Source organism: Indicator indicator, chromosome 17 (genome assembly GCF_027791375.1).
Source record: "Indicator indicator isolate 239-I01 chromosome 17, UM_Iind_1.1, whole genome shotgun sequence".
Taxonomy (NCBI): Eukaryota; Metazoa; Chordata; class Aves; order Piciformes; family Indicatoridae; genus Indicator; species Indicator indicator.
This window is the reverse complement of record NC_072026.1, coordinates 8008180-8080268: the sequence shown is the minus strand read 5'-3', so window position 1 is coordinate 8080268 and position 72089 is coordinate 8008180.

Below are 72089 nucleotides of genomic sequence, written 5' to 3'. Positions count from 1 at the left end.
CAATATCCTTCCCTTGAGCTTTTTTCTGATTGTTGTAGTGTCGTTAAGAAATTTAGAGGTTTCCATATAAACTGTTTGGAAAAAAATAATAGAGAGTCCCATTCCTGGCCTTTGACATACAACACCTCTGTGAAAGATAGGCAGAGAAACTAAGATGGAAGAATGGTTTCAGCAGTTCCATAGCAGGCATATCTTAACAACAAGTTTAGGCACAGATCACAAGAAGCAAAAATCCTCAAAGACAAAGCAATCAAATTTTAATGCCTGGAAAAACAAAATGAATAATGACCAGGTGCCAGCTGTAAATCTGATGTATTTATTTTTATCTAGTTCAAATGTACTGACATCTCTTTCACCAGCAACAAGGATGAAGTCTTGAATCCTTCCCTGTCCTAGCCAAAGGTTGCAAAGTTCTGTCTTTCTGCAGGGACAGGGCAGTGCCCTGGTGACCTGTGTTTGAGACCACCATGCACAGTGCTAGGGCTCACATGCTCTGTGTTCTAGGCAAGAACTGTTTCAGTTAGTGCCCATTTTGGTAGTATATGGCAGTAAGGGATTCTTACCACCATAGCTTTCAAGTAGGGGCTATTCTCACAGGAATAATGGCAATCATCATTAAGGGAAGATGTGTTCAGTGAACAGAAAAGTATCCATGACAGTTTACTACATGAAATATAAGTTGTGTGCAATGTGTGCATTTCTGATGGCTTCTGTGAAGAAATCTAAGATGTTAACTTCTAACTTTCCTTGAAGAGAGAAAAGAATTAAAAAAAAAATGTCATAGATAACCTATCTGTAGAAGATGAATTCAACAGTTAATCTTGCATTTAGTGTGAGCTGATTCTGAAGCAGAAATGTTGAGATTCAGGGACTGTAAAATGGCATAGCAACATGAGATCAAAGAGACATGAGAAAAGGGGAAAAAGAAATTGATATTTTAAAAATATAGTCATCAAATCTGACAACACCCTGAAGATTTATCTCCAGCCTAGGTAAATAGGAATTCTAGAGATGTTTAAGAAAGTAACCAAGAGGTTTGTGATTATGAAGTTGTTGCAGTGAGTTAGTAATGTACTGTATACTCTCCAAAACGAAACCCATTCCTTAACAGTCAATCTTTAATGCACCATGGAAATCTCCTATGATAAACAAATGTCAGTGAAAACACTTCCTTAGGCTTGTCTGTCATTCCTTGTAGAAAGAATCAATATCAGAAAACCTGACATAACTGGCTTGTATTATAAATATGTCTTGGAAAACTACATAATGATTCTTTGAGATAGACTTATTAGTATTCAGTGTGAGCAATCATTTCACTTAATCTTGGTTTAGCAAAAAGTTGACATTAACATTTAACACACAGTACTGAATTTTAAAACACCTTTCACTCAAGCAATGACAAGTGGTGGAAGATCTCATAGTGCATTAAAGATTATGCTTCATTTGACCATATGAATTTTGGTTTTAATTTCTTGTTTGGTTTTTTGTTTGGTTGGTTTGTGGTGGTGGTGGTGGTGTTACTCTCTGTTGTTTTATTCAGTCTTTCAACATTTTACTTGGGCTAGGTACTTCAGATTTGCATGGTAGAATTGGAGGGAGATCCAGACTGGTGATACATGGTTCTCAATCTTTATATTTTACATCAGCGTAGCTGCTAGGAACTTTCATGAACACATGGTCTGGCCTTCTAAGGGTGATTATATAATGATCCTAATTAATAACAACAAGTGACCTGTAACTGATTCAAAAAGTAGATTTTTTTCAGTCAAACTGTGATTATTTTTGTTGTTCCTTAACAAAAATTATTTTTTATTTTTTTATTTATTTTTTATTGCTCTGCATGCAGTAGGGCAGCTTCAACACATCAGAATGTAATCCCATGTTGGCAAAGTTGACAATGGTTGTTGTTTCATGGAAATAACAGGACCTAAAGGTCATCTCTTGAAGAGGTAAATCCAACTCATTCTCTTCTTAGCAAACATTTATTCCATGTCTGTTACATTCAATTGCAGATGTGAATTAATTTTCTTTCCCAACAATATGTTCTATAATGAAGCAATTAATCTCTTTTTAGTAACTTATTTTTATTCCCATCTCTCCCCAGGAAATCTTTATCATCTTAAGTCCAAGGACTAGGTTAAATTAATTTACTTTCATGCATAAGTCCCAAGTAATATATTTGACCATTTCTGTTAACAGTTTACTTGTGTGATTTGTCTGGAGCTTTTTTCCTCTTTGATCTGTCTGAAGGCTGGTTATATCCTTGCTGTTAGGACTTTATTTCTCCAAATACTAATGCAGAAATGTTAACTTGATAACTTCACTGCAATATTTACTCTAATTATGTCTCTTGGGAACTTTACAACTTAAATGTTAAAACAACATGTAAATTACTGCTTTCCGTTGGACAACAGTTTTTTCTACTTTGAAAAATCCTAGGGTTTGATGTTCAAAATATGGGCAGAGTCAAATAAAAAAATAAAGCAACTATTGAATATTTATCTTCATTTAAAATAAACAAGTGAATAATCTGTACCTCTGAGATTATATTTCTGCCCTTCCTTTTTGATCAGGTTTTATATGAAAGAGAACATGCAAACATGGTGCAGCTCCAATCACGCATTTCTTTAGTTGTTTATTGTGATTGTTTTAGTCTGAAACTCTGCAAAACACTTCAATGATGTAGTATAATGTCTGGTCAGGTCAAGTGCTGCAATTCTTTCAAGTAACTACCTCTAGCTGTGAATACAAGAAAGGAGAAATGCTGTAAACAATTCAGTCCCTTCAGGAGTTGAGAGGTTTTTGAAGGAAAAAAAAAAAAAACCCAAACCAAAAACCAACACTGGGTCATTATTTGTTTCCTGGTCCTATTGTCATTCTTAAATATGCCAAATATTATAAACAAAATTAAATGTGCTGAAGTTTTCAGAAGTTTTACTGAATGACAGTGAAAAGCATTCAGCATTCAGTGTATAGCTGCATTCCTAAACTACTACTACAAAGAAAATATTCTAGGATCACAGCAGCTTCTAAACAAGGAGAGGGAAGAAAGTTATATTCTCTGTCCGTTATGTACATGTAGCATAAATAATTTTTTCTTTGATCTTCATCTAATTCTAGCTCTAATGCATATTATCTTCTAGAGCTGCAGAATTCTGCCTGCTACAGTTTCTTGTTGCTTATCTCATAACAGCTTTTAGGAAGCAAACTTCTCATCTTTGAATTTTAGAAAAGAAGATGCATCAGCTGCTCCTGTTAGGTAGCTTTTGTCTTTTAGGACAGAATTGTTCACATTTCTTCTACAAATATCTAAGAAATCTCAACTCTTAGATTCAGTTCCCTAACTTTTCTAGTGTAGTAGAAAATCTGGTTGTTGTTGGCTTTTAATTTCCATTCCAGTATTATTTCTCCTTTCTTTGTAATTCAGTGCTTTCTGTTACTCTTTGGAGTTTTTTTGTTTGGTTTTGGTTTTTTGGGTTTTCAGCAGCATGCTTGTACTTGACACAAAAAATGAAGAAAAAAGTTAACTTCTGAATATTGTAAAAGGAGAGAATAATTGCCCACTTAAGACAGGAGATCCTTGATAAATCAGATGACAGTTCAAATGGCAAACTATTTTCAAATTTGAGCTGGGAAACGTAGAACTTGGATCTTCATGTTGGTATTTATGCAAATGCCCTATCTCAGCTTAAGAAGCTGTTGAAGTCTTGTATTTAAAACTTGGAAATATCCATGTGTAATTTGTTAAAATCAAACAGTGTTTCTGTAATATGCATAAAAAGCAAAATTCTTTTTATCTTCCTTAGAGTCTTAAATACCTTCTGTTTCACTAAAGAGCTTGGTTAAAACTACAGATTGATTTGAATAGCTTTCATCTCTGTTTAATTTCTTTCCTTCATATTTCCCTGGAACTGAAGTGAAATTTTGATTTGAGGTGCACAAACTCTGAGTCAATGCAATGTGAGCGCACCTGAACCACGTGGGTAGTAGCAGGGTTCGAATGTGCCTTCTTGAGGGTCACGTTGCCTGGCCACCTGCACATTTACTTATTTGCTGCTTGTTTTTGCAGTGGAAAGTTGTTACATCACTGACAATGTCGTATCATGTTCTCCATTCTCCTTTCATACTCTCTGTCAGGACAATAATATGAATCTGTGTCCATTTGAATAACGCTGGGTGTCACACGGAAAGAGATCTTGTGACAGGCATGGGCTTGGTTTAGTGAAAACACTTCCAAGAATTGGCAATTTTGACTGACTTCCTTTTACAGGAAGGAGTCAGAGTGGCTAACAATTCAAACCCACAATTTTTTGTTTCCATTTTGGCCATTTGCTGATGGATGAGGTGTATGATTGCACTTTCCATGGTGCAATCTCAACACAACGATCAAACTTTTTCTGTATTTCTGACTGTTGATCGTTGCCTTTTTGTTGCTGACTGCATGATTCCAAGCTCTCTGCTGTGTTTTTGTGCTTCCTGGGGGAGTGTTGCATGTGCCTGTATTTTGGCTTTATGCTCTGATGTGGCTACTGCCCAGAAGAAATGAACTCTTCTGGGGGCAGCCACTGCTATTTTGAATATACCTCACAGCAGGACTAGGGCCCTTCTTGGTTTGCTGCAGTCCTAAGGGACCCTTTTGATGATTGCTGAGCTGGCTAAGACTACCACAGGATGTTCTCTTACATGGGGCACCCTGCAGCCCTCTCCACCCAAATCCAGACAGTTATACCCAATGTAGTGAACTTCCACTAAATTTCCCCTGTAAAGATATCCCCTGCAAGAGTGATTCAAATTGGTGTGAAGAGGATGTAGTGTTATTACACTGACTGAGGCTGAACCTGGGGCTTTCCAGGCTAGAATTAGCAGTGTAGCACAGGTCAAAGCTCTTCCTCTTAATTAGGCAAAATATTTGAGTACTGTGCAAATCGAAGTGGGTTACTATAAGAACTCTTTAAAAAAAAAAAATAAATACCCAAAGCAAAGAAATCTCACTCCCCAAAAACCCAGCAAGCCACTGGCCAACAAAAATTACTAAATGGCTATGCACTTAAAATAGTAAAATTTCAGCACTAGGCTGAGGTGATCAAACAGGAATAAAAAGATCCTTGTAAATTATTCAAGGTCATCAGGTTATCTATCTATGAAAATGCAAATGCAGCCCCAGGAAGGATCAGCCCTAGGGTGGGGGATTTTGACATAAATGTTAACAACATAAGCCCTTAGTAGTCATTTTCTGGGCATCCTGTAATGAAAAATGAGCATGAAGTAGAATTGAAATAGAGATGGGCAAGGGCCATAGCTAGTTTAATCCTATGGGCAGACCAATGCTTTCCCTTTCTAATGTAGAGAAAACAAAGCATGTGAGTGGGTTTGGTTAGTTTTTACAGGTAACTGCTTCACTGCCACATAAAAAAACCCTGTTTGTTTAAACTAGCAACCCACATTGGCATCAAACTTTCACATATCATGGAACATACTATGGAGGCAGAACTAACAAAAATTCTGCTAAAGCATGGTTTTATAGACAGAAGGTCCATACTGCAGCTTGATGGCGCTTTCTAAACCGTGTTAGTTTCAAAGTGACATTGTGACTAAACAGCCAAATATTACTAAATTTTCAGAAATGATTACAGTGATGCCAGTCTGGTACCTAATTTCCAAGGGATTTCAAGCAGAAAGTAACTACATAGCCTTAAGCTCCATCCTTTTATATATGAGAGCATTTGTAATGGGGAAGATGAAGTGCTTAATGTATAGACTAAGGGATGTTTTCTAGGCATATGAAAGTATTTTTTGTGATCTAGCACTGGAAGCCCCTGAGGAGAATTAGTCACTGCTGAATAAACCAGCCTGCAATTTACAATGGAAATATTTTGATCAACTGTGTGACATTTCAACTTATCCTTTTCCTTAGACAACAATATCTTGGGAGTCTTCCTAGCACTTATTGCACCTTATTTCTGTCACGGTTTTGTAAATATGCAGTTCTTAAGGGAACTGGAAGATGAAGTTGCTAAGCCACTATTGATCACATCACTGGATTACCACAACTTCTGAGATGTTCCCACTGACTGTAGAAGTGAAAGGCAACTCCTCATTTCAAAAGCAGGTGAAAAAATAAGATCAGTGGAACTACAAGCCAGTCTCAGCTCGCCTATCAAAAAGGCTGAGAGAGCTGAGGCTGTTGAACTTGCAGAAGAGAGGCTATGAAAAGATCTTACAGCCGCTAAAGAGGACCTACAAGAAAGCTAGAGAGGGAGCCTGCAATGGCAAAATCTGACATGTATTGAGTTTCTGTACTTATTACTTGTATTAAAATGCAATTTCTAACTTCAGATAAGCAGTAGAGAATTTTGCCATTTTAAGAGCATCCATAGCTCTCATCTGCTTTTCAAATCATGCGGTTCCTAAGGGTGATTCCTTTATTCAGATCCTGTATTGCTGCTTTTCCCATAATTTGTAGAGGTTTTCTTATATATTTCAGATCTGGAGAACTTTTTCCTCACTGTATTACTCTCTACAGACAGTGCTATTTGGTTTTGATTATGTAAATCCTACTTAATGCGGTGAATGTTAATAATTCACTGTTTTCTGACCAGTGATATTTTCTGTAAAAAGCATGTAAACTATAAATTGCCTGGGTGTAATTTTGCATGCAAATATGGCCTTCAACCTTTTCAAGCACATACACTTCCATACATGTCTGTTACACCTCCAATAAATGAGCAATGATAAATAATTAATAGAGGAGCCTAGGCTGGTCTGTCTTTCTCTGCTCCTTTCCGGAGTGTAAAAAAAGAAATCTCATTAGCTAAGCTGAGAAGAAGCTCTGTTGTACTTAACTGATGATCCTTCACATAGTCTCACTCCTCTGGGCCATTTGGAAGGTCAGGAGCAAAGGATGAAAAATATAATGAGTTTTCAATATACATAAGCACAGCTGGAATCTGGCACAAATTTACCACTGGAAGCACAATCTGCTTTCTATGTAGATAACTACATTCTTTGTGACTTCTGTTGCACCTGCATAGCTTTTCTTATCCCTCCTTCATAATTTTATTGCATGTGAGAGAATGCAGAAAATTCCTCTGTAGATCAGCTGTCATAGAAGAAGAGAGTACTTTATTTATGAGGTGATTTTTGTCCTTTGGGTTTATTCCTGGGGAACAGACAATTACTTTGAGTAGACAAAGCATTTTAGCCATCTCACTTGCTAACTTAATCTTTATTCACTGACGTATATTTTGTGTTAAGGGATGAGACACCCTAAGTTCAGATCTTGGTGAAGATTCCAATGGGGAAGACTTACACAGGGAAGGATGCTGAGAGCGTGGGGAGGGTAGGAGCTGTGTCCAAGTGACAGCTGCATCTGGTTCACCTCTCTCACAAAGTTTGCACAGTTTGCTAGAAATTGAGAGACAGGTGCTATAATCTAATGCTTGCTTGTTGCTTGTCCATCTTGTCCTTACCAGGGCTTTCCTGTCCCATTCTTGTGTGTTGTCTACCAAGAATGAATGTGGCCTTAGTGTAGGCTTAGGTGATGCTGCTGAGTTATTGTTGATGAATGTTGCTTTTCCTACCAGTAGATGAACTGGCATTGGTCTATGGGTCTCTGCTTTTATGCTGTTGAGAGCAGTGTCAGTAAAGGTGTTTTCAATGAATGTAACAGAAATATGATAAAGATTGGTTCTTAAATATATGGTGTGCATTTAATCAAAACACTTTTAGTGTTACTCTTCATACAGACACAAAGCACATGACATACAAAAAGTGTAAAATCTGGCTTTATCGTTAGTTTTTGCTCATAAAAGTGTGCACTGGAAGAAGGCAAATTGGTAAAGCATTTTATTTTGGGTGAAAATGGCATTGCAGACAGATACCCAAGTTAACTGTCTGAAATCTCTGTTCTCTTTTCAAATGGCCTCTTTTTCTTAGTATGAAACATTTTAGAGCAAATATTTTGAAGTGAAAACAAGGCAGTGGAATTATGCAGCCTATAGCAAATTGCTCAAGGTGTGTTTTCCTGCTAACTCGAAAGTATTTTGCTGCCAAAGTTACAGTGGAGTGGAAAAAAACAGGAAAAATGCAAAGAGTTTTCTTTATCAGCAACATCTTTTGTATCAGTGTGTGTGTGTTTTAAATTTGTGGGGTTACAATTCAGTGCCACTGTTTTTTTGTGTGTGTGTGTGTGTTTGTTTTTTTTTTTTTCCTGTGATGCCTTGAATACTTGCTGAATTCTCTAGAAAGTTAAGCTAGAAGAAAAGGAATGACTGAGACAAGACTTTTAAGTGAGTAAATGTTTCAGAAGGGATGACAGAAAAGGCTTCTGTCTGTGTTAGGAGACAAAACAAAAAGTCAGAGAGTTGTCAGGGAGAAGATACTGAAACCACCCATAAATGAAATAGAGTAATCAGAGGAGTGGTTCTTCAGTGAGTAGTGGCAATCTTTCTTTGCTTTGAAACCTACCAGAAAATACGGAAACTTAGTAGTGAACAGAAAGGGATTGCAGGATATAAAGGGAAAGGCCAAATTTCTGCTTTCTGAGATGACATTATGACTAAGTAAAAAAATTGCTTAAATTTGTAAAATTATCAAGGTTTAAGAGTATAACAGATTTTGGGTTTCTTGGTTTGATTTTTTTTCCTTTTTTTTTTCTTTTTTTTATCCTGAAGACGTCAGAAACATTCAGTAAAGTTATAGGCAAGGGAAGAAAAAGATTTGGGATAAATAAGAGCAAAATTGACATCTGAAAGGGATGCTGTTGGAACCATAGAAATGCAACAAAAGGGGAGTACCCAGAGAAAGGACTTTGTAGAATCATCCTGTTACTTTCTAAAATATTAGCCAAAGCTTGTATCCATCAGCTGATGGCACAGATGAATAAAACAGAGCCAGTAAGTAATCTGAGATCAACCCGTGCAATATCCAAACAGCAGTTACATTTGAAGTCAAAGCTAGCAAGAAGCAGCCCTTGAAGGTGGAGAGATGACGAGTTATGAAGCTTTGAGATGCTTCTGAACAAAACATGGAAAAGTTTGAAGTAAAAAATGGGGTTTTAGAGAGGCAAGCTTTAAACAGAAGAGTCTAACTAGACTGCTTACAGGGAAGGACTTAGAGACTATTAGCAGAAGCACTGAGAAAGGTGTCAAGAAAAGGAACCAAACTTAGAGTCTGCAGAGGAAGAGTGTAAATACTGTATGTGCTTAACAAACAGAGAAAACCAATAGCTTGCTCTGCAGAGCATCCACATTCCCTTACAATTTCCATGTAGTTTTCAAAGTCAATGGAAATAGTATTTTTATTTCAATTTTGGAAATCTTAATGGAGGAGAGATGGGATCATGGAAAAGTCACAAAACTCCCACTTCTGCTTCTTACAAAGGAATGTCTGAGGTATTTTCAGTTTTGTATGTGGCGAGGTGAGCTTTTTAAAGGCTAAACTATTTCACCTTTCCCTTGGTTTGTTACAGCTATCCCTCTTCCAGAAGTTTCAGCCTCTTCACTTTGAGGAGCTTTGATTTCTATAGAAACTGCTCAGGAAAGCTTTAAAAGGATTCTGAACTATCACTGGATGTATTAGGTGTCTTGTTTTGTTTTGTTTTCCCTGTTCATTTAGGTCTGCTGGGAACTTATTAGTGTCTTATAAAGGGCTAAGGATAATCTCTTTCCTGTAAAATTACTTCTATTATTTCTCACCACATTTTGTAGTAAGCTTAACAATTTGTCAGACCAAGTTGTGATATTTTTTTTTAGCTGATGTTCTTTCTCTGATGGTGACTGTATTGCAAATTTTGCATTGACAATCAGGTGAAAAACACTTTTATATATAGATTTAATTTCAGGATATTTGAAAGAAGTAGACTATATAGATGAACATAATTGGTGATTTCAGAAAGCTTTGATAAAGATTTACTTAGTTCAGGGCTTTCTGATATATCTGTATCTGAACGGAAATCTTTATCAAACTAGAGATAATTGGAGCAGCAAAATTTGGCTAATGTTCACAACAACTCATTTGGATCATTGCCAAGATCTCTGTGAACCTTTCAAGCTGCAAAACTTTCACTAATACATTGCAACTGCCCAAACTAATTGCTCCTCTTTCTTTCCTATGCTGCTTTTATTTGCTATCTAGACTAAGGCAGAATTACTGGGGTATTAACTTGTAGGAATTGGAAGAGAAGCTAGATCATGATATATTTCTTCTGTTTGATTCAGAGGAAAGTGGGTCTGGGGGACAAATTGCCTTCTCTTACTGGGGGTGAAATGAGTCAAGATTCTTGTTACATGTGTGGATCAATTACAGACTTCCTGTGCTGCTGCAGCAAGTAATTTAAGTGACTTTCCTTCAGTTTCTCCTGTAGAAAGTGCTTTGAGGCTTTGCAAAGATGAAATCCACTACCAATTTGTGAACTGCATTGATTCTGCAGTTTAGGGATCATATTAACACATAAAGGAGTTGTCAGAAATCTAATTATATAAAATTATATAGAAGAAATTGTATATTATTGAATTATATTTTCCTGCAGAACTTCACAGAGACAAGCTCTTAGCTTCCAAAATTAAATGTGCCTGCTAAGGGGTAGATGAGATTGATTGACAGCCCACAGGGAACTGAGTTGGGATAAAACCAATTTGTGTATTCCTTAGTGAAATGTGTCTTTAAATTCAAAAGAAATGTGAATCATAGTGTCTGTGACTTCAGCACGTCGTATGTCGAAGTTTATTTTAGAATACATATCCTTAGCTAGAAATGAAATGTCTAATATATGCCTTAATGGAGGATGCTTCAGGATATTTCTTGGGTTTTATTTTCTCAAGCAGGAGTATTGATTGAGTATTGATTGACAGACTATTATCCACCATCTAAGTAAATACTCAGTTATGACACTGTCACTGAATGTCTAAAAAAGGTGGCGGTGACAGCCACATTTCTATGGATAAGGACACATTATTTAGGCCTTACTAACATGTTGTTAGCATTCATTTGTAATTTTCAGGAGTGTAGCTGTATTAATTTTCCTTAGCCAAATGGTTCTAGAAAAATATAGGAAATCTTGCACCATTTTCCTTGTTACTGTTTGTAGGTGAAAACTATTCTTTACTTTTCTACTTGATTTCTTCATTTTCCCTAATGGTGTGTAGTCATATTTTTTTGAAGACTGAGTAATTTGTACTCAGTACTCTGAGTAATACAGAGATTTCAGAGCTCTGTAGTTAAATGTTTAGCCAAAGTCTAAATCAAATTGTGATTTGTATCTCAGTAATAATTACTTTTTAAGATGTTGCAGAACAATTTGCTTAATTACCTGTTCATAGAATGGTTTCAGATGAATATATAGCTGTAAATCTGTAGTAGTTTATTCATCCAAGGATTCATTTGAAGACCCTGGTTAGTTCTCATAATGCTTAGAATGGTCTTAAACTTGGGCATTACTCTTTGGATGGATTTGTTTTTTGTTGCAAGTAGTAGCATTAGACTAACCTCTTTAAGCCAAAGAAGAATCCTTTGATTCTGGGGCTCACAGCAATAGGTCCCATGTATGTATATGCACTGTGTGGAAGCATTCCTGTAAAAGGAGAACTCGTTTTTTCCAGCATGAAAAAATGTTGTGGAATTGCAGATTTTAAGATCTGCTGTTCTATTCTTCTGCCATAAGGCAGAATAAATTATGTCTTTGTCACTTCTGCTTTAGTCATTTCTGATATATTTGTCTAATGTATTCTTTCTTTCTTCCGCTCTTTCTAGTAATTAGCAGCGTGGCAGTCACTTAAATATTCTCCAGTGAATCATTGGTGTTGTCTCTTGCTGGGTATTTGATGGATGTAGTAAAACCAAAAGCTTTCTTCAGGCATTTGCAGGCCAAATGTCCAAAGTAGTTTTGGAAAAGTAGCGACAAAGAAAGGATCATTTAGGACAGAGAGGTCTGGAGTAAAAGTGCTGATCACAGGTTGGACTCGATGATCTTTGGGGTCTCTTCCAACCGTCTTGATTCTATGATTCTATGATCTCTGTGTTCATCTCAGATTTCTGGGAACTTTTTTTCATGGCCCTTTTCCAGTGTTTCATTATAAGATACATATCAAAGGTCTGTCTCTCTGCAATTTAGAGAGGCAGATGTTGTACAGGACAGTGTCAAATGCTTCACACGAATGCAGGCACTTTGGAAACCTCATCATAATTTGCTCTTTAGAAAAAACATGGATTCATCAAGTGATTGGACCAATATCTAATAACAGCAAATCCAAATCTCTACTGCAGCTTCAATCATTCATTTTCCATGTTACAATTGAAGCTTACTATTACTATTATTTGGTAAAATAAATTATTTTCCTGTAAGATTTATAGTGCCCAGCACAAAACTCAATATCATCTTCTACATTATTGCTTTCCATAAGACATAGCAAGAGGATACTAAGATAGTGAACGTCTTGGGTTATAATCCAAATCGTAAATCAGCATAATAGATGTAAAACCCTTTGTTTTACTAAGTTAGGACTAATAAGTGCTTTTTAGAAAGCATATGGAAAGACTGAAAATCCTGTTCCATTACCAACAGCATGTCTGTACTCTTTCTGAGTAGTACAGGTCTGATCATAAATGTTCAGATTCAGTGAATGGCCATGTTGTGGCTTTTGTAGGTTTGTGGAATCATCTTTTTTTGTAGTTCATATGAGCCTTCTGGGGAGTTAGGGTTGCTTGCATTCTTGAAGTCCTCAGCTGATGAAATAAAAGCAAACTGTTTGAACACTTATGTTATGTAGAAAAGTTAAGAAAAGTTCATTGTTAGGGAAGGCCCTGTGGTTATATACAACTCCTGAACAGTTCTGTTGCATTCAGCTTTACATCAGCTGTCTGCCTGTCTGGCTTGCCAGTTATTCTTAGCTGTCTTTGTCTACATGCATAGGATGAAAATTTGAGCAGTGTTAGACAAGCAGAAACAGTCTTCTGCTGTTTCAGAAACTTGTGTTGTTTATTTTTTGTTGTGGCTTGGTATTTTGTTGTTGTTTTGTGTTCAGTAGAAATAAAAGTCTATTACTATATGAAAGTATAGAACTCTTAGACAAGAAAACTCATGGAATTAAGAATAAAGTGTTCAAAAATTCTTAGAATTTGAGTGGTCTCAAAATGCTTGTTTAACTGCTGGAATTAGGGAAAAAAATTGTAATAAATGAACTCTTGCTTGATACTGGTTCAGAAGGTTGGGGGTGACTCCTTAATTTTCTTTCTAGAGTACTGAAACAAAGTACTGTTACAGAAACAAGAGGAGAACAGAAAATGCACTAGGGTGGATTTGCTGTGCTTACTGTACTGCAGTCCGTGAGTTCAGGTAGGAGTACATTGCTAGATATTTGGTGAAAAGCAGCTCTGCTGGCATTTTTGCAGTCAGGAGACTCATCTAAGTAATTTAAACTTTCTCATGTTGTCTTGACTTCTAAAATTGGCATCTACTAACTCAGGAAAAACTATGGAATCACATTTACTGAACACAAAATATGCACCTTTTTCTTTTTCAAAATAGCAGTCAGGATAACATTATTTCTTGCTTCTGTGACTGCTGTGTCGTGTTCCATGCTTCCTGTAACCATATTCAGGCCTTGGGTATGTTATTTTCCTCTTTTTCTTTGTGGTTTTTTTTTGTTTGTTTGTTTGTTTTTTTTGGGGGGTGGGGGGTGGTTGTTTGTTTGGTTTTTTTTCCAGTGTCTCCCTGTAATCCTTTTCTCTGGATTATTTTTTTTAACGTAAAGACTGACCAAAGAAGCATTGAGAGTAAAAGGCTTAGTTTGGAGCTGCAATTTCCCAAGCAGCAGAAAAAGAATTTTGTTTGACAAGAGGTTTTTTCTTTTTGTACCCTTGAAAGTGGTGTTAATTTGGAAATATGTAAAGAATGCCCAAAGAGGGATAAATCAATATTCTGTAGTTTAATGAATTCCTGCAGACTGATCACAATTTACCTTCCAAACAAAAACTGCAATATAAGCTTTTAGTTTTCCTTTTGCAGATGTAGTTTTGCTGGAGTCTTACTGCTAGCAAATCTTATGTTTATACCTCCAGTTGTTGATATGGCATCCATACACCAGCTGTCAGGAGAACACCAAGCCCACAAATTACTGATGAGATACACAGCACAAAGGACACAAGCTGCTACCATTTGGAAAGCTCAGCACTCTTCCCAAAGAGTTTGCACCATTTGAACCATCCCAGTTTCCCTTTCACTAATGATACATTGTATAGCTTGTTTGGCAGTGCAGAATTTATCATAAATATCTCTCTTGTTCAGTTCTGAAGTCAAGTTAACAAATGCAATTACAGTTACTTGTCATCAGAGGTCATGTTTTTCAATATAGAAAGAGATGCAATGCCATTTAAAATGTTACTTGATGAAAATTTGTATCAGCTGCCCATGAGAAGCAACAGTGTGATCTTGCTGTCTCAAAAGAAGCTTTTCATCAAAGGTTAGAAATAATCTTTGGCATTCAAGAGAGAGTGATTTTTGCAAAGAAGCTGAGCAGACCACATTATCTTTACAATCTGTGTGCCAAGTTGCTTGGGTGTTGTTTTGGGTTTGTTTTTTGTTTTCCCTATCTCCCTATTACAAACCAGCTTTCAAGCAGCAGCATCTGTTTTCTGGAGGGAGGAAAAGAGCACTGTGACATGAAATCCTTTGTAAATACTGTGATAAATGATAGATGACGTGCTTTTCCTACTATGCAAACGCAGTTTAGTTTCTGTCAGCCAAAACTTCAGAATGGGGAGTCTGTAGATTGAGGTCCAAGCCTACCATTTGACACCTGTATAAGAATGGTGTATTTTTGGGGTGACTTTGAACACCCTACCCTTTCCAGTCTGGGCATAAGATTAAGAAAATATTTCACAGATTGATCATAGAATCATAGAATGATAGAGGTTGGAAGGGACCTCTGGAGATTGTCTAGTCCCAATCCTTCCCTGTTAATGCAGTTGTGCCTAGATCAGGTTGTACATGTCTGGGTAAGCTTTGAAGGAGACTCCACAACCTCTCTGGGCAGTCTGTTCTAGTGCTTCATTATCCTTAAAGTAAACAAGTTTCTCACTAAAGTTTAAGTGAAACCTCCTGTGTTCTAGTCTACACCCATTGTTCCCTGTCCTACGCCTGATCACCACTGAGATCCCAGCCTCATCTTTGTGACCTCCATCCTTTAGACATTTATATGCATTTATAAGATTCCCCTGAAAAAAAAAAAAAAAAACAACAAACCCAAAACAGTTCAAATTTTCAAATCTAGGGGGAAAAGAAAAAAAGCTGCATTTTTGAGGTACAATCCATGTACAGGATGTGATCAGAAAAGCTTTAATCAAGAACCTTCTCAGTCCTTGATAAAACTTTTAAGTGGACCACAGTAAGTGCTTTCTGCTTACAAACTAAAGAGGCAACATCTTCCAAACAGTGGTATTGTAAAAGTGCTATTGAAAAAAAATTCATATTTGTAGAAAAGGCAAGTGGACAAACAAGATAGCTCTAGTTCAACTGAACATTTCTTTTAGAGATAACTGAGCACATCCATCATCTTTATTACCCTTCTTTGCATCTCCAACGTTGCTTTTCTATATGCCATTTCCTTTCTTCAGAGAATGAAGTATATCAATGAACTTGCCATGGGAGGCTTGATTACTGAAACTATGGATAGAGTAGAAAACCTATTAAATAATCACTGGTTTCTTCCAAAACGTTTTCTGGGTTTTTTGAATATGCTCTGGTTTTAAAGACTTCTTACAAGACCTGCTCAGAAAAAAAAAAAAAAAAAAAAAAAAAAAAAAAAAAAAAAAGAAGCAGTGCAATTAAATCCAAATGGTGTAGGGATTTGAACCTGTATATTGCATGTGTCCCTATGTATCAATCTGTAAAGTAAAGCTTTTATTTTTTTAGCTGATATATGTAATTTAAAAATTTGTTTGACCAAACCCCTGATCCTCTTCCACGTTTTCATGGTGTGAAAGAAAGTTGGAAAGGTTTTGTCTTGGCTGACATTTGCAAAATTATGCCATGGTTAGTTAAAATGAATGACTGTTACATTTAATTTTTTCACAGATAAAGGAAAATCCAGGGAGGCTGGGAAGGATAATGTGTGCCTGCAGTCTGAAATCTTGTCTCCATTTCTCTATCTAAAGTAAAATAAAAATGGAAAATGGAAAGGCTTTGGATATGTGGGTAACTAGTGATCACCATAATACAGCTTTCTTTGTTCTGCTATATGTTTAGTCTGAGACCTGAATGTTTCTAATAATGAATGCAACAATTTAATTATAGAGATGAAAAATGTAGACTGTTTGTAAGATAAATATTTTTCCTTAGTGTTAGCAAAGTTGTTAGTTTTTTCTTGTTTTGTTTTGTTTTCTTGGTAGAATGAGAAATAGTTTCCTAGGTTGTATCAGTAAAAATATATCCTGCATTTATTTGCATCTCAAATTTTTGCCATATGAGTTAAACTTACTTTTAGCTACGCATAAAATATGTTTTGTCTAATTTGCAAGGCTCTTTAAAAATCTGTTCCTGCTGTTAAAGTTATTTATTACAATTGACAAAACACTTAATGCTAGCATTTAGATGAATAGCTTCTTGAGTTATGTTTGCTTGGACATTCTTGTTTTTTTAACTGAGCAGTGAACACAGATTTTCAAGAGAATTATAGGAGTGTGTAGGGGCAGGAACTAAAAGGGAAAAATAGATGTTCTAGAACAATTTCTGCTGATCATTTGTTTTGACCTCTGTAGTGGCAGTATTTACTAACTGTATAGTACTAGCGTAGCATACTGTTGGATACTAATGCTTTGACCAATGAGTCTTGATTTGTAGGATTTAATGAAATACATACAGTATGCTCTGCCTAAACGAATTGAAACTGAGTTCAGATTTTGATCATATCATTGCTAACACCAGCTAACATTTTTATGATGATTGCATAAGAAAGCAGTAACAGTGGGGAAGGTGGGGGAAAGCTTTCCCCCACCTTCCCCACTGTTACTGCTTCAACAGAAAGAACAAGAAGCAGATGGTAATTGATGTCCCAAATATGGAAATCCACCAACTTCAAAGCTTTGCTTCAGAACTCAAAGAAAAAAAAAATCAATAAGGAAATGAGAAAGTTGCCATTTCTAGTACTTTAGTAGCTTCTGTAGAGTAAGATCTAATCAAATACATTTTACCAGCAGAACAAGTGCATTTAAAAACAGGGGAAAAAATCAGAAATTACTAGTTAAGTCTGCAATTTCCTAACAATTTAAGCATTGGTGGATGAAACAGTTGATATGTTAAGCTCCAGTGCATGTGACTGAACAGATTGCTATTGATTTTGGTGGTGTTTAGTGCAGGCTTTAGTGGCCCAAAAGATGAGAATTTAATCAGATAAAAAAAAATGATGGTGTAAACTGTAGTTTCTCATTAATTTTGCTATACATGAGAGAGAACAGAGGAAAGATTTATTTTTTTTTAAAGAGACGCAGTAGAACCTGGAACTTCTGGTGTGGTGCTGGTGCTTCAATTTGGCCTAACATTGAAGGATGAACAGAAGGACTGATTGGGAGGGGAAAGAAGAGTGGTTTTATTTCACTCATTGAGAGCATCCATTTCATTAGAAGAATCTAAGATAATATATTAAAATTGTTAACAAAGGAGTCAAGTGAGGAGAATCACAAATTTATACCTTTGATTTTATTTTTATGATGTTAAACTTTATTGTAGGGATGGAGTTTAGCGAATAATTGCCACTTTAATGCCTGTTGCTTTTCCTTACATAGATATTTCCTTCCTGCTGAGGCCAGCTGGCTATTGTCAGATGAGAAACCAGAGGATGTGTGAGAATATTGGTGCTTGGGTTATCAGCACCAGCACAGAATCGATCCGTGAGTTTACTTGGACCTCCTGGTAGTGCTCGAAGAGAGCTTAAGTCTGCTGCTCTGAAAGAGTGCTGGGTGAGGTGTGTGAAGATGCAGATTTTAAACACACCTCACTTTTTGATTCTGGATCTGGTCATATGCATGCTATAGGCAGCTGACTCTGCAGTGGCCTTCTTCCCACCTTCCTGGCTGGGCCAAGTTCACATACTGCAGGTCAATTCCAGGATGGCATGGAAGAACCCAGCTCAGAGCTCTGCCTTCCCTTTTGGGTTCTGTGGGACTAAAATAATAGGTATTAGAAAACTTAAGTTCTAATATCCTAAATCCTTTATTGCATTCAGCTTTTACATTCCGTATAAGAAAGTAAAGATATAGAGGTACAACAAAGTAAGGAGGAAAGGTGTTGGTGAGGGTGGCAAGTGGCATCTGAGTATCTCTACCCATTAGGCACTGTCAAGAAGCCTGTTAGACATCTTGCTTGAATACCTAGAATAGTCAGATACTTTTTTCTGTTGTATTGACAGATTCTTTTTTGTATTTCTGATACATAATCAAAAGCTGACATTTTCCTTTGAAGAAGGAATGTAACATTGGATCTATACATTTACTTTGACTCTCTTGGTTTTGTCAGGGCATGACTTGACCTTCAGCTGCATGTTTAATGTGTCTTTCTCTTGTAGGCTTTATTTAACAGCTATTTCTAGATGACTGATGAAAAGGTATTTCACTTGCATTTGATTTGAAAATCGTGAAGTTTGGTTTCAAATTATATTGTTTGATTTCTTTCTCCTTGCTGAGAAGAGAATGGAAAATGATACTCCCACTACACCTCACTGTATATATGTGTATATTTGTGTGCATATATATGTGTACTCTCACAGCTGAGAGAATTATTAGCCACTGCTGTTCCAGTACTGCAGATAAACAAGTCCTTTAGTCCTCTTTTCATGGTGGGTGTAATACAACACCACCATGTGAACATGTCCTTGAGGTTGAAAGTTCATCCCTTCTGAATATCACAGTTCATCTTCAGAAATGTACATGGAGATGTGAATGAAAGACTGTATGTCAAAAGCTGTGAGAACAGCAGCACATTTATTTTGTATTTCAGAATTAAAATAGTTTAACTTTGAATTAGCTAAACAAACTGTTGGGTACAAAGTAAGTTATAGTAATTTTTAAAACAGTTTTAAAATACAGTAATTTTTAAAACAGTTTTCAAGTACAGTAATTACAGTTTTAAACACTAGTGTTATGATGTGTGTTTCCAAATTTAGGTTCATTAAAACAGTTGACACATATCAAGATTCAGTTTCCTTAAGCAAAGCACCAAAAGTGTGCCAGAAGTTGAGTGGCCTTTAAGTAAGTAATATATGGTTATTCTTGGTTGCTATTTTTTGTTTGTTTGATTTTATTTATTAGTATGGGTTTTTTTTTAATGGGAATATTTTTCACTAGTGGGAAAGTAACTATAGCTGCTTTAATGTCAGTCTGATTCTTGTGGAGTCTGGAGGGATAGTGGCCATCAATTCTTTGAGGGTGGTGATGCCTCGTTTATATTCTCTAAGCTCTGTACATATGTAAAGATCTAAATGATACTGATGAGTTCTTTTCCCCTCCATTCTCAGTGACCTATTTGTTTTTAGACCTTCCAGTTATGGGTACAATTTGCAATGTGTTTGCATGTGTGTCCCATTAAAATGAACAGAAAGCCCGTGTCAATGAAGAATAAAGCCAGTAGAGTAAAAACCATTGGAAGCATTTTCCCTTTCTCCAACTTAAGTTATGTGAAATGTATTCTACCTTTACACTTCTGAGAATATATTTTATTTAGGGAATAGAGTTTACCGAGAAACAGAAGAATAAAGTTTTAATTTGTTTCTTCTGCAGTTTGCTCTGCTAATTAGAGCTGGGATACACAGTCTGCCCAGGAGAAATCAGCAATAGGGCTGGTTTCAAGGTTTGTGGTGGTGGTGGTTTGGTTTTTTGTTTGTTTGGGGGTTTTGTTTGTTTGTGTTCGCTTTTGTTTTGTGTTTTTAGGTTTGGTTTTTTGTTTGCTTTGTTTTGTTTGTGGTTTTGCTTGTTTTGCTTTGTGGGCTTTTTTTTTGTGTTGTGTTAGCTGGTTTGTTTTTTTTTTTTTGTGAGAGGGAGTGACAGGAATTTCTTTCCTATTGATATTTCACTCAGACCATGGCCTTTTGGTTTAGAAGAACTATCAATATAAAAAACTGTGGCCAATAGTACTTTAAGAATTTATTGCAGAGGTCTGAGGTGTCTGTAGATGCCTGACAAGAGAGGGAAATAGAGTATAGAGAAGCTGTAGGAACAATAAAAGACAGATGGATTCTCTCAGGTCTTTTAATAAAGACATGATATTTTTTCCCCAAGGTACCTAGTACATTAAAAGACTCCGCTATGGGAGATGCTTTGAGTGTCCTATTTGATGCTAGATGTAGATGGTAGAGGTCTGCTGAGTCAATGGGACATTAGTTACAGCAGGTCCTGACATCTGATTGTTGAAATTTGCCTTGGTGATAAAAATTACACTGCCTTTGCTTCTGTGTTTTTCTTTTTTATTTGAAACTTTTTATTATGAATAGCTTGATTGTAATGCAAATGTCTAGATACTAATACTTGTCAGGCTCAAACACTAGAAAACCTTTCATGTGCTGATAAAAACACGAGCTAAAAACAGTCTTTGAAATACTGTGAAAAGAATTTACTTAACTAGTGAAGAGGAAAATGTCAGTTTGTCTGGAATCATGAAAAATGAAAATTAATGAGAGTTGCTACATATGTAAATTTATTGCTTCAGAGAATTGTGGCAGGGATCTGCTCTCTTCATCTTCAATAAAGAGAAAAAAACCCAAAGAATTTGTTTTAGTGAATCATTAGGGAAGCATATCTAATGGCAATTAATGGACAGGATAGTAAGAGTACTTTTATGTTAGGGCAAAATTTACCTTTATCAGCCAGCTTGATCAAGCTTGTAACTTCCTATTCCAAACTACAAGGCTTAATTATGTGATCAGAATAAAATTACCTAGCAGCTGTATTATCTGTAGTAAAGTTAGGTGTCTTAAAGAGAAGTGACTTTAGAACCTAACCCCCTGTATTCCACTGTAGGCATTTGGATATCAATTTCCATTCCTAGTAAAGAACATGGTGAATCTTCTCTGAATTATGTTTTTTCTTGTTGTAACTCATTGTAACTCTTGTTGTAACTTGATTTTTAATTGCTTATAATCTTGTGGTTATGGTTTTTGAGGTTGAGATTGCATTTCCCTTGCAACCAAATGCTAAGGTAAAGATAGAAAGGTCATATTTGTCTTAAAATTAGCCACAGAGTTTTCAAAACCAAAATGTGCTAATCACTTTAATCACCCACAAATCTTTGTAATGAAGGCTAAAGTCAGAAATTATTACAAAGTAGCGAAAGAAAATCAAAGTTCTAAAGCCACAGCATGTGAGCTGGTCCCAAATGAACCCATCACATTGTCACTTTGAGGTGCAATATTACAACTCCCTATACTTGTGAGGTGATCAGATTGCAGACTGGTACTGAACAAGGTTATAGAGTAAATAAAACAGGAGTGCTGCTGCCTGTATGTGGCACCTCACTCTTCAGAAACAGGCACTATCATCAGTGCTGCATTATAACTGTATTGTTTCCCCAGACAAGACGTATTCTGTTCTCTGCTGTAATGAGATTTTTATTTCTAGTCTAAATCTCCACAGTGGGAATCCTTTCAAAAACTAAATTAACTGATATCTTGGAAGTGAACTCATAAAGAGCTTTCAGAAAGCCATGGCACATGTTGGATAGATTGGAAGGGGGACCTTGTGCTATTTGTGCTGGTCTGACCGTGGGTACTTTTCCAAATGATGTCCCTTTATTTGAAATATCTGCATTCTGGTGGAAGTGAGGGAAGACATAGTTCATTTGGTTCTGGTTTGCTGGAAAAGCCAAAAGAACAGAAGTATCCTTACATCCTTTCTGGGCATCTCCTGATGTGGTGTACCTGCAAGTACAAAAGGAAGTTTTTACTTTTAGGTATTAAAGTGTTTGCAATATTACTAAAACATGCTAGAACAAATTTTAGATATTGACTAAAACCACTTAAACAAATAGGTGTTTTCCTTTTCTGACAATAGTTTTGTTTGGCCAAATGTGATAATTTCCTGTATGTGAACTATCATGTATCAACACCATAAAACTGATACAGAATCATAGAATCAGTCAGGGTTGGAAGGGACCACAAGGATCATCTAGTTCCAACCCCCCTGCCATGGGCAGGGACACCTCACAATACATCAGGTTGGCCAGAGCTGCATCCAGCCTGGCCTTAAACACCTCCAGGAATGGAGCCTCAACCACCTCCCTGGACAACCCATTCCAGGCTCTCACCACTCTCATGGTGTAAAACTTCTGCCTTACTTCCAGCCTGAATCTCCCCACTTCCAGCTTGTGATGGTTTGAAACTGTCTTTTTAATTTTTCCTTGCAAAGTTCAAAACAGAAAAGTGAAAGAATGTAAATAAGTCACTTTTGGGTGTAAGAAAGCAAAATACTGATTGTTCTAAACACTTCCATTGGATAGATAGAAATGTTTAAGAACTATTACCCAAAACAAAGTAGGCATTCGGCACATTCTGCGTTCTGCAGTGGGGGCAGTTGCTGGGCTGTCTGGTTGCTGTTTCTTCTTCTCTTCTGGCTGAAGATAACACACTGACCTTGGCAGCTAAGTTAACAACTTTCTGCTCTAACTAAATTCTGCTTCTTTGTCCAGGGGGGTCTGGGGGGGAAGCTCCTGGGAGAGGGAGGCCCCTTTGGGAGGGTCCCCTTGGGGGGAAGCAAAGGGAGATCAGTTGTGCTTTTTCTGTTGATTGTATATATTTGTGAATGTTGTGAATTTTGTATATTTGTACATAGTCATTGCATTTCATTGTAGATTTTAGACTCTGCTTGTAAATACAGCCTTCATTTGCTTCCAGACTGAGCTAGCCTGGTTATTGTCGGTGGGGGGGAGAATTTCAGCTCACACCGACACACAGCTTTATTCCATTCCCCCTAGTTCTGTCACTACCTGATATTCTAAAAAGTCCCTCCCCAGCTTTCTTGTAGCTTCCTTCAGATACTGGAAGGCCACAAGAAGGTCACCTCGGAGCCTTCTCTTCTCCAGTGCCAACTCTCTGTCTCTCCTCATAGGAGAGGTGCTCCAGCCCCCTGATCATCCTGGTGGCCCTTCTCTGGACACGTTCAGCATGTCCAGATCCCTCTTGTAATAGGGGCTCCAGAACTGGATGCAGTACTCCAGCTGGTGTCTCACCAGAGTGGAGTAGAGGGGGAGAATCACCTCCCTCGTCTTGCTGGCCACACTTCTCTTGATGCAGCCCAGGATGTGATTGGCTTTCTGGGCTGCAAGTGCACATTGACAGCTCCTATTGAGCTTCTTGTCCACCAGCACCCTCAAAGTATGTAGTGTAACCAATAGCAATCATTTCCATATAGCCAGAATTGTTTCTCAAAATTGTGTTTTATACTATATTCATACTTTCAGAAAGCAAGTTTAAGATTTATTCTGATCTGCCAGTGGAATATTAGTTTTGAAATTCAATTATGACAATTTGGCTGCCAGGGATGGTTATTTTACTGCTAATGCCTCTGTTTTGGGTTTACATAGGTTTTTAACAGTTTTGCAGTCCAGATTAGGATCCAGGTACCCTGGATGCCCTTTGCATCCTCCCATAAGTGGCTGATGTGTTTAGAAAAGGACCAGAAAAAAAGGCTATTGACTATTAAATGCCCTACAACGTATATGTCCAGTAATTGTGGTGTTGTATTTAAGCTGAAAATTTAATTTTAATAAGCTACTTCTTAATCTCTCTCCATTGCTTGTAATCACTGAGTTAGTGTTTTAGAGATGTTTTAGCAAATAATTTTTAAAAATCCTTATGAATGATGTCTCTCACAATCTCATTATCTACTTCTCTATAGAATACTAAATTCTACCACACATTTTTAGCCACTTATCATGATGAGTACCTGATTCAGCCCAAATATAGCTGAAGGGTTTTCTGCTTGTAACACATTTAGCTTTGCACATGTGCCTTTTATGTTCAGATACACAGTAACTTGCACAGAATGGGTGAGAAGTCATTAACTCTTCAGTAAGTACTCTCTAATTAGAGCAATTGTTTCCTGCCTGCACTTGTTCTTACTGTGTCATTGAGTTCCCCCAGGTTACAAAGTTTTTTGTTTATTACTTTTACTCTGCATTTAAGCTTTCCCACCCTCACCATGGGAAGAGCTTTCCTAAAATTAGATACAACTAGTTTGACACGTTTCACTAAATTTTCTTTTGGAAATGAGAATAAATGAAATCTAGGTCAGAACCATGTCAAATAATGGGCAAGTCTGAACATCTGGAATTTAAGTTTGAAGTGGGGAATTCACTGCATTGAAGTCATCATCTCCAACAGTTATAATTTAACGAATGAACAGAAATACTTTTCCTCCCAATATGCCAAAGAAAGCATCAAAAACTAGTTTTAGTGCAAAATTAATTATTGTTAAGATTAAAAGTTCTTGAAGATTGAAAATATATAGGCATATGTGAATGAAAAAAAAAAAAGAGAGGGAGATAATATTTGTACTTGTGTGTATAGAACTGAATTTTCAAGTATTATGATTCAGGTTATAACCTACAAGCCAGTTAAGGTCCAGAAAAATTCTCTGTTACAGAATCATGCCTCATTATATTTGAAATACTTAGTATAATTCTGTGTTAATGATAGATTTGTAGCTGGATAAGACATTGGGAGAATGTGCAATTAAAGCTCTTAATGTTTTGAAGATCCACATATACACAGGAAAGATAACTGTATTTTATCACAAGTGTGAAATTAAGGATCTTTATTGCTCTGAATATGCAGAACTGTAGAGTTCAACAACCATTATGCCTAAAGTAAGCAAGTATGTAATGTGCAGGCAAGTGATGGATAGAATTGAAAATGGGTTTATGACATTTTCAGTCTCTGAAACGAGCCTAGTGTGAGGTTAACGCCAATCTTTTTGCATCATTGGTTTAAGGGCCTAAGGAACTGGAGACAAAGCTTTAAACAAATTAGCACTAAGTTGCCCTAGTTTAGAAACTTTTTTCATGTTTTCATTAGTGATAAAAGAAAACAGAATTTTACCAGTACTTGTAATGAAACCTTTTACTGGATTCCTGCCAGAGGCAAGCTGGTGATCAAATGTAGCAGCAGCTTTGCATTTCTGTCAAAGCTAGAAGATTCTTTAAATCATTAGAAAGTACTTACAGAAAAGCAATGAAAGAAGTAGGTAAAAATAACCTTTGTTCCACCAGCTGAAGTATCTGAAATTTGATAGCTCTTATTCCCAGAATATCATGCATACAGTGAAACCACTGCTAGTAAAACATGAGCTTCTAAAGTGGAAGATACTATGGAAGTGCTTTGATTTATAATTAATACAGTGCAAGTGCAGTAGCATGCAAATTCTTTCAAGCTACTTTTATAGAGCTAGTGAACTACAGAAGACAGCAAATTTAATCTTGGAAAAGCTGAATACTTTTCATTGCACTTGCTGATTAATGGATGTAGATGTCACAATATTGTAATTTTTTGCATTTCACTGTAAAATAGAATTGTGCCTATCAGCTGATGGAAAGGGATCTCACATTGACAAGCAGTTCTTCTAAAGGAAGTGTGGTTGTTTATAGTTGCAGAAGGCAATACACAGGAAATGTTGCTTAATTTGTTCCAGGAAGGTTTCTGATTTGAAGTACTTCGTAGTTTCTGCTGGTGCAGCATTACTCTGCTTCTGTCTATCTCTGGATGGGTAGTGACAAAACAGAAAGCTTGTACCTTTAAAAGTTGGTGCTTCCATGTCAAAATCAGAAGCTACCAGGAAAACTTAAAAAGTTCAAAAGTTTTTCAGCTCTAATTCCATAATTTGTCACCATGAAGAAATGTCACTGAATTCAGTGTCAAATGCAGTATTGCATTATGTCAAATGGAGCACCCTGAATTCGTTATTGAATCTACCAACATCTTATCAGAGCTGAACAGCTTGCATCATAAGTAGAGCCTTAGGCCTAATAAGAAGCTTTGTTTGTATTACTATTGTAATATTTAAAGTCAGTCATGAATGATTAACTGTGATACTGGAGGCAGTTGACTTACCTCAAAGGAGGTGCAGATGAATACTGGTTCCAAGCTTTGGCTAGTAAGAACTAATTCAGATGTTGAAAATTCAGAGAAAGCAAGGCTGAAGATGGTGTTGGAAAAGTCTGCATGTTCCTACTCATTGTGGAGTTAGGATTTAAGGTATCCACCAAAACTTTGTGTGGTTTTCTCACTTGAGTTGTATCAGAAAGGTTACCAATGTCCAGGAATCTCCTATGTCACTTCTGTGTTTGTAAATACTGGCCTTCAATACTTACAAAAACCTGCATTTGGAATGCCATCCACTTTTCCCTGTTTTGTCATGCTAAATGCAACAATTTCATTTCCAGCTGTGGACATCCCAGTGCTGTTTAACACATCTTAGTTGGTTCAGTTTGCATATGTAGTCTTGCTAAGTCCCCATCTGATGTTTGTGAGACAGAGCCAGTCATGTACTCAATCATACCCAAGAGCCTTTCAGCATACTCAAGCTGAATTAAAACCTAGAGTACAAAATACCTATAACTTGTGCAGTGAGACATCAAGGGCTGCTTTTTATTACATTCCCTTTTCTCATCCTTATGCCATTTGAACTGCTTCCAGACCGCATAAAATGTTGTACACAGACCTATTGAAGTTCTGTCTAGTTGAAAGTGGCTCATGTTTCTGGACTACTTTAAATTGTACAAAAGGTAGGAGATTACCTACCTGCTGGAACAGACTGGGAAATTAGAAAGACTAAATGACAAAATATCATGAAGCATGCTTTGGAACTGCATTTTAGTGGTTAAGATGTTGCATGTTTATTCTTAATTACCCACTAGTCTTGTATGTACTCTGCATCTGGTCTAGTGAAGTGCTCTGTTCCAGTAGTCATTGCAGCTGCTCTCATATATTTTCTTCACTTAATTTTCTGTTCTAAAGTAGTATTTTACAAGTGCTGAAAAGAGTGCTTTGTGGAGGTGTGGTGTCGATTTGGTAGCAAAAGGCATCAAGCAATGGATTTTTGTGGTGTATAAATGGAAATATTTCTCTAAGGGAGTCTGTAACTGGGTAGTTGTTTAATGCATAAGAAAGATGCCAAGCAGTCATCAACCGAAAAACTGACTCTGTCTTTAGGATGCTGGTATGACTCTGAAAACACCAGATTTAAACCCACATATCTGTAAAAGCTGTATGTGTTTTAACCACCTGAAACATTTTATAACAGCCTTGAAACCCAGGGATTACCTCTGTTCTGTCTTTGCTTAGTGAATGTTAAATCAGTTCTATGTCACCCCTTAAAGGTGCACTGTCATGAAAGCAGTGTTGGAATTGCTCTTGGCAGCCTATGCTAACTGCAGGTATTCTTGACTGAAATCTGGAAGAACTGTACAGTGTTTCTTCATGCTGAGAACTTCTCAGAAGCCTGAAAGTGAGCCGAATATATGAAGTTTTCTAATTGTCTGATAACAACTACTTTTATCCAAGCCCAAACCATCAGCAGTGTTTGACACTAGCTTAGAGAAATTTGTTCCTTTTGTATTTTATTGCACAAAAACATAGTTTGACTTCTGCTTCATAAGAGTGCAAAAACAGAGTAACTTACTGATGGTGATTTGTAATTATTCCTTCCTTATTGTGCTGATATTTAGCTCTTTTGTACTTTTTCTTTATATAACCACAATGTGATGTTTGCCAAGTTGTAAACATTCTTCTTGAATTTCCTGTCATACCTATCAACAAGCCATTGAAGTGGATCAGAAGAGCAAACACTATTATGGCTCATAGTGTGTGACAGTCCATTTAGAAGGAAACAGAGAGATTTGTTTTTGGGGAGATCAATAGAAATAGAAACTTCACTGCAGTCTTTTGTATGAAGTAAGATACAAGAAGGTAAATCTGATGTAATTAAAGGATCAGGTATTTGATATAAGGATAGAACTGAGCAAATTTGTTTTCAAGAGTGTATTACCTTTGAAAGTAACTGCTCTTTTGTTAATTTTGGATTTTTTGTAGTGTTTGATGGCTCATATTAAAGATACATAAGCATCAAATCTGATCAGTAAGCAGAAGCATTGATTAATGTGTAAGAGGTACATTAAGAAGGAAAGAACACAAATCTTTCAGAAATTCTCTTTATCATGTGATCTCCTCCACTTAATCTTTGCCTTATGTCTCCTTTTCTCAGTGGTTAGTCTTTACTGAAATTGAACTATTTTCTTTAGAAGTAGGCAGAAATCCTGAGATGGAGATGCTCTGCAGTGATGGAAATTGGGAAAGTAGCAAAAACCTTCTGTCACACTACTATATCTACCAGATCTGAGAATTGTTTTAAAACTTAGGTATCAGCTGGTATTGTACCTGATTTTCATTCAGACACGGTGTAACAATTTTAAACTTTCAAAAAACTGCTTCTTCCAAGGCAAAAAATAAAAAAAATCCTTTTGGAGAAATTTTAGTGCTGTTTTATTTTTTAATTCAGTATTACATGCACACACAAAAATAGACTCCCAAAGAAGTGTATTGAAAAGAATTACTCCTCATGAAAATGCAATGGATGCTAGATGTTGCATACTGAAAGACTTGAGATGTGTGCAGAAGTGGAATGAATAACCTCTACCTAACATAACCCATTGATTCAATTCCTTTAGCCAGCAATTTTTTGGGTAAATCTTCAGTTCCCTATTATGTTACAGAACTTTCAAACCTTCCCACTCTACTACTAAATTAGTGTCATTTTCAAAGAACACAGATGGGAAGGTAGAAGTAATTAGCAACCTGTCTGCTTTGGCCTTATGATCAGAATTTTCTGAGGTAATAAGAGAAAAAGTAACCACAGCAAGAAAATGCTGCTGTAATCATTCAGTTAACGTAGTTTTAATATGGCAAAATTATTTATAAACCTTTTCTCACATCCGTTATGCAGTTTGGCTCTGTTCTTGGATGATAATCAACCAGAAGCTGGCTGAGTAGAGTGATGCTTAGGACCACTAAGAAAGTATCTTTAAACTGCACTGTAAAAGATTTTAGGTGCTTTCACATTTGACAGGTAACTCAAGTGTCCTTCCATACTGCTGTACTTGGTTTCTTTCCCTACAGATCTGTATTTCTACCTTGTCTCAGTTCTATCAGTGTTTTGTGTCAGCACCAAGACCTTATTCACCTCAAAAAGTGAAGTGGTGCTGCTTTTGCTCCTAGCTGCACACTGGGTGGAGGAAAAAAAAACCCACAGAACAAACCATCTCTTTGTATGCCCTTGAGATCTGAATCCTGTGTTAACTTGGAAATGCATATTTATTATTTCTGAGAAATTCTGTATGACTCAAGCTCTAGGGCAGAAATAAAATAAAACCCTAGATGTACTCAAATTATTGCAGCATTGATTGAACATCAATAAAAATCTAATAGAATAACTTGTAGCTTTTAAAGAGAAAATGGAGGAAAATATCAATTACTATAATAGTCCAAGGTGGCAGCTAATTTTTAACAGTGATTTTGTTCAATTTTAATAATGTCTGATTTTAATTTCTTTCATTTTGATGCTTGTGCCTTTTTAACTGCAAGACATCAATGAAAGTAGATCTAATTGTGTGACTTTTCCTTAAGGTGCTGTCAGTAAAGCTGGAACTATTAAATATGCTGCAGAGCTGCTACCCAACAAAGAGTTTTATGGCAGTGGGGTGAACTGGAGTCACAAGTTATATTGTGAAGTTCTTCATCAAAAGGATAGCAAAGCTAATGATCCCCACTGACTCAGTTTTATTTCACATGCTTCTCTGAGTACTTGGATGATAATTTCTGAAACGTAAGAAAATTCTTGTCTTTTAAGGAATTTAGTGTTAGATACCCTTTTGAGTGGCATTACATGATGTGGCATTGACTGACCATGCCATCCAATGTGACCTGGACAGGCTGGAGAGCTTGGGTGCAAGCAAATCTCATGAAGTTTAATTAGGACAAGTGCAGAGTCCTACATCTGGAAAGGAGTAACAACAGGCAGCAGTACAGGTTAGGGGCTGCCCTGCTGGAAAGCAGCTCCACAGAGAAAGACCTTGGAGTGCTGGTGGACAGAGACTTCTCCATGGAACAATAATGTGCTTTTGTGGCCAAGAGAGCCAATGGGATCCTGGGATGCATCATGAAAGGTGTGTCCAGCAGGTCGAGGGAAGTTCTTCTACCTCTCTACTCTTCCCTGGTGAGACCACACCTGCAATACTGTGTCCAGTTTTGGGCTCCCTAGGTCAAGAGAGACAGAGACCTGCTGGTGAGAATCCAACAGAGAGCCACGGGGATGATTAGGGGACTTGAGCATCTCCCCTGTGAAGAGAGACTGAGATCCCTGGGGCTGTTTAGTCTGGAGAAAACTGAGAGGGGATCTCATCAATGTGTATAAATATCTGAGGGGTGGGTGTCAAGTGGAGGGGGCCAGGCTCTTTTGGGTGGTTCACAGTAATAAGACAATAGGTTCAAACTTGAACATAGAAGATTTCACCTCAACATGAGGAGAAACTTCTTTACAGTAAGGGTGATGGAGCACTGGAACAGGCTGTCTGGGGGTGAGGGGATTGTGGAGTCTCCTTCTCTGGAAACTTTCAAAACTCACCAGGTTTCCTGTGTGGACTACCCTAAGTGATTCTGCTCTGGCAGGGGGGTTGGACCTGATGATCTTTTGAGGTCCCTTCCACCCTCTGATATACTGTGATACTGTGACTTTTGAGTGGTGTTATGTGATGTGAAGACACTTCATTGCACAAGTATCTATGATACTTGAAACTCTTCTAGTACTGGAACATCCACAGAAATTCAATATTGCAAAAAAAAAAAAAACCAAACTATTTTACTGTGCTAGAAAATTGCTCATCTCTTGAACTATGTATCATATTTTACTATGTTTGGTGACAGAAAGGAGAAAGCAAAACTTTTTCAAGAAAACCCTATGATAATTTATTTAGATCACTGTTTTTTTGATCATTTCATTTGAAGGTTTTTAAAATTATCTTGTCTTCCTGTCCTGATGTTCTATTGGAAGCTGTGGGAGGCTTAACTACTTGATGAGGAGGGTAAGAACTTACAAAACTAGAGGAAAAGAAGTCATCTAATATTATACATCCTCTTCCTGAAGATCTTTTTCTGTAAAGTCAGGAGAGAGGAGCTTCAGTTTGGATGAGAAATTACTGTACCTGAGCTTTAGCACTGGTTAAGTGCAGCAGCTGTATTGGGCTATGTATTTGTTTGCCCTTGTAATCCTGAGTAGGTGATGGAGGATTTTCTATCTTTTTTTTGTTGTTTGTTTTTAAAGTGTATTTCTGTAAAAAAATCACTCCCTGCTGCAATGGTGGTGTAGGAAATAAGCAGAAAGCGTGGGAAATCCACCACCCATTGCTTGTATGGGGATAAAAATCAAAGTCTTATGGTAGCTAATTAATTTAAACCATATATACATCCATATTGTTGTTTTTAGAATCATAGAATCGTTAGGGTTGGAAGGGATCTCAAGGGTCATCTAGTTCCAACCCACCTGACATGGGCAGGAACACCTCACACTAGATCAGGTTGCTCAGAGCCACATCCAGCCTGGCCTTAAAAACCTCCAGGGATGAGGCTTCTACCACCTCCCTGGACAACCTCTTCCAGTGTCTCACCACCCTCATGGGGAAGAACTTCTTCCTAACATCCAGTCTGAATCTCCCCACTTCTAGTTTTGCTCCATTCCCCCCAGTCCTATCACTACCTGACACCCTAAAAAGTCCCTCCCCAGCTTTCTTGTAGGCCCCCTTCAGACATTGGAAGGCCACAATAAGGTCACCTCGGAGCCTTCTCTTCTCCATGCTGAACAGCCCCAACTCTTTCACTCTGTCCTCATAGGAGAGGAGCTCCAGCTTTCTGCTCATCCTGGTGGCCCTTCTCTGGACATGTTCCCACATATCCATATCCTTCTTGTAATAGGGGCTCCAGAACTGGACACAGTACTCCAGGTGGGGTCTCACCAGAGCAGAGTGGAGGGGGAGGATCACCTCCCTCGATCTGCTGGCCATGCTTCTCTTGATGCAACCTAGGATGTGATTGGCTTTCTGGGCTGCTTATCTATGAAGTATGCCAAATACTTACTCAAGCAGGATACTTGGCTATTTTCAACTTACTTCTGGTTTCGTACCTATGTAATTCACAGAGTGAAATGTGGACCTTGGAGTGCTGAATTGTATTCCTGTCTCTGTTACTGCTCTGATATGTGAACCTGCTGAAGTTGGTTTATTTTTCCAGGTGCACTGGTAGGTCTACATGTTGCATGCAGAAACATCAACTCTGAATCAAACATTTGAGGACCAGGAGCTCTAGAGCTACGTTAGTGCAAACCTGTGCATGAGTGAAGTCTCCTAAGGAGAACAAAGTGAACTGGGTGTCAAGCAAATGCATAGGTGAAATTTGTAAATTTTGGGTGATTGTAAAATTAGCTTGTTAGATTACCTTGTTAGAACACAACTACAAGAAATGACATTTTTCTAGACCAGTAGCTCTTTTTTTGAAGCTGCACACATATACATGCAGTGCTTGCTAAAAACATCCATTTAAGTCAGCAATCCATGAATAAAACATTTTGGATATACTAGGAGTTAAGTCTTATAAGCCCTTTGTCCCTATCCTGCTGTGTGACACTGAGCAAGTTCTTTAGCTGTTGTTTTCCCTAACAAACAGGCATGACTTGTCTATTTGTGTTCTAAATGTTTGGCATGGCTTGTCTCTCAGAATGAGATTTTGAAGAACCTCAAGTAATAAATTCCTGATCTTAACTGCAAATTCGTATGTATAATTTTTTGTTTTGTTTTCTTTTATGGACTTGTCTGTTTTGCTGTTAATCATGTATTTCAGTTACAAATTATTTTTTTTCTCTGCAATTTTGAATGTGTGAAATGCTTTGTGTGGGTTATTTTGGTTGTTTCATTTGGTTTTATGGTGGTTAGATTTTTTTGTTGTTTCTCTCTCTCTTTTTTTATATTTTTCCAAAGAGCAGTTGAGACTTCCATTTGATTTCAAGTCTCCAGGTGGTGGGCCTTTCAAAACCCAACATTAGTAATATCTTATGATAAAAATCCTGACAAGGAATAATACAATATCTTCAGTAATCCTTGTTATGTTCAAGTCAGATAAGCATCTCTTCGATTGGGTAAGGAAGATTCTATTTCCTTTCTTCAAGAGGTAAGTGTGTAGATGAAAATCCTGAGTATCTTTGAAGAGATTTCTCTTCCATATCTATCTTATGTGACTTCAAGACAAAATGTTCGTTCACAATGTCTCTGATTTCAGTATCAAAATAAATGGCAGATTGTATTAATCTTTCCTTCAACAATCTGGGTAGAAAAGCCAATATTAGTTGGGCCACATCTGTCCTTTTAAAATGCAGTGGTTTTGTTTCAACTTCTAGGTTTTACACAGTCCTGCGATGAACAACCTTGTATTATATTTAACTATGTCCTTAAGCAGCGACCACTGAAGCCAAGCAGAACACTTTTTATGGTTTTAGAGGGCTTTGGCTCTATTAGTTCTCTAAATATGGCATTTTTATTGTTATAAATCAAGAAATCTTCTGCTCTGGCACATTTTCAAATGTTACTCTTTAAATAGTTGCTTATTCACTGAACAGCCACTTTATAGCTGATCAGAATGTTGGTAAATTGCTTTAGGTTTAATCTATGTTGATAGGTCCCAGTTTCATAAATCTTCAAAATTAAAGATGATTTTCTCAAACTGTTCTTCCTCATCTCCTAATACCTGAGTCTCTGCAGAGACAAATATGCTTTGTGTTTCAGTAAAAATTAATCACAAAATAAATGAGAATTTAATTAGAAGGAAATAGGCAATACTGACTACAATAAGGCAAGGAACAGGGATATTTATTTTTGTTAAGCAATTCTTATGGGATATCATCATGTAATGTGCAGATAAAATAAATCTAATTAAGACAGAATTGCCATATGCCATGCCAGTTTCTAGGGCATTTGTGAAAGTGAACATGAATGTTACCTAGCTTTGATAGACCATGTTGTACTATTTGCTTCATAATAAGCTTCTCTTCTGGTAGTATTTTTGCCTCTGTAGTTTTGTAACACAGAAGTAAATTTCTTCAAGTCCCTTTTAATATTTCTTGGACACAGAGAAAGTCAGAACTGTGGAAGTGGTGCTCCTTCCTGCTTCAGCTATCACTGAAAACGAGAAGAACAATTTATGATTAGGAAATTCAATCGTTTCCTCATTTTCCTTTTAAATTACATTGTCAAATAAAAAGCAATAAGGGGTGTGTGTGGGGGGAAATAGCAATTGTCAATATATATATTTTATAGATAATATATGGCTTTTTTTATATAGGTGAAATCACACCTGATAAAACTTCATGAATAGCATTAAGTGTGGAGTTTCCTCATATCATTTCAAGTTCATTCATATAAATCCTTGGGCCTCAGAATCAACGCAACATGAACAGAGAAACCATTTGTTAAGAGTGTAGCTTGTTAAAGCTAATCTAACCTGACACCACCTCGTGTCATGTTTAATTACTCTCAAGTTCAGCAGCAATTTTGAGCAAAACCCCTAGGTTAAAATCCAGAACAATTTATTTTTTACGTGTTGCAAATAAATGCTGAAAGTTTCTACAGAATTTCATAATGCTTTTGCAGTTGAGGGAAAAATAAGGTTATGTACATTACTGTACTTACATCTTGGTTGTGCCTTAGATGTGGATGTGGTTTGAGCTGGAAGAAGCAAGGGCTGCATGCAAAGCCTGCAGAACATCAGACCTGGGAGTGCAGCACAACATGGCTCCAATTCATTACTGTGCCACTGAAACATACCCAAGGGGAAATGTTAGCTCCAAAGCACTTTCCACCCACCTTTTTAGTTGGATTTGGCAAAAGAGGAAGTTTTTCTCTAAGAGTAGAGGGGGGCAGTCGAGAGAATTTCTTTATGTATAACTTCAGTGGAAGTTTTAGATGATTGGAGTTTGCTAGCTTTGATTGTGGTGATTTAGTAAGGAAAGAGATAACTCTCTTTCCATGACTGTTTTCCTTTAAAAAGGTAACCTAAAAGGTGTGGCTATGGAAGATGTTGGTTTGGGGCAATCAAGAGATTTGCTTTCCACTGCTACAGAGACAAGCCTAGAATGTACTGTGAACAGTTCTTCCATGTAGTAGTAGTGAGCCGCAAGGTGTTTTCAACTTGCTGTTAAACCAGTCTTCATCTGTTCTGTAATACCTCCCAGAAGCTGGAATGTGATGTATCATTTGGAAAGATGCAGAGGAATAAGAAGACAAAGGAGACAATACTTTAGAACAGTCTTGGAGTTTTGGAATGGGTGTGAAATAGAAGGTGCATGAAGGTAATATGAATCACACTCCTGATTCCTTTGGCCCTGTGGCTACTTACAAGAAAAGCTATCCTTAGAAAATATTCAAGTTTACTCTGATGTGGTTTTAACTTTTTTTTTTTTTTTTTAAAAAAAACTACTGTTCAGTGTAAAACACAATAGTTAAAAGAAGATAAGATTTTCCCTGGTTTTCTTTCCTGAACTTATTTGGAAAATAATGAGCAAAAAATTCTGATTTGTTACTAAGAAAACCTGTTTCTGAAGCACACTGAGGAACACACAACAAATAATTTCCTTCATAGGCTTAACTAGCTTTGCTTTGATGTAATATTTTCCTTTAAGGAAAATAATAAAAAGACTAATGTATACATATTCATTGAACCTATCTGAATATGTAGTTCTGTGAATTGCCTGTGCTTTAAAATATTCTAAGCTTTACAGCTTTGAAACAGAAAAGCAGAGATTTCTCTCTGCATTAATCCATAGGTGTTTTTTCAAACTGCAGGTGAATATATTCAGAGAGATATTTTGCTGGGCTGCTTTCTGTGTTAATCTGTATTTGAAAAAAGGGTATCTCAAGGCTGACATTGAACAGGGACAAACTATTAGAACTAGTTGATACTGCAGAGCAAGTAAACAGTTCCAGTTTATTTATTTTGATATCTGTGGAATATACAATGAAAGTGAACGGTTAAAACATGAGGAATGTTAAGCAAATCTTTTAAATGTTTGTGTGTTAGAATACTCAGATTCTATGCAAGATTAGGCAGAAATGACTTTGACATAGAGTTTTGGCAAACTTTAAATACCTCAATGTGTTTGACAAGGAGATATAGTCATCATATTTCAGCTGGACATGAAAGAAGAAATGTATTTTCTTTTTCTAATTGATTTGTGGGTTTGGGGGTTTTGTTTGCTTTGTTTTGTTTGTTTTGTTTTGTGTTGGTTGTTTTTTCTTGTCCTTTTGTTTTGTTTTGGTGTTTTGGTTTGGTTGGTTTTTAATTAGAACCCCTGAGAGATGGAAAGATCAGACAGACAGCAATACTAGTTCTATATAGGCTGTGACTTTAAAGCTCCAGATTTAAATCATTTTTGTCACAGACCTGTTTTTCTCTGTTGCTTAGTCTCGTAAGCATACCCATTTATTTTTATTCTTCTTTTCAAGGATATTTTGAGATAAGAGTATTAAATACTGTGATGTGCTTGGAACTTCACGTAACTAAACTATGTTAATACCTAAGCACATAACACCTAGATGTTCTTATCTTGCAGAAATTACTTGGCTAAAAGTTACTATGACACAAATTATCTTTGTAAATAAGACCAGGTTTGAGGTTGTTGTGTAAATACCCATACCAAAGACCCCAGCTGATTTGAATGAACTCTGATTTAGATCCACTTTACAAACAATTTTTAACACACAGGTGTTGCTGAATCATTTTAATTCTGGTTTTTTTTTTTTTTTTTTTTTTTTTTTTTTTTTTTTTTTTTTTTTTTTGTTGGGCTGTTAAGTGTCCAAGAAGTTCCACAGCATCTGAACTGAAATCTTTGACTGTCATATTTGTGCAGCTATAATCATAACATCACCTGAGGTGGAAGGGAAACTCTAAAGGTCATCTAGTCCATTTCTGTTCAGGTCAAAGAGGTTTTAGTTTCTGAGGCAGTCAATGTTGCCAGTATTAAAGGAAGCCATCCATCTCTTTACGAGCTCTGGAGTGGAACAGCTAACATGTTGTTCTATGTTAGCAGAATCAGCAAGTTTTTATTCCCTCCAATGTTGCTTTATTAACCATTGCACCTACTAAAGAAAAAAGTAAAACCTCCTTACAAAGTACTATGCTACTCTAGGATATTGCTGTGCTGTCCTGTACTTGCTCTCTGCTTGCAAACACTGTGCAGTTCCAATGAAAGGCCTTTATTTGTGCCACCTCCAAATAGATCCACAAGAGTTCTCCACCCTGAAGCACTTACGATGGCTCTACATGCTACAGAAATTGTCTTAAAAATAGTATTTGTGTGAGGGAAATCATTGTTATTGAACTGAAAAGAATCTTGCAAAATACCATTATGAAGTTGAGTATTGAACTATACTCCAATAAATCCTATGAATGATGTTTTAAGGGATTGGTGCTGAGAATCTGTGTGGAATTGTACATTTTTGACCCCTAATTTGTAATTGAGTGTCTATGTTGATTCCTATAGGTCTGCCATAGCAATGAACAGAAATTGAGGCAGGATTTCATTTATGCAAAGCTAAGAATCTTAACCTTTCTGAATGAGTTCAAATTATTTTAAACTATAGACCCAGAAAAATTAATTCAGTAGTTTCATTATCAGCATTCCAGTAAGTACTAGAAACAATTGTTTCCAAATTAAATATATGGAAATGAACAAAGCTAACAAAATGAAGAATCATAGTTCAGTATATTTAATGTGAATTTATTTAACTGGGTAAGGGCAAGCAAGATAATGAGTTTAATCTTAGATTTATAAAGGCCAATAAAATCAGGATTCTTTACATTATAATGTTAATACAGTCAAAATTTAAATAGTTATCTTAAACGTTTATTATGACTGCTGTATCTATTAGATAAAATCCATTAATTTTAAGTGTCAACAATGTAAGATAACAAAATGTGGATGCTTCTAGATAAGAGAGCTATGATTCTAAAATTCCCTTAATCATGGGCTTGTAACACGTAGAGGAAGGCGCAAATTAAATTTTGATTAGAAACAATAGCAATTACAACAGTCTCCATTTCAGTTCAGCAGTACCAGCTACAGAGTGTTAATTCCTCTTGAAACCTGAGGAAATAGAGAATTATCTCTAATAAAAGTTAACCAGCTCTCATTTTAGAAATCATAACAATTTACAGTTTATCCTGTTTAGTGCATTCCACTCAAACAGCATTTTTAGTATGCTTAGTTTTTGTTGTGTTCAGGAATTACAGTTCATAGGTTTTCTTGCTTTAGAAGTTGTTGTGGTTTTGATTCTCTCTTTCACAGCCTCACCTTTTTGCTGATGTGATCTGATCCCAGGTTAAGTCAATGAAAAACTTATGGTTTTAACAGTTTGTTTTTTTTTTTTTTTCCCCAAGCTTTCTGCTTGGATTACTGTCTCAGAGTTAATAAGTTCTGTTCTGTCTGTTACCTAGAAAAATCTCCTTTTTTTTTTTTTTTTTTTAGTGGCTGTGGCAATGGCAATACATAATGTTATTCCACCACTACCAATAACTGTTAATTAGAGCTGTAATTTCCTTAGTATTGGATTACTTAGGTAAGAGCTATGCTGAATTGTAGCTATTTGTACAATCCAACTTTTAATTCATTCCCTGAGGCAGAAGACTATTCAGAGTAAGGTTTATAATAGCTCCAGAATGCATTTGATTTCTTAACAGCAATGAATAAATAAAAATCTCTAATTTCATTGAACAAAATGTCTTTTTTTTTTCTCCAGGATGGATTTAGTTGTCCACACTTATTAAATGGAAACTAGTTTTTAATTATGGTTAGTGGGTGGAATGCATTTTTTTATCTGATGGCTTTTTCAATAGCAGTGTTTTATGCCTGGTATTTTAATTTTTTATTCTTTGATTGGAAATAGCATATTGTCCAAAAATGTAATGGATGAGATAATAGATAGACATAAATTCTGCTTTGTCAGATTGTACTTCAGAACTCTCTTGGACACTTTGCTACTTTTCAGTAGCACTTTCTTGGTGTTTCCTTTCTGCTTGCCAGAAACAGTAAAACTCAATAACTTGACCCTTTCTATCCAATATATTATCCATGTGTTATCATACATGTGTATGGCATTCTCAAGTGTTGTATACATACCTTAATACACTGATAATTTGTTGCGTATTTCTGGCCAAGAAGATCTTCAAAAGTACAAATGCTTATTTTTTATTTTTAATGATTGACAATTATTTGCATACCAAAAAATTGAGCAGTAAATCCCCCCAAAGCCTCCTTTGGAATTAGCATTTTACCCACATGACATTGTTTTGATGCTTTGCAGAAGAAATTTGCTGAGCTGTAAGTGTGTCCTAGCATAACTTTCCTTGTTATATCAATCTGATGGGATCTAGAGGATAAACTGTTAAAGCATCAGGAAAGGACTCTCCTTGTTTTGCAGGTTTGTAAAATAATTCTTAATTAAGACTGCTTTGCACTACTGTAATGCAAATAAGATAATTAAAATTAAAATCTTCATCACTATAGAGTCAAAGACAATCTATTTCTAATGTTTCTAATGTCTAACATAATTTTTCTTCTTACAGGAAAAAAAGTAAATCTCATTTACATAATTCTTTTCCTCACCCAATAGCTTCCTCTTAAAAAAAGTATTTTGTAACTTGATCTGTACTTTTAAAAAAACCCTTACCTTATGTTTGAAATACTTTCCACCTTCAAGTATGACACACAAAGTTTTCCTCTAAAGTCCTAATACTTAACTTTCTCACTTTCCCCCCCACATCTTTCATAGTCTTTGACTTCACCAGTGTTCAAGCACTTCAGCACCTTCAGAAATTCCAGATAGAGCTTGAGTGTTTTCTTTAAAATACATTTCCAGTAATAAAGATCTTGACAAAGTGATGAGGTTTGATGAAGATAACTCTTTTGAGAACATGTGGGTGTTGATTGTCAGGCAGGACAATAGTTTCTATATCTGGTGTGAAGATACCTGCAGTACCACTTTTATTATCACACACTCATGTGTAGCTTGATTGTTATTGTCACAGACCTTGGGTTTGGGATATTTCTGAGAGAATGTAGCAGGAGGTAGAGGCCAGAGGAAGCTCCTTATTTACAAAGAGCTGAGTAATGCTTAACAAAGGGGCTTAGTCAGAGTAGGAAGAAAATTAATAGATCTTGATTTTGTAGTGCTGTTCTCCAGTTTTTCTTACAGCATGTCATTACTACAGCAAGCAGTGGATTGGAGAAAAAAGAAATTACAGAACAGTTTTTAGCCACCTAAAGACTGAGGCTTGAGAGGGAGCAATGAGTGCAAAAACTATCTTTTTCTTTTTTTTTTTTTAATGATAGATCACAATTTCTTCATGAGGGCTATTCTTTGAGTTTGCATAACAAACGATTGCCCTGAGTCATCCAGGGAGTCCTACCAGATGGGTGTTTTAATTTGGTATTGCGATGAGTGTTCTGGAACTCTGTTCTCTACTCGAGAAGAAAAGAGTTTTATGGAAATGGTGAACTTAATCCAGACTTGTCACTGTAAATAATCTCTTAGATTTCTCAGTGTCTTTCTTCTTGCTTTCAGCAAAAAGTACTGGTGAACTTCATGAGATGTCTTAGAGAAAAGTTAATCTTTCTGTCTAAGGAAATCCAGGAGACCAGTTCAGAGTGCAGGCAGTTGAGCACAATAAAGAACTAGAAATCAGGGAAAACTGCAATCACTTTCAGTACTAATTTTGTAGTTAAGTTCATTGATATTATTTGAAATGCTCAAGCTGGAGTCACTTTGAAATTGATAGCATCCCTTTAAACTTGAAGTTAAGATTTTATTCAAGAATCTCTAAAGTTTACTGTAAATATAAACAGAGCAAAGTTTAACTATAATTTTGGAGTGATAGTAGTTCTCAGAGGAATAAACCCATTTTTTTCTTTTTCTTTTCTTTTTTTTCCCCCTTCATGTTAAGTGGTGCATGTCCTTGTTGCATTGTTTGGAGCTTAAGGAGGATATTTAGCACATGCTGCTCTAAGTCTTTTTCTTGAGCTTTCAACAGATGTTTGGAAGGAAAAATATTTTCAGATTTGGGAAAGGAGAAAAGAGCAACTCCCCTGCTGGTGTTACAGAGCAAAAGTTCTTAAGGGCATGGACAGTTATGATAATTTCAAATTACATGTTTTACTATTAAACAACATATCTTTGTTTGCCCTGAAGCTGCAACCTTTGATCTGTTCCCATGTGCTGGACAAAGCACCTATCTTCCTGAGTAGTAGTAATTTTAAGTGTAGATAATATACAGAGTTTGATAAATCCTGCCTTAGCTATCATGAAATGCTTTTGTGTAAAAGTCAGCCTATGTGAGGCAAAAAATGCACTGACTATATGAGTACACAAAGTGCTGGTTTAGGTAAAATGTATTCTTCTGGTAACTGACTAAGCTTTCATGTGTATGCTAATCCTAATTTATGTCAAAGTGTAATTAAGACTGTTCTGCTTATTGCTTTTAGCCATGAGCACCTGGAAGACTGACTAATTCCCATCCATGTGCTGGGAACAATCAGCTGCTATTGTTGACTCTCAATGCAGAAATATTGAGTTGTTTTCATTGGTACTTTTTAAGGCATTTATAGAGAGCCTTTTCATCTATCATACCAGGAACTGGAAGACAAGAACCATCCTAAACAAAACACATGAAGAGGTTTTGCAGCAGGAGGTCAAAATGTAAATAGGCTATCTGTGTTTCCAGCCAAACTGTAAAACACAGAGCATCTTCCATTTACCCAGGCAAAAATAGATTCACAACCTTTATTCTGTTTTGTGTTGCACATGTAATTAGGCATAACTGTCAGATTTTCAGGGTTGTGAAGTGTGTTATTCAGAAGGCAGTACCATAGCAAAAAGAAGATAAATGATGAGGAGAGAAAAAGAGTCAGCATAAATTGATTCTGAGGAGAGTAAAGCCATAAGAATGGGGAACATCTAACTGCATTTTTTGCAAAACTTCATTTCTGATTGAATTGTGTTTTTTAACACCAGCTAAGTCTGAAGTCTAGGTTGTCACATGAATGTTGCTGTATTGAAAATGTTTTGGACCTGTACCTGATATCTATCTATCTATCTATCTATCTATCTATCTATCTATCTATCTATCTATCTATCTATCTATCTATCTATCTGTATCATGGATTGTGCCAACAGTTGACAAGAATTGGTTTCTGTTTCTTTTATAACATATGTTCTTAAAACATAAGTAGGAACACTCAGGCTGGTAAACAGCCCTAATGTGGAAAAATTTCTCCCTTTAGGAGAATTATTTCCCTTGGAGAATGTACATTCTAATGACTTCAAATGCTTCACTTTAAAAATCATTCAAGAACAGTAACATTTAAAAATTTCTATTGCTACAAATTTGAGCTGTCTAGGCATTTCTTATGTTTGCAAGTTTTCTGCTGTTTGTCCAAAGGTAATATCTTGTCTTTTCATGATGGAAAAGATGCAAACTTACACTAAATGTAAGTTTGGTATAATAATGGTATAATAAATGGTAATTGTTTCCTCTCTCAAGGGTGTACGTAATAGTCGACTTGAATTGTGTAATCCAAACATAAGTGCAACTATTGCAGAGTGTTCCAAATCTTCTCATGTTTGTTACCTTATGCTATGTGCAACTGCATGGATTTTCTAGCCGGCTGAAATTAGAATTCTTTTGAGAAGTCAAAATTATAAATGTGAAAATTTGAAGTGAACATATCCCTGTTACAGACCCTGTAATGAAAGCCAGGTTGGTAATAATTTCATGTGAATTCTTCTTACAGACAGCAGAGAGCAGCAGTGTGATGACCTGAGGTGGAAGGAATGGTCTTAAGGAATAGTGAAAGCAACTAGAAAGTTAGTATTTCAGAAAAAAAAATGATTATTGGTTATATGCAAAAGAAATTAGAAGATTATGAAAAAAATTGCATTAAAAATAAAAAAGCCATCCTGGAAATAACTGTCAAGAAAAATGGTTGCATACAGCAAAAAAAGTGAAAGTGGAAAAGGGGTAACTGCATGTCTAAGGAAAATGAAGGATGGATTAGTGTCTGAGCTGTGTATAGAACTGTCAAAAATGATGATACAGTGTAATTAAGAGCAGAAGACAAACATTACCTCACTGACTGTAGTTTAAAGATTAATTTTACTCAAATGTGAACTGAACAGTCTGAAAGTTGATGAAGTCAATTAAAGTAAATTTTCAGAAATCATTAACTGTCTACTGGTAATTATAGATAGGTATTTTTGTTCATCTTAGGAGTTCATAGGTACAGATAAAAGCACATTAAGGCATTTGGAGCATAAATTGTTGTCGTTGGGAGGGAATTTTCAACCCACCACAATTGTCATGTAAAATATGAAATACTGTTTCTGAAGACTTGAAATAATTTCTTTTATGTTTCTCACTTCCCTGTTTGGTATTTTATTAAGGCAAAACCAAAATTTGCAATTTTATTCCTCAACAATGACTGTGGTTTACCCTCCATTATTTTCGATAGTAAAAGCAGGATGTAGACTTTTGTGGGTAATGAGCAGATATAAATACATATGAGTCAGATAAATTATGCTCTATCCCTTCATTCCAGAGAAACTGCTACAGTGAAGGATGTAAGCAGATGCTGTTGCCCTGGTGATTGCTCATTTGAGGCTGGATTGCACCAGGTCTGTTTCTCACTTCTCCTTAGGTGCTTGCATTTATGTATACAACTCATAGGGACAAAGGCTATGATTTGAATGCAAGCAGATTGTACAGTATATATATACAGCATATATGTGGTGTGCTGAAAATGGCATGTGGTTTATCAGGAATATGAGCATGAGACTGCACTGGAATAGTACCTTCTAGCAGTTAAAGGAAATCTTGGAAATATAATTGTGATATATGATAGCAATTTGGTCATCTCTTCTTAGTGTTAATCAGCTTAACGTAGAACTAAACATAGAGGCATGAAATTTCAAGTCTGCCAAGGGGAAAAAATACTTGCAATAGCTTTTTATTGCAAGGAATGGTTTGGGGAATGTTGAACAGTAAAATAATGTGAATAGTAGAAGGGCTTCCTTATGTCCCCTTGCCTTATTTTTTCATTGTCTTTTCTGAAATTGGTTCTTGGATTTCTGTAGAATTCAGTTTATCAATGAGTTATGATTGTATGAAATGCATGTGTGTGGCTGCAACATGAGCAAAGTTAGCATCTTAAGCATGTATGATTGGCAGTATTATCAACTAGATGGTCTCTGCTTGTTATGCATAGTTCTAGTCCAGTCACCAAAGATTCCTGATGTTGCTACTGCTCACAACTTCTGTGTGCTTTCAGTTGCCAGAACTGCCACCTTGGAACATTAAAACCACTTTTAAAGCATAAGCTTCCAAGTTCTTGGAAGAAAAGAAGTATCACTCTCAATGTGATCTACAAAAATTATGGGGGAAAAAAAGAACTTCGAGTGTAAGTGTAATTTATTGCCTGTATTTTTGAGTGTCTTCTGTCTTTTAATGAGGAAAACAAGTTCTGATAAAGTTTTGTAATGTTTGCAGTAGAGCTTGTACATTCTTAAGTTCTTTTACAGTGTTTTGAAAGGCAAAGTTAAATGGCTGAAAAGCAAAAATCCCTAATCAAATTTGATCAGTGGAAAAAAAATCCCCTCCAGAGCAAATGCCTCTCTTCCAGCATATCCATCAGGTTTCCCATGATGGGGGGTGGGGTGGGGTGAGGGAATGTAAGGATACTGTGAATGGGTGGATAGCTTTGGGGGAGACCAGTGTTCCTTGCTGGCTGTTATAAGTCTACTTAAATCTCTCTGGATGCATTTCAATTGTATCTGAAGTTAGAGGAGACAGAGTTGTCTAATTTGTTATACCTACTTTGTCACAACCATTATTTTAAGTGGCTTTTCCATAATAAATATTGCCTAATATCAACATTCTTTGATACAAATTTTCTGTCATTTGACTCATTGTTACAGGTTAATTATTCCAATAGAAGCATCAGTTGTGCAGACTTAGTAGAGTATTATAATCGTAAATAAATCCAAATAGACTTTTAAAGTATTCTTCATTTCATTTGAATCATAAAAAAAATTCTTACAGCAATCTGTTGGTTTTTTTTTTTTTTCCTGTGTATTTCTAGCTGTAACATTTCTAAATCAGAAACACAGAAAGAAACTAAGAAGTGATGGGGGGAAAGCCCAATAAAATGATTTGTCAATGTGTAATAAAAGTATCTTTTCCATTTTGTCAGTAGCAGTTTCTTTCTGGTTCATGGTAAGTTTCTGATCATCAAATTCCTAATTTAGATGTTTGACTGTATTAATTTTATTTATTTATTTATTTATTTATTTTCCCTCCAAAATAATCTCTGGTGTAGGTGTTAGCTGACTGGCTTTTAATTCTGAGAAGAGTTAAGCTGCTCTTCAGGAAGGAGCTACTAAAGTAATTCTTTTAACTTTCACTGAAAAGTAGTAGTGGTGATAACAACACAGCTAAGAATGGTTCTGGTATGACAATGACCTTATTCTCATGCTGAATGGATTTGTGTTCTGCTATGGAGAACCCCAGATAATGATTCCCCAAGCAAGAATTAGACTCGGGGTTATAACATAATGCAGTGAGAATGTCTCTACCAACAGTAGGAAGTTAATGCCAGCCATATATCACCTGATATTTTTAATTTTATTTTTTTCCTCTTATTCCTTGCTCAAAATCTCCATTTTTAGGTGGGAATCTTACGTTCAGTTGCAGAATTAAATCTTATTTCTGTTGCAATGAATATGGGAATGTTGATTCAGTTTAATTAGTTCATATAAAGAAGGGAAAGAAGAAAGATTGAACCATAGTGTGGTGGGCTGACCTTGGCTAGCTGCCAGGTATCCACCAAGGTGGCCTAGCACTCCTCTTCCCACATGGTGATACACAGGTCCTGCCAGGAGCCTGCTGCAGTGCAGGTGTCCCACAAAGTCACAGCCTCTTTGGGACACGTTGATCTGTTCCACTGTGCACCTCCATAAGCTGCAGGGGGAAAACCTGCCTCAGCATGGTCTTCAGTACAAGCTGCAGGGGAATTTGTTCTGGCACCTAGAGTGCTTTTTACCCTCCTCTTTCACTGACCTTGCTGTCGGTGGAGTTGTTTCACATTCTCATTCCCCTTTCCAGCTGCTGTTGTGCAGTGGTTTTACCCCTGGCTTAAATATGTTATCCCAGAGGCATTACCCACATCACTGATGGGCTTGGCCTTGCCCAGCAGCAAGTCTGTCTTGAAATGGCTGGAAATGGCTTTATTAGACATGGGGGAATCTTCTATCAGCTCCTCATGGAAGTCACCCTTGTAGCCCTTTTGCTATCAAAACCATGCCAGGTAAGAACAGCATACATACCCAAATTTTTTTTTTTTCAAACCTACAGTTTAGCAGATATATTCTGAACTTTGTGCAGTGTTTGTTTATTTAACCCAATTTGTTTTTGTTTGCAAAACTGATGAACCAGACTTTATGATAAGTGTTGGTAGCAGCTTTTTGACACAGAACTGTTAAGTACCCCAAAATCACTGATAATGAAGATCAAACATTCGAGTTTGTGAACAAATAATGCTGTTTTTTTTTTAAATATATCTTAAGTGTTAGATATAAATGGTGTAATAATTTAATCAAATAAAGACTGAATTATTAAAAAAAGCTTACACACTGTCTCTGAAATGAAGTATTTTCCTCATTTCTCTTGCCATCTCCCCAGTGGAAGTGTAATGTGGAAAGTAACCCAAAGAAGACAGTAAGAACAATGACTTGCTAAGATAGGAATTGTGAAAATAACATTGGCAATAGAAGCCAAGTCAAGTAATGAGGTTTTTAATAGAAAATAAAGCTTATTGAACTTTCCCTAGCACTTAGCTTTTAGATGATGATACGAATTATCATGTTTTGGCCATTACAGTACTGGTTTCTCCTGTGGACCCAGGAGTAGCTTTGGTATATCAGAACTAACACTTTCCTTTAAGTATTCTGTTTTCACCTTCTTGCTGCCTGCATGAGCCTGCACTTGCTTTGTAAATGGCAAAACTTATTAAAGACAATGGGAATTTTGGCACTGGTGTGATTGTTCTAACACTTTATTGGTGTAGCACATTATGAAGGGTAAGGCACATAGAATTCATAGAGCTAATTGAGGGCCTATTCTGCCTTCTCTAATTGTGTATATGTGCACTCTTCTTGAAATCATTGAGGGTTTTTAATATAGATTCAATGCAGTGTGAAGCTGTGTTCTTATTTGTGCTGAAGCACTCAAGTCTCATTGTCAGTTTATGATGTTTATCTACTTTACTGCTAATGGTGCTGCTGAACTGTAGACAATGATAAAGAGGGTTATCAGGCAGACTACATTAATACAAACATTCCAAAATCATGCTATTTCCAGCTCTTCAAATGGACTTAATATTTAAATAAAACATTAACTCTTGCAAGTAGAATGGAAATTTTTTTGGTAGTATTATGCCACTACTAGACTTTATGTCCGGTTTGGAAGTTTTTAAGGCCAGGGCAGGTGGGACTCTGAGCAACCTGATCTAGTGTGAGGTGTCCTTGCCCATGGTAGGGAACTTGGAACTAGATGATCCTTGAGGTGCCTTCCAACCCTGACAATTCTATGATTCTATGATAGTAGTACAATGTTGACTTGTTGATTCATCAGTTTGGCTTAACCTAGCTTTTAATTTCTAACCTTTTGTTACAACTTTGAAATGTGGAGTTCTTGGGATACTTTGTCCAGGTGTGTCAAAACTTGACCAATAATGAGTAATTTTACTAGGCAGCAGTTTGTCAGTTTGGCTTCTACTCTGGCAGCTCTGTCAAATCAACTACAGATGCAAGATCAGATGTGAGTCTTCACAAGCTTGCTCCTACTCAACAGATCTGCAAAACTTACTGCTTTTTTTACAGGCAGGAGCTTCATTGTTGTAACCCATTAAATAGAATAAATAGCTTTAGAAAGACCTCTGCTCTCTGAAGAACTGCATTAGGTTCTAGGTATATACTTGCCTGGAAGCAAATAAACTTTTTCAGTTGGGTATTCTCTTGTACAATGAGGTATGTGAGGATATCTTTGCTTTTTTTGCAAATTGTTCAAGATTTACTTTGTGTTGCTTTATACTTCCTGAATTTAGGACAAGGGTAAAATCACAAGCTTAGTTTTACAGATTATTACAGGGTTCTGAAGATGTGTTTTGCTATTCATGAAGTGCCCAAGTAACCAGTGAATAGTTTGGAGTATCTCTTTGCCTTTACACTGAGTTCTTTGTGATAAAGTTACAAACTCAGTGATGTTACATTGCAAATTAGTAAACTGATTCACTACAAGCATGTTATCCAAAAAATAAAACTGACAAGTAAAATTAATCCCTTCTGTGATTCTTCTGGATACAATGAAGTGTACTGTGAATGAGATTTGGCTCAGTATCTGGAAACAGTGCCTGGTAAACCCTATTGAATTATTGGATACTGATTAAAGCCTTTAGAGATAAAGAATATCTTCTTGTTCAATACTGTTTTTTCCCTTCATTTTCAAAGCTCATATTGTTTCTATTCCTGAAAAGGATGTTCCTAGTGGAAAACACACTCACATAGCTTCAAACTCACTTCATTTTACCAATCTGTCTTTGTGGGTTTTTTTTGGTTTTGTTTTTTTTTTTTCTTTTTAACAAGTTCTTAGTCATATATTTGGTATATTTCATAGCAGTATATAAAAGGCTATCATTTCTGTCTAACTTTTTTTTGTTGTTCTTTTTATTGTTGTTATCTGTATTCTTTCCATTTTATAAGCATTAAAAGAGCCCTCTGGCTAGAATGTTAACTTATCTTTATTCCTATTTCATTATATTAGTGAAAGAAAACAAACATTCTCCTGAAAACGTAATAGAACTCAAAAAACAAAAAAAGTAATTATGCTAGGCAGTAATTGAACATGGACTACTTAGATTTTATTTTGAATGAGGTTGGGTTATTTTTTCTTTTCTTTTTAATGTAAGACTTTCCAGTTACAATAGGCTACAAAATAGATTAAGTTTTGCAAGACATAATTCGTTATCTGTTATAATAGCTTTTAATGCGTAGCAGGTCAAAATGAGTTCTGTAGTTTTAAATTAGTTTTTTGGATATTAACAGATTAATGGCTGTGGAATTTCTATCAGGATCATGATCATTTGTTAAAGTTTTAAGGAAGCTTGAAAAGGAGTTTTAAGGCAATACAAAAAGCTGCTGAAATTATTAACATTTTTTTTTTTTGACAAACAAAGAAGGAACAGAAGAATTCTTGAGCTGTCAGAACATTTGTACAAGGTACAAAATATTCCAAAAAGCAGATTGCATTCATTATGTATTTCATCAGTAAGCCCTGTTGGTACACTCCTGCATTTCAGTGCCAAGTGAAGTTCAATGCCAGTAGAAGGTCATTGGAGAATGAATGGATTCCGACACTCCTATTCCTTTATGAGCTATTGCTCATTTTACCACTTCGTCATTGGGGGAGATAAATTTTATAATCCTGAAGTTATTTGGATTAGCTGCTTAGAACCTTTTTGTAAATTATAATACTCTCAAGCACCTAATTTTTATAGGTTTTTTTGGTTTTTTTTTTTGAGCTAAGAAGAACTTATCAAACGAAAACACTGCATACTGTACCTGTGCCAAAGTAGCTCATGGGAGGTTTGAATACCTCTGAATGGCATGGTGCCAGCGACATCTTGAGCTGACTCTACTGTCTGAAAGTGACAATCAGAAACACTTTTTAAGCTTAAAAGTAAAAAATAAAAAAATAAAAATCAACTACATGAAGTTCATGCTATTTATAAGCAAAATAAAAGGAAAATATTTTAGTGCAACAGGACAATAGATGTGAGATGGTGAGATTGCCTGCTTAACTTTTTTCTGAGCTAACATAATGAGAGGATGAACTGAGTGACAAAGACCCAGATACATACACTTAGAACATGTCTTCTCTGAGTTCAATTCCATCTTCTCCAGGTGACTTAATTTTGGAATAGAATTAATGATCCTAATCCAGTAGAGAAGGTTTGGGGATTGCTGGTTATGGCTTAATATGTAGTTGGGAGTTATAGAGAGCATTTATTTACTGAAAGTAAAATTGATAGCATTCTAACTACATTATTTTGCATGCAGTGTTTATCAATTATGGTGTCAATTAGGTTCAGCTAATGGGCCACTGAGAATGGATCCTGAAAGTTACATGTGCAGGATAAACATTTGTTAGCAAATGAAGAAAAACTTTTAAACTAAAAGCAATTAGGCCCCATATGGAAAGTTATAGACCACCTCTCTATGTAAAGTAAATAAGACTGGGAGCAACACTCATCTCTTCCCAGTTGTTAACTGGTAGTGATGGCAAAATCAAAGGACATTTATTTTAAAGGCATCTTTTTTCTCAAAAATTCAAACCAGACCATATGATTTTCTATTTTGTGTTCATCATAAATCTGTGGAACAGTCCCAAAAAGGTATGTGCAGTCCAGCTTTGCTTTTCAACCTTGGGATTATGTGGGCTTCATTTGTAGTGTGCAAACTTGTAGATATCTCATCTTGCATGCATGACAAGATCTCCATTAAATGTCAGAGGTGCTGAGTTTGACAAATTAGGCATTAATTAGCTGGACTCCAGAATTGTTATTTATCTCAGCTAAAGCTCTTTCTGGCATCTGGACTCAACTGAAGTCCATGTGATGGGTACCTGTCCATGGGCATACCCTAGCCTCTTAATATGTTTCCCAGAAAAAAAAAAGCTCTCTTTGACAAGCTCAATGATTTATCTTAAGGATAATATATATGCTAAAAATAAGTTACCATATTACACTACTATAAGAGAATTCTCTATGAAAGATGATACTGCTGAGGGCAAGTGTTAAGCAGACTACTTTTTTTTTTTTTTTTTTTTAGTACTTTTTCTTTGGAAATGTCAAATTGAGGCATTTAGAAGGTAGCAGATTTCTGCTAAGAAATAATTCAGACATTATGTTGGTAGAATATAATATTAAATTCAGTGACACTTAGACAGGCTGGAGATGGAGAGTTGGGCAAGGAGTTTAATGAAATTCAACAAGGGCAAGTGTAGAGTCTTGTACCTGGGAAAGAACAACCCTATGGACCAGTATTGGTTGAGGACTGACCTGTTTGTGAGCAGTGAAGGGGAAAAGGACCTGGAGGTCCTAGTGGATGGAAGGCTGACCATGAGCCAGCAATGTGCTCATGTAGCCAAGGCCAATGCCATTCTGGGGTGTATTAGAAGGCTTGTGGTTAGTAGGTCAACAGAGGTTCTCCTCTCCCTCTACTCTGCCCTGGTGAGGCCACATCTGGAATATCGTGTCCAGTTCTGGGCCCCTCAGTTCAAGAAGGACAAGGAACTGCCTGAAAGAGTCCAGTGCAGAGCCACAAAAATGATTAAAGGAGTGGAACTGCTCCCTTATGAGGAAAGACTGAGGGAGCTGGGGCTCTTTAGCTTGGAGAGGAGGAGACTAAGGGGGGACCTCATTCATGTTTATAAATACGTAAAGGGTGCCAAGAGGCTTTTCTTGGTGATGCCCAATGACAGAACAAGGGGCAAAGGGTGGAAGTTGAGGCATAGGAAGTTCCATGAAAACATGAGGAAAATTTTTTTTCACTGTGAGGGTGATGGAAACCTGGAGTAGGCTGCCCAGGGTGGGTGTGGAGTTTCCCTCTCTGGAGATATTCAAAACCCACCTGCAGGTGTTCCTGTATGATTTGCTCTAGGTGATGCTAGTCTGGCAGGGGACTGGACTAGATGATCTTTCAAGGTCCCTTCCAGCACCTAAAACTTTGTGGTTCTCGCCCTGTACTGTCAGATTTTTGACAATGTCAGAGTACAGGAAAAGAACAAAACGACTAAGCCTAAAGGAAGCAAAGGGGCATTAGCAGTTATACCCTGGTTTAACCAAACATCTAGTTCTTTATTCCCTGTAATAGCAAAAATTATTGTTCAGGTGGCAAGGGTTCTCCATGGCTTTCTCTAGAATTATCATTGAAAGATTATTATTTTTTGTAATTAAATTTAATGAAACTTGAGACTATGGCATATGAATTTTAGATTCTCCACTTCACAAAGCTGAGGAACAGCAGTACATCTTGAAGTTCTTCCTGTCATTTCAGCATAACCTTTTGGCTAATTTAGGAGCTATCTACTCACTATTGTGCTTTTCATGAATTACTACTTGTTTTATGGTGTCTTGTGGTTCACTATTTGCATGGCTTACCCCTGTAAATGCCAGTTAGTAGCACAATACCTAAATACCTACTACATGTTCTGAATCTAGCCTTTAAATGCTTTACTGTTGCACCTCCCAGCACAAACCTTGCAAACTTTTCTTGGCCCTTTCTAAGGCAAAAGTCCTCATTAATGTCAAATTTAAATGAGCTGCAGACTTTTGCTCTTTATTCTTTGTCAGATATTTCTTGACAGCCTGGAATTTGCACAAACCTCTGTTTGATCTTTCACACTGACAACCTCCAACTGGAAGTTTGTTAAAGGGTGCCAACATCCCTTGAATATTAACGTTCATGTTAAGCTGACTTTTAAAAAAGCATTTTGATAGCATTTGGCACCAGATAACTCTCTAATGGTGACAGTTGTGTGCTATTATAATTGGAATTTTGTTCCTAATCATAGCAGTCAGCATATCACTTGGCAATGTTTCTTGAATTCTTTCTGGGAAAAGCCAGGGGTTCAATTATACCTGCACATTACCTTTCAGGAATATTTAATGAAGTCACACTTCTCAGAAATAATCTTTTGCATATTCAGGTCACACATACATTTTATTGGGCAACACCTGAGCTCAACAAAATGTGGTGGACAGAATGGTACAATTTCTATATTACATGTTAGAAAGTAAGCTCTTTATTCTTGACTAACACCTGTGCACTGTGAGCTGTTGTGTACTACAGCAGGAAGGAAGTATTTCCCCTGCTGTTTAGGAACTAGCTTGAGCTTGGTCAGCACAGGTTAAGAACAAAGGGATACTGCCCCTGTCTAGTTCTTCTCTGGGATGTGGCTATGACAAATAGTAGGGGGTAGTTTGTGGGTGTGTAGAAAGCACAGAGAAATAAATGCAGAGTTGTTTTCTTTGAACACAGTGTGGCTTTTACGTCAACCCTTGCAGCTGTATTTAGCAACAGCATCATTGGCAGAGTGCTCAGGCACGGTCATCGTCTGTCTAGGAGCATATTGTGTTTAATATGTGAACAATTTAATGGTGATAAGTTTGAAGTTTAAGAATCATTTCAGAAAAAATACCTCTACATCCTGTGCTGCTGTTTTGTCTGGAGGCAGTCATCATAGTTCTCCTATTCTTGCAGAATTTGAACTTACTGTCTTTTTTTGCAGACAAATTAGCAGTGATTACAACTGAGAAAAGACTGCAAGCCATGACATGGTAATTAATCTAAGAGATAATTAAAAAGCAGAACAAAAAATACTACTGAAGGATTAAACTAAATTATAACTTAAAGCAAAAATGCTAAGACTCATATCCACATGTGGCTACAGTTTTTTGTGTTGTCATATAGAAAATGTAGTCATGTAACCATCATGTTTTTTTACCCCAGAATTTGTTTCAGGAGAGATACTCAGAGCTTGTCTTATTCCAACTATTCCATCATTTTTTCTTGAATCAGAAATGACTCTGTTGAAAACATTCTCTCAAAAGTTCTCTAACCTCTTCTTGGAAACATGCAATGGTGAGTGTCACAGTGTCCCTAGGCTGATTCATATGAATGTTCATTGCCCTAATTGTTAGAAAATGTGACAAAATCCAATATAAATTCCCCTTGATGTAGTTTAATCCCCATGTGGCTGCTCAGTACTTAATGGACACAGAACAGCATTTTAACTTTTACTTTGCTTTAGCAAATATGGGAAATTATTCATGTGTTTTCCTTCAGTCTTCTCCTTTAGGAAGATAGTCATTAAAAGAAGTGACCAACCCAAAGAGAAGTTAATTCAAAATGATGGAAGATATTCAGCCAGTTAACTTCAGGGCTTGAACTCATGCCTATTGAGCTCAAGAGGAAAGTGATCTTGATTCACAGAAACTGCATTTTTAGCACATGAAGTGTCAATGCCCTCATTCCTTCTGCAGCCAGACATGCAGATTGCTGGGCAGCACAGAGCTGGCTAAACTCAAATGCATTAAGAGTGATAGCTGTACCATGTCCCAGCCACTTGCCAGCTGGACAATGGGGATGGAATATTCCTGATGTCCTGGGTACCCAGATGGTGTTTTTTGCTTTTTATTCCCCATGCTTTCACTATCTGTTTATCTGCTTTCATGGTCATGTTTGCCATCTATTTATTTGTGTATGTAAAATTAAATTTCCTTGTTCTCTCCTCCCCTTTTGTTTCCTCTAGATGTTTTACATGGTGGCATCTGTGGAATGCTGTGACTTTAATTACATGTTGAGCATCCAAATTGATGAGATAACCTCAAGAGAAGGCAGCAAAAAGCCAAGACAAACTTAAAACCAAAATCCTACATATTTTATTAAAAATTCCTCAGAGCTTGCTGGCAATCTACTCATTTCTAACCAAACTCTGACATCTCTGAGAACAGAAAGATTCTGCTCCTCTCCAGTGCCACATTTAATCCCAGGTCACCTCTCTACAATAAAAAGGCATCATCAGCCATATTTTGTCAAGATTATTTTGGTATTGATCAGTTCACACACATGCATAGACATAAATTCATATGTGTACATTGCACCTGATAACCTACACACATGACTTGAAGTGGTCCTGAATTATACATTGTGAGTGGCAGTGGCTTCTGTGCATCTTATTACTGCTGCTTAACTTAGTGCTGTATCCCATGGTGTGCTGTATCCCATGGTATGCTGTGGAGGCACTCTGAATTTAGCTGAAAGACTTGACATCAGTGGGCCAATTGGTGTGACAGTCTATCCCATTCTTACTATTTAATATACTCCATTTCAGTACCTTATTTTAGCATTCCTTGGTGATGGTCTGCAGACTTCAGATTTTAGTTTTATGTGGCACCACAGGAAGAAGACAGACACCACACTCTGAAGTTACCAAAAAGAAATTCCATCCGGTAAATGAGTTTTGGGGTCCTTCTGCTTGCCTTCAGAGGATCTTGGTTATTCAGGAAACATACATAAATAGTTCTTTTCAGTTTTGATGTTTAGTTCTTTGCATTTGCAAAATCTGGGCAATTTCAGATCTTCAATGCTGGCACAGCCTCTGTTGACTGGAGACCTCTGTCCAACTGGAGCTCTATGTTGGCACACAGATAATGAACTGATATAGTCGAAGCATCATTTGCATAATTATGCTTCAGTTTATGCTGAAGAAAAAGCAGACATTTCCAGCTTAATTGCTGCCCTTGTCTCCCAGAGGCCTGTTTCTTCCAGGTTAAGAAATTTAGCTATAATGTAATCAGGGGTGCAGGGGGGACAAAAAAAAAAAAAAAAGCAAGGAAAATGTAACTTTGGGAAGATATGCAGGCAGCAAAAGTTCTTTATGAAGGTGTGTCATGAAAATGTTATACTTCCCCCTCATCTGGTTCAAGTTCATGAATTTAATAGGACAGGTCAATGATGTGAAAAAGTGTACTTTCAGATTAGAAAATGAAATTCAGAGTTAAAGGGAGTAACCAGTTTACTGGTCATGAGTAATGCTTTCCAGACACAGATATTATCCACAGTGTGTTTCAGTATCTGTAGAAAACTCCATTTTTACTCAGTTTTCATGTGACTTTTTTAAGCCTAAGTCATGCAACAGAATATAAAATCCTTTATAAGACTAGAAATATAATACAGTAAGCATGGCCTATTTTTTATGAAAACATGGTAGGCTGTTCAAAAAGCACCCTCCTTTATTCATGCTGCTAGAATCGTGAAAATCTTTAAAGCCTTTTGGATAGTGCAGTAATTGCATGCACCTGATGCCAAGTTTACAGAACTTTGGGAAACTCTACAGTTTTGGTTTTGCTATAGATATATTCATTGCTGCAGTGAATCAAAACAGACTTCTATAGTACCTTTCCATGTTATATTTAAATCTTGCACTTATAGTCCAATGAGTCATGTCAGCAGCAGAGATAGTAAGTGAATTTCTATTTGTAGCTGGATAACTAGCCCTTTAGGTTTATAAATGGTTCTCCTTTTTAAGAGCTGCTAAGTATGCAGCAGTTGCCTGAGCTATATGGACTTCCTCATTAAGTTGATGAACTTCAAAGCATTTGAGGTGCCTTCCAAGTATGTAAGGAGGATGCACAATGCATTTCAACTGAAGTTAAGGGTAAAAGGAGCGTTTTTGGGAACATTATGTAGCTTTTTCTTTAGTAAGCCATTCTTTCTTCTTGCCACTTCTGATCTGCAAAATTAATTTTTACTTGAGTAAAGTCCTTTATTGACCTCATGTGTACCAGATTTTCCTCTGTGGAGGTCAGAATAGGTACATAGTCTAAGAATAAATTCTGGCCACGTTATACTGCAGAGGGCTATTTAGTGGTATTTCCTCAATTCTTTAATTTTCCTGCCTCTAAGTTATGTTTTGGTATGTTTAACCATATTCTGTCCAAGTCCTGCTGGGTATGTCTAAGTTAGACTGGAGATATATTTGGTTTTATTAAAGTTAACTAGTAAAAGATGTTCCATAGAAAGCATCTTATTCTGTTTCAAAAAACCTAAGCTTGAAGACAAATTATTTTATTGATTGTAGTAATAAACAAATAGTCTGCAAATTCTACTTGGAGTCTTGAGTCTTCGAATTAGACATTATTCTTTGGCAAAAGGTGTACTGAAGGGACTGTAATGAAATAGTCTTAAAATCCTTTCAGATTTGAGTCCAAATACAGTGTAGGACCTAGTACATTGTATTTCCACATGGTAAACTTCTGTTGAAGATATTTTTTTATTTTTATTTTTTAGTGTCCCTTTTCTCGTATATTAGATCATAGAACACGTTGCATAACCAGAAGTGGAAGAAATCACAGTAAGTTTCAGTGTTGCTGGGGAGACCCTTAGTATTTCTGTGTGCTTTTTTCCCTTCCATTTCTGTATGTTTAATGCGAAATTTGTATAAATAAAGATTAAAGGCTTGGAGGCTAACCTGAATTGTGGAGGTAGCAGATGGGTTCTGCATTGAAACAAGGAATACTTGTCAGTGAGGCAACATTCCTTGAGGTCAGTTTTGCATGACTTGGTACTTGTCCATACCTGCAGGTCTGTTCCATGAGGACTCCTGTCCCTTATAATACCACATCTCCTCTCTAATGCTTTAACATGAGTTGTGGCATATGTATGGAGGGAGGAGAGGAGAAGGGCTGCAAATAAGTGTCACTGTGTAGCGGTGGTTATGCATAACAGAGACTTTGTACTTAGAGGGATTATATTCTTACAGAATTTTCAGGTACTGAAGGCATAAATCATGCCTCTGATTTTATGAATCAAGCTGTTAAATTCATAATCTGGACTTCCCACCTGAAAGAAACTAGTTTTTTAAGTTAGTGATATGACATGATATTTACTTTGCATTTCCCGACTTTGGGTCTCATACTATAATGCAATGTGATGTACTTGGACAGTACTTAGCCCTGTGGGATAGGGAATCCTGACTTCAAGAACTGAAAAGCTAGCATGAAGTTTGAAAAAGAAATTTTTGCAGGCTGTAAAAACTAGCGTTTTTTTATTAATTTATTTTTTTACCCTCTAGAAGACAGAAACAGAAAAAATGAATTTCATAAGTGTGCATGACTGCTTACTATTCTGGCAGTAGAGCACAGAGCTTACTGTCCCTCAGGTAAAGTAATTTGCTTTTCTTTGTGCCTATGGACATATTAAAAACATAGCATTTTGCAAGAAGACAGTGTAGCACATTACAGATGATATGCCATGTAGCTTGGTGAAATAATTTTATGTGATATGACATGACTTTATAGCACTGAATAATAATGTGTCAGTGGCTCTAAGATAAGGGACAAGCCATCCCCTATTGAAGTTGTAGTTATTTTAATCAAAGCACCATGTTTTGGGTTTGTTTTTTTTTAAACTCAGTTTTAGGTGTACTTTGTCTGAGGTGCAGCAAGGCCAAGATAACAGAGAATAGTGTTTAGATGAAGCTGTAAAAGGGAAAGCCTGCAGTGTACAAGGAACTCACTTTATTGCTTCTGCTTACTGTTACTTCTTTTCAACTGCTCGTGTTTCAGCTTTTGTGAAATTTTCTAGGCTGGACATGATATGTATCATAAATCTAGTAGCTGTAACCATGAATAGCATTAATATTGTGTAATTTATAGATACAGAACCAAGAAGCAGTCATTTCACAAAGTTCACTAGAAAGAAGTGGACTGTGAGGAAAAGAAGTGGATCGTCCAAACGCTGTGATGTGGACATTATCAGTTATAACTCAGATTTTCTGTAGAACAGGTGTTTAGGGTGAATAAGCAATTCATTATGAATTCAAAAATCAGTGGTGCTGCTCTTAGTGGTGCTGTATAGCATATAGGAACTTACTGACAGTTTGTCTCTTTTGCTGATCAAATTAATTTGCGTTCCAAAGGGAGGATAAACATTTCCTATGTTTCTGTGCTATGTGTTCTGGTGGAAAAGAAAGCTAAGCTGAGATAGTCCGGTCATTGTTTTCCAGTGATTTCCAGTTTTCTCAAGTCAAGGACATTAATTTGGGACACTTGAATCTAGCAGAAACAATAAAACACCAAATGCTGGGACAAATCCAAGTAAGAAGTAGGACCCATATCTTTCACAGTGACCATATGAACACTTTAGCAAGGTTCTGTATCACCTCAGATTAGGGTGATCGTTCTAAAGCAGAGCTCATAGTTCATCCATAAACCTCTTGTTTGTATTATGCTGCAGTGGTTCTGTTTGGTCTTACGGCAATATTTTTTTCTTGCACTTTTTCCATTTTTAAGCAGGAAGTAGAAGTTGGTTTGTTCTTTATGCAAAGTTGGTTCACCATATTGGAGATTGTGTCAATGCTTTTTCAGGATTTGTGGTTATACTGAGTGTCCATAATTTATGGAGTAAATTAATAGAAAGTGCATTTTTATTATTTTTTTTTCTTCCATGATTTTGGCCATATCACTGGGAGTGGAACTTCCTTCTGTATTGAGAAATCTGATTTTGCTAATTTCAGTCTTTCTTACCATTTTCTCCCACACTATCCTCGATGACACTGCTTTAGGCAACAGTTTAGTTATATTGGGTGTTTTATGACATTAGCATATTAGACCAAAATACCTTGCATGTAGGAATGCATTTTGCCCTGCTAAGAAGGGTTTTGAGTTACTGCTGCTGTCCTGAAGTGCTACACAAAATTGTGCCTTTAAATTAACTAAAGAAAAGTGCTAGGAATATCTTTGAAATAGGAGCTCTGCTGCTCCAGGTAATAGGAAGTAGGAATTTTCAGAGGACACAAAGCTGAGTGGAGGGCATATGTTTCCTCAGTGAATTCCTTCTGGTCTAAGTTGCAGGAAGATATGTACAAGTAAGCACAGAAGGACTGTTTGAAATCCTTGCATCAGTGTATCACCATTTTAAAAATTTCTCCCTTTTATCTCTTCTGACTGTGCTGCCCATGTTGGTGGGAATCCCTATTGTGTCTGTCAGTACTGGCAAGATGGCAGTGATACAAAAACTGCTGTAACAGACTGAGATGGAGGAAAAGAGGAATTAAATACCTGGATCAGTACAGTGTCTTATTTGATTCATAAAACACTACAAATCTTTTTACTTTCACAATTTTACAGGCTGCTTTTAATTACTTTTAGCAATTATAAAAACAAAAATGATGCATACAGAGAAGAGAACACCAGTGTTGTCAGTTTGTGGGAGTGTTCTCTGTATTAGTTGCAGAATTGGAGCTCATTATGTTGTTTACCTCTGGCAGTCGTCCTTTCTGTATTCCTTTCTCTCAAGCGGCAGCTTCTCTGTGACTGTGTTGCCTGGAGTATTAAGATATGAAAAGGTAATCCTGTAACAGTTGGGAATCTGTAGCTGTACAGAAAAAAGGAGAGGGAAAAAACCCAACTTCCACAAACTACTATGCTCAGAGAAAAGCTGAGACCTTGTAATTAAGATAACACTTCATTTGACAATTGAACAGGAGCCAGACCTTCAGTCATTTCGGAGCGGATGTATTCCCACCAATTACTTTAAATCTCTTCAGGTGCCAGAGATTGTTGTTCTTCTGTCTGGCAGGACACCAGTGATGTTGATCTATGATTCAACCAAGTAGGAAGAATAAATTGACAGCAGTGTAACCGGTGCATTCTCAAGCCATCAGAATTAATCACAAATGCAAATGAGACCATCATGAGATCATGACTGTGTCTGCAGACTAGACCACATTTACTCTTTGCTAAATGAGAATGTGGAAGGGCTCCATAGCAATAAGACTAAACTGCTTCTCATGTTTTAAAAGAAAGGTTTTTAAAAGTTAAAAATTTTGTGTTTTACCTGTGGTTAAAGTGAATACCTTGAATTTTCTACCTCTGAGAGCAAGGTCTTCTGATCAAATCCCCACTACATGCTAATTTTTTACGTATTATAAATGCATGTTTATTTCTGAAGTGTGGAGGTCATGAGGATGGGACTAGGCTTTTTTCAGTGGTGAACAGTGATAGGACAAGGGCTAATGAGTACAAACTAGAACACAGTGGACATCACTTGAACTTAAGGAAAACCTTCTTTACTTCTTCTAGAAGACAATGAAGTGCATGCTTTTAAGCAACATAACAATAAAAGCAGATGGAAATCTTATTATCTACAGATTAGCAAAGGGAGTTCTAGTACAATTTCATGCAAGAGCACAATATTTGGATTTTTCTGTTTGAATAAAATGGTTTGGTGTGTGTAGAAGAAAAGACTTCCTTATAGCTTTGTCCTACAGTCTATGAGCTCTGCTCTAGGTTTTGTAAATTTAGTATACTCTGATTAATATTTTTGTTGGATGAATTTTGGAGACATTGAGTCATTCTTTTGATAATAAATGCTCTTACAAATTAAAACTCTAAGTGTCTTATTTTAAAAGTTGATTTTTCACAGACTTCACAGATTGAGCAGTGAAAAAAATACCTTCTAGCAGTGAACGTATCTAGTGCAAAGAGGATAAATAGTATATTTTCACATCACTCTGAAGGTCAGCAGCAACTACATTCAAGTAAAGGAGGCTGTGGCTGAAAGACACTGTAAGGATTGCCACTGCAGAGGTGCCAGGACATTGCAGGTTTGAATTCTGCAGGAGCACACAGGCCTTTTGTTGTCAATGAGCCTTGCAGAGCACATCATCCTCTCATCTGGCTGAAACATGAATCGTGATCTGTGTGCACGTCTGAGCACTGCTTGTTATGAGATGCTGGTGAGACATTCTTAGCTAATGAAGTTTGAAGTAGGGCTCACAGCATTTCACTGAGGAGAGGATTTGCAGTACCTTAATATGGACGTATATAGACTAGGATGGCACATGCTTGGTTTAGATTCCTGTTTAAAATGTGAAGTGTAGAAAGGTTTTAAGATGATTAAATCTGCTCTGCGTAATCTCTACCATATGGTAACTCTTTTCATGGCTTTTTTTCTGTAGTTTTAGGTTTTTCAGCCAAACCTCTGTGGCTGCTGGTAGAAACATACCAAATTAATAAAACTGATATAGGAAACAAGGAAACAAAAGGATTATTAGCTTGATCTGACAGAATTTTAAATACAGTGTACTGTTGCCTTACTCATGATTTTTGTGTTCAAATAAAATTTCGGTATACAATTAATTTCATACACTCACAAAATAAGGTCAGAAATCAAGCACAAGATGGTTTGTGATTGTCATCAGTGTTGGTATTTTTAGTATACAGGTTTGGGGGTTCTTTTGTTGTTCTTTTTGTTTGTGGTGTTTTTTGTTGGGTTTTTTTTTTTTTTTTTTTAATTTTGTCCCCACAGGTGATAGAAATTGGCTGGGAGAAACCAGTAAAGTAGAAATACTCTGATAGTTTAAAGAAAAAATAAATCACAAATAAGCAATGGAATCTGCATCATTAATGAAGTTCTGAACTATTGAAGGGATTAGAACTAACTATAGCAACACAAACAGCTAGATAGTAGCATTATGATTAATGGAGAACTGTAAATGTAGGTGCTGGGAAAGGAAGAAAACTTATGAGGTTAAGATGATTCACTTACATTTGAACCAAAATTCTTACCATTTTCTGGGTGGGAGGGAGATGGTACAAGACTTCTTAGTTTTGCCTGCAGATTCATTTTTCAAAGGAGAAAGGTCAAATGCTATTAGAAATTATTTGTGTTTCAGAAGATGAGGTATAGGAAAAAGCAATTTCTGACAGACATTCATTTGGTTGTGTTTCTTATATGTTCAGCAGTCATTTAAACAGAGTTTTGGGAAAGTATGTGGAGAATGTATTAGTTGTTAGTGACTTTAATACATTGAATTATTGTGTGACTTTTTTTCATGTTCTGCTGCAAAAGATATTGAACATCTGAGGATTTCCTCTCCACCCATGCCCTTTCCCTCCTGACTTGCATGTCACTAAAACAGTATTATACACAGAAATGCAATGAAAGAACACAGAAGTTAATCTTAAGATTACACAGGACTGAAATGTAATTTTAGAAACTGCTTTGAATTTTCTGGGTAATTCTATTATCCTGAGAAGAACAAAGAAGTCAATACTTTTCTGCTTTAACATTTGATATTGGCTAGGACAAAGTTGCCTCCTCTCTTAGAGCATCTAATTCCCAGCCATTTAGTCAAGCTGGCTCTTGGCAAAAAAGCTGTGCTACCATGATTCCATACTTGCTGCTCTTGGTGAGAAGGAACCTTTCCTCTCTGTGATGATCAGGGCAGCAGCCATGGGTGAACATTTTTGAGCTGGGAAGCAGAAGTGAGGCTTATGTGGCATGGTATGTCTTCTCCCACTCTGGCTCCTGCTGTGTTCCTGATGTGCCATGGAGGACATGTGGTGTTATCTCCAAAGGCCAGGAATGTGGGAACGCTGTAAACACCTCCTCTTCCACATTACAGACAGTGGGATCTTCATTCATAAATGAATGAATAATGATAGTGATACTTGCTTAGACAAAGTGGATTCTAACACTGGTGCTTACAGAGTTGCTGCTCCAGTAGGTGATTCAGAATAGGATCTTAATTTGTTCCTCCCAGTTGCCTACAGGAGCAACAGGATTCCTGAATTAAATTCCTTAAGTTTGTGTCATAGTTAGTAAAAATCTGCATAGTTCCTCCCTAGGACATGAATATGATTCACCAAATCAGATTTCTTGCTCTAAGAGGTATAGTCTATTGCCCCCTATTGTGATGCCTGTGAAGAGTTTTCTATAGGTAATGGTGAGCAGGGACAAGAAATGAAGACTGTTTGCCAGCTTGTTAGAAGCAAGCACAGTAATGATAAACTATGATTTTTTTAATATTGTTTTTAAACTATATCTTTTTAAAGAATAAATGTTACCAAAGGCAGAGGATTGATGGGAGAAAATGTTTTCTTTTAGCTGAGAGCTCTTATTTCCAAGGCTGTACATCAAGGGAGTTTTCACTTCAAAGTTGTCTACCCTGAGGAATGGTAGCATCTAATGAAACTGATAGATAAATCCTTAACTATCACATCATAAGTGAGTTGATATAATAGCACCAGCAACTATTGCACATCCTCTTTGATTTATTTCACTTTTGATTTTACCACCTGCTGGATCACTATAGCTTTGTTCATCCTGTGTCGTATGAAGATGTTTTTAAATTTACCAGTATAAAAAAGTCCACCTTGATATTAAAAATCTATATTTGTCTTTACATGATCATTACTTGGGCTCCATAAGAAAAGACATGGACCAGAAAAAAAGGGATCCTCACAACAGAAAAAAAGGCAACATTTTTAAACAAACTCATGCCATTTATTATGTGACATGCTGGCTGTGCTACAAATGTTCCTGTACTTCATTTAAAGACCTGACGATGTGTGTTGTTTTTATTTTAACACAGTTGCTGCTGTGTTGGACAAATTGCATTTTGAAAAGCTCTTGTTTTCTAGGCTTGGAAGTAGACTTATTAAATACAAAATTGAAAGTGATTGTATGTTTTGAGGTTGCAGAAGGTTGGATTTGAACATACAAAATAGGGATAGCCTCCATAATTGGTAACTATGTTTCTTAGTGAAGTTATTGTACCAGTGAGTGGGAGTGAGCTGAAAGCTGTATAGGTTTCCTGGTTTGAAATAAGAGAAGACATCCATACTTACCATGATGACAGAAATCCATAGGTTTGTGTCACTTGTTATTGAGAAAAATGCTGGTTTATATCTTTTGGAAACAGTTGGAAGGTTTACTGGTTTGTATGCCAAAAAATAATTTCTCTAACCAGCTCTAATATCCTTAGAAATAATATTTGTATTACATTTTCTTCCTCTGGGAAGCAGAGGCACTCTGATAATCTTTTTTTGCTTCTGTTGTAGTAAATCTTGAGGAATGCCTTGTTCCATGAGTGCGTATGTGTATGAATGCTGAGAGGAAGACTTATTTCCACAGTGATAAACTCCTAGGTCTTTGCTCCTACAAGAAGGTATTTGTGTTGTTGAAGGGAAAAAAAAAAAAAAAGAAAAAAGAAAATAGAAAATAAAAATCTTACATTAGATGCTCAATTAGGTTCTTGAATATTAACTTCCAAAGAGAGTAATATATATGCATTTGCTGTACTTGTTAATTTAACAGGAGTCAGTCAATATTCTGTTAAAAAGAAGCAATGTGAGTCAGTAGTAGAACAGAAGGCAGAGAGTATGATCATAATTCTTTTCACTAAACTTACCAAAGTTCTGTTTTGTTTCTTTCATTTTCATGTTCTCATCTCTAGTAAAATGCATTTTTTATGAATTTTCTTAAATTAAAGGAAAAAAAAAAAGAAAGAAAAAAACCAAAACAAACAACACAACCCCCCAGCAACCTATCTCTTTAGAATGAAAGCTGGTTTTGCAGAGATTTTAGAATTACATTAGTAGTCTTCATGTAAACCACATATGTTATCCATTTACTGGATTAACATAACAATACAGTAAATCCTCCAGGGTGGTAGCATATTATGAACACATTTGCAGTCAGTAGATGCTGAAATGGGTTTTGGTTGCAGAGTTGTATACTGAAGATTAGCAGAGTCCTACCAGTTGAACTCAATCTGACATTTCACTCTGTTTGCCTTTATAAATCTTCTAATAATTACAGAAGAATTTCTCCCAATCATGAGATATCAGCTTGTTCTATACTGGGCTGTCTGTTTAGGAAGGCAGTAATTGGAACATTTAAGCAGCCACATCTCAGCCCAGGTGGGAGTTTAATCTACTCTCAGTTAGGAAGAAAATTTTAATTTTCTTAGGCTGTTTGGCACAGGGCTGCTAAAACGATCGTACTGGAGAAGAGAAGGCTCAGGGGGACTCTCATGAATATATGGAAATATCTGAAGGGAAGGCTTAAAGAAAATAGAATGTACTTTTTTCAGTCATGTTCAGTGACAGGACGAGATCACCAACTGAAACACAGGAATATAAAGTGTGCTTTTTCACTGAGGTTGATTACCTAAAGCAAAGCAATACACTTAAAATGCCAAGAATAAAGTACCATATCAATGAGAGAATGGTCCAGTGGCAACTTGTTTGATACTCTTCTGTCTCCCTTATCCAGGCAACTTTACTTCTGTGCTGTGTAGTAGTATGATGTGTAGACATGATGAAGATATGCAATGTGACTCAGGAACCACTCAGTCTATCACTAGAAGCCTGTAGCATTATCTGACTGCTGATTGAGCAGACCTCATAGCAGGGCTGAGGAGGTTGTGACAAGAGTTTAGTGTGACTACACTGCAAGATTTATTCAAGATTCTCTTAATTTCAATAAATAGGAGCAGATGTGTGGATGTTGCAGATTGTAGTAACATTCACTGTGCTCAGTGGTTGGTCTTTATGTGTGGGTTTGAGGGTTGCACTGTTTCTCACAGTAGGTCTGGTGCAAAACAAACTTCTTAATAATCCAACAATTTGATCTGATAATAATCATTGTCAATGTAAGAATCTGAGAAACAAGCTAGAAATTTGAGACCTAGGCATAATGTACTTACAACAGGAATTGTTTAAATTATGTGGGGATATGGTTAGTCAAGTAAAAGGATTTCTTCAGAAATACGAGCTTCTTGATCTGTTTCACTCTGAAGTTCTTTTCTAGTTTGGAAAAACTTAATGCTGTTTTTCTATAAGTTTCTGTGCATTGTTTCAGAAGCAGATTAAAGGGAATTGGTTCATTGAGTATAAACATCTCATTTATTTGAAGTAATTATGTGAAAAATTTGTTCCAGGAAGAATGCTTGATACAAAATGAGTCAGTAGTATGTCCTAGTGCTTCTGCATAAATGAGGCTTTGTCTCAATAAATTAGAGCCTGTAAAGCCATAATCTTAATAAACTTCACAAATTACTTTGCTAGTGACTGTTAAACTGGAAGCTTTATCCACTCTAGAGGGAAATAATTGTTTTCATACTTGTGTCTTTCTGAATATCCCAGTAATTGTAAGGCATTCTTTTTGATGTCATCCATTATACAGTTGTATTTAAAAAGAGATATGAGCTATTTAGTCTTACAATTTAATAACTTTGGAAACCAGATGTACAATCATCAAATTATATTAAATTAATTTGCTCAAGCATTTGAATAATTACTAGAAAGAAATGAAGACTATAGTGTGTTTATTCTTGTTTTGTTTTCTTGGAAGTTATTCCATGCTAAGCAAGATTCTCTGCAGTTCCCAAATAAGAGCTCACTATGTGCATGGCCTGTTGAAAGAAATGAGTTTCCAACTACATTCAACAAATCACTTATGTGTTGGTACAATATTAAGTTTATTAACAGGTCTTTTCTCATCACTGTGATAGAGAGCAACTTTTGTTCTTTCTAGTTATGGGAGGCAGAGTATTGAAAAGCAGATCTGAATCATGACTTCTGCCTTTTCTTCCTACCCAGATCTTTCTACTTCTGTATTATCCTAGACTCAGATTCCCATTGCAAAGCCAACTAAAAACACTGCTTCCCCTGTAGGTTCCTATGCAACTTTCACTTTGGTAGGCTGGTTTTCTACTTGGGTGACTACGGGATGCTTTATAAACATAAATCGTGTTTAAAAAAGGGGCTTAATTTAAAAAAAAAAATGTGATATACATATGGTTAATGTGCTGGTAAATGCAATTAATTGATTTCATAAATATGAATCAGAATTCTATGACACAATCAATTAAACATTTCCTAAGAAGAATTAAAAATGTATAAATCAACTCTTTTTCTGTAAAGAGTGGTTTAAGGAAAATTAGAATTGCTCACATTCTGGTGTGTTTCTAAAGGTATTTATACCAAGTTCTGTGTTTTTATTTCTTCATAAGTGATTTTTTGAATAAGTAGAGGAAGACTTCTTGTTGAATTTGTTACCTAGAGATGGCAGGAATTAAAATTATATTTGGTATAGTACACTGATGTAGTTTTCTGAATTACATATACAGAAAGCCTATTAGAAAGTTTTTTTTGATCTGTGGACCTAGAAATGCAGGAATCTTCTGTTACAGAATAGATTGTTCCCCAAAACTGATAAATCTGCAAAGTAATTCATGGTCATAGTATGCAAAGAACTCATTGTGTGGTGAAGTGTAGTGCAATGTGCTAGAATGAAGTTGACATAATTTTTGTAAGATGACCAGGGGAAGGACAAGTAAACCTGACTTCTTTTTGAGAGGAGAGTTTTGCATGTTTTCTTCTGACATTCCCACTTGCTAAGGAGCTAACAGTAAGTAGAGAGTCACAAAACTGCTTGAAAAAGAACTTGCGTCAGAGAGATTTTGAGATCTCTCTTTCTTAAGCTTATTAGAAAGCAGATTAAAATATACCTTTATTATGGTGCAGGAGAAACTTGATGGAAAAATGCTTAGCTCTAAAATGTTCTTTGATTCTGCAAGGAAAGGTGCATTCAAATGGGAAATATGACTTTTTCAAATAGCTTTGAGGATGATAACCATTTGGACTAAAATGAAAAAAAGAACAAAATGCATTCTTCATTCCTTGTGATATGCAAGAAAACCAAACATCTTTTGGGAAGGTAGCCTTAATCAAAGTTAAGCAATTAGGCTGAATATAGAGGTAGTTAAACTTGTAATATTCTAGAATTAATTCTGAGGGTTCTAGTGGTTCCTGTGGATTTGAGTTTCACAAGCTTATAAATTTCCATTGCAGTTCATGAAGCCTAAATTCCTTCACAATTACTTTGTTAAGCAGAAGCAAAAGGAAGAGATACTAGAAAGACATGCAAGAATGAGGCATTGGAACAAAGGAAGTTCTTAAGAATTATATCTGTGTCAGGATGGGATGATACTGAGAAAGCAATCTTGGAATTACATGGCACTGCTTAGAGTTTGATTGTGGTAAGTTCATGAAGAAAAAAATAATAGCCATCTAATCTTTCCATTTGCCAGTGCTGTCTTGTTCTCCAAATTACTGCTTGTTTTCTTGGCTCATAAAAATGAAGGATGTCCAGATAATCACTGGTACCTCATATATTACAGTATCATTGTGCTGAAAATTACCTTTCAGTGGTGGGTGATAGTACTATTAAGTCAAAAGGCTTTGTATTATAATGAAAGTTAATTATTAATAACTCTGGGAAAGAACCACCAGAGTAAATTTCCAATGCTTTCAAATATCTCAATATTTCTGTATGAAAGGAATCATTAATTCTCCATCCATAGAATAAGGGGACTGCTCAGAGCTGTGGAAAATCCAGAAGCTATGTGTGATGAGAAGTGATTTCACATTTTTACCTCCAAGTTTGCCTTTTAGGGCCCACGGTTTGGTGTGTAGGGGCACTGAAGATTCTTCAAGCCACTGGTCTGTCTCCAGAAAGTGACCCTGAAGACTTGGAGTAGGTGAGTTTGCATTTAATTGCTTGTATTGGATATTCTAGTCCTTGGATATTCCTTGGAAATAAGATAATGCTTTTGATCTGAAGTGTGAGGGGGTGCAGCCACAGTCTGTGAAGGGAAGATGAGCCTTTTGCTTCCCAAGAGTTTTTCATGTGATTCAGGCTTTGGAACATCAGGGCTATGAGAGTATACTCCTGCCTTGGACTGGAGTCTAAGATTATGGCAGCACTGATGAAAATTGATACCTGCAGTGTTTTCTTGATGAGTTTTTGCCTTGCCCTGTCACCTAAGTGGCTTGCAAACTGTTGTTTCTTTTGGGGTTGTTTTGCATGTTATTTATTAGTAGCAAACAGTATTTTGAAAGTTATCTGGATTAAAAGGTGCATACTGTTGCTTCTTTGAATATGAAAAATTCAAACTGAAGCAGATTCTAACAGGAATTAGCTTGCAATCTTAGACCTGTTTCCAAACAGCTTTTTACTTCAATTCTGTGAGGGACAAACAGTAAATGTTTTGGCCATGCCATTTCTTCCTTGATGTCTTCTGTTTCTGCTCCTGCTTTTTTATCCTGCTGCTTATCTTTCTCACAGGTAAAGAGTTACAATCAGATACAATCTTGGGTCTGCAATTAATTAAATAAATCCTCCTCTATTTAAAGCTTCTCAAGTGTTTTGTAGGAAATTATTTTTCATGACTAAAATCTTTTAGTATTGAAAAAAACCTCTTCAGGACAGTTTATTTTTACTTTTTCTGCACAAAGCCTTTTCATTTTCTCTGAATAAGACTTGAGTATTTGCAACATTCTTCTATAAATAACCTCAGTTTCATAATATTCTGCATATGAGAAGATAATCTTTTAGAATTTTAAAGAAATGATATTCTAAGCCCAAATTAAACACTTTGCAAAGCTGACTTAGGTGTTGTGCTGGAATTTTCTTTTTTCTGATTCTTTTAATAGGCAGCTACAGAGAGAATATACCTTGAACTGCTGGAAATTGATGAAAACTGTTTCTTGTCACACAGTTCCTGAGCTTGAGGAAGCATATATAAAAAAAAGACATTTAGACTTTACTTCTTTTTCCCAAAGCATCCATATTGATAACAAGCTGTATTTTCTCCTTCATTTTGAAATTCTAAGTTGAAGTCTTCCAGGAGCTATGAGCATGCACAGCTGCAGCAAGCTTTTAAAAGCACTGCAGCAGGCTTTTAAAAGCACCAGGTTCAAGAACAGTTTTCAGTGTCAAAAAGTGAACTTAGTCACCAACTTTGTATTTAAAATCAATGACAAAAGACAGTTTTTTGCATAAATCACAATTTCTGGAACAGAATGCTCATTCTATGAAGTGAGAAGTCAGTCTTCCATACTCATCTGTCAAATTTTGAAAACAGGGCTTCAACTTCCCATATAATTAGGTGACCCTTCACCCTCTTAGACTCTTTGAATCTTATACTGTACATTTATTTCAGATATAGATATATTTATGACATTTAATTATAGGCAAACAGACCACTTCCTGCCATAGTCATGATGTCACAGAGATGTTGATGTGGAAGTTAATGGCAATGACAGATACTTTGCTTCTTGTTAGGGCGTTAGTAAAGTACTTCTTTCAAAGGTGGTTCTACACTTGGGATAATATGCAATACAAAATGCTGAAACAGTCATGACAGCCAAGTGAGACTGTGAAGACTTATCTAGGCATATGGTGATAGAAAGAAGGCGATATGTTTTGACAGAGAGTGTAATTTGACAGTTTAAATAAATACACCAACAGTCAGACAGAAGTGGTACAGTTGATGAAAAAAATTCTTTTCCTATAGTTTCTCCATGTGAAGAACATATAAACATTTATGCCACTGGTAATCAGGAACATCTGTAGACAGTTTGTGTGGGAACCTCTACCCTTGTATCTCATGTTACAGTGCATTTTCTGAAATTGATGGTTTTATTTGCAGAAAGAATACTGAAGTCTGAGTATATTACTCACAAGTGAATCATGAAGGTTACCACAAAGGAATTAAAAGACTGAATCACAGAAAGATCTTCCAAGTCCGAGAGCAAACAAAAGTGTTTGGTCTTTTTCTGTCCTTTTGGCTATTGGCAAATATGGAGGGGACAAGAGGAAGGCTGAAAGCACTCGATTTTTCAAAAGAGTTTAAATGTAGACATAGCTGCAAAGGTCCTCTAAAATGTCTCATAAGGTTCAAACCACCCAGATGCTCAAATCTTATTAAGATGCAACATTGGAGTCTACCTCCAGGAGAAGTCCTGCCTTGGTCTTCTGCAAATACAGCTGTTTAGAGGGAGAGGCAAAAATCTCTGAAGCAGTGCCATAAGAAGGGCTTCTGAGCTAAATTTGTGTGCTGTGTTGTACTGAGCAGAGGCTATGCTGACTTGAAGTACTTTGGTCTGTACTTGCTTGGATGTCTCATTGCTTAGCCCTCTGTGTTTGTTGGAGTTCATGGGGCAATCATTTTCCTCTGCAGACACGATTATTAAATGGTACAAATTACTTCTTGGCTTTATTATATGTGTTGATTCATTCAAACTGAGCCTCTGACTCTTAACATCTGCTTTATTTATCCCTGTTATTCCCCTATGTTACAATATTGCTATTTATTTTGTAAAAAATTGGAATAGTTCATAAGGAAACACAGGAAGCCAGACTTGTGTCAGATGAAACATTTTTCCTTAGAGAAGGTAGATGTTGGCATGTACAGTGGCCAGCTGCTACTGTACTTTGATGGTTACTTTGCTTTTCTGCCAAGGAAAAAGATCTGAATAAGTTGAGCAATATATTAATTGTAGCATAGTACAACTTCCCTTTATTTGGTTCCTTGTTGTTGCACAATTTTTATCAACATAAAGCTGATTGCTTCTTAAATCTGTGTTATTATAGGAATGAGATAATTATAACTCTGCTACTCTCAGATTTCGTTTTGACCCAAGGCTTATCTTATTTTCTGTCA